General features: G+C 43.5%; 1 protein-coding gene across 2 annotated transcripts; it reads left to right on the top strand.

Annotated features, from left to right (window-relative positions):
* The first annotated feature begins 27,017 nt into the window (after positions 1-27,017).
* Positions 27,018-71,195, top strand: CLRN1 (clarin 1). 2 transcript variants are annotated; one of them, XM_061167845.1, is made up of 5 exons: positions 27,018-27,270; positions 53,473-53,652; positions 58,332-58,362; positions 59,284-59,294; positions 70,930-71,195. In XM_061167845.1, the coding sequence occupies exons 1-5, from the start codon at positions 27,018-27,020 to the stop codon at positions 71,193-71,195; spliced, it is 741 nt and encodes a 246-aa protein (XP_061023828.1). The 2 variants fall into 2 exon arrangements, with proteins under 2 accessions (XP_061023828.1, XP_061023829.1); XM_061167846.1 differs by lacking the exons at positions 58,332-58,362; positions 59,284-59,294.
* The last annotated feature ends 894 nt before the right edge of the window (positions 71,196-72,089 follow it).

Genomic DNA, 72,089 nt, shown 5'->3' with positions numbered 1-72,089 from the left:
AGTGTTGCAGAAGCACAAATTACATAGTTCTGTTCCAACACCACCTAGTTAATATGTTTTATGAAGAAACTCAACTGTAATTTTTAAAAAATTTTTGACTCACATAACATTTTCCCCTGCTTTCTAAAACTGGAAACTAAGGAGGTAACGTGTATCCATCTGTGCACCCACACCCTTCTGAATATGAAATTTACATAAAAGCCTCCTCAGTCTGTTTATCCAGGCCTCCTTGGCTCTGAGGCAGATATATCTGCTTCAATTAGAACCTAATCCTGCTCACCTCATACTAAAACCAGTGAGAAAGAAAAACAATAGTCCATTTAATTAAATTATGCTAAAGCCTGAATTCAATCCATCCGTGTATTAAGAAGGAAGATTTTGAATATTGATTACTATTCCTTGCATAAAACCCCCACTACCTGCTCCCAACTCCCTCTCTAATAAAGAATGATGTTCCGCCTCTCCCCGCCCCCCACCTCCTGTTGCCCTCTACTCTGGCAGTTTCTATTTTATTTAAAAACAAATCAAATAGGTCCAGTTCTAGGCAAAAGAGAATGATATTGTTTCTGCTTCTCCTTCTTTCAACCATTGCTTCTGGTTTCTGGAACTTTCTCTCTGTCCTTATCCCAACCATATGATACTGGGGGGTGGGGTCACTGTCCTCCTGGCACCCACTGTGGCTTTTCATTCCTTGTGCAGCACCCTGGGCTACCGGGGTCTCTTTCCTCTCTGCCTGACCTCTCTCTCTGTTCTGCTAACTGCCCTTACAGAGATGCTTGGCTCTGCCTGCATCCATATCCTGAGCTACACCAGGCATCTCCCACTTTTGTCTGCTTGGAAATTACACAAAGGGTTGTGCACAGAAGCCTGAGTTAACTGATGCCCTGCTTTTTATTGATCTGGGATGATCTGAGGACTCCTATAGAATCTGTACCCAAATCCAGCTCTGAATGGAGGCTGCACAATAAACTGACTTCACGCAGTTCTATGTGAAAGAGTAAGGGCCTGCCCCTTTTGCAGGAATTAGCTAAGGAGCTAGAACTGGATAGACAGATTGGGATGGTGGATTAGAGATGAGGGCAGTTACTTGCAAACCTGATTTACCATGAATCACCCAGGGAGCTTTGAAATAACATTGAAGTCCTAGCCTCATTTCACTTGATTTAATTGACCTTGTTGGGAATTGGAATTTTTTTTTTAATCGTGGTAAAAAAAAAAAAGTACATGCAATTTCCATCACAATTAAAGTTTATAAATTTATTAGTGTTGCAAAAATGATAACTAGTTCTTTTTCATCTTGCAAATCTGAACTCTATCCCCACTAAACATCAGCTCCTCTTTTTCCCCTTTCTCCAGATGCTAGGAACTACCATACTACCTTCTGTCTCTATGAATTAGACTACTTTAGATATTTCATTTAAATGGAGTCATGCAGTATTTGTCTTTTTGTGACTGGCATTTTTCACTTAGTATAATGTCCTCAAGTTTCACCCATGATGTAGCATGTGACAAGGCTGAGTAACACCCCTTTGTATGTTTATGCCACATCTTGTTTATCTACTTGCCTCTTGATGCATATTTAGGATGCTTCCACCTCTTAACTACTGTGAATAATGCTGTTTATGAACATGGGTGTGCAAATATCTCTTCAAGACCCTGCTTTAGATTCTTTTGCATACATATCCCAAAGTAGGATTGCCAAATCATAGGACAGTTTTATTTCTAATTTTTAGAGAAACGGCCATACTGCTTTCCATGGTGGCCGCACCAAGTTTACATTCCCATCAACAGTGTACAAGGCTTCTGATTTCTTCGCATCCTTACCAACATTTGCTACTTTGTGGGGGTGTTTTTGGTTCATTTTGTAAGAGCCATCTTAATGCATGTGAGGAATGATGGTGATATCTCATTGTGATTTTGATATGAACTTCTCTGATGATCAGTGATATTGAGTATCTTTTCATATGCCTATGGGCCATTTGTATATCATCTTTGGAGAAATATCTATTGAAGTTCTTTAGCCAAGTTTTAATCAGGTTATTTGATTTTCTGTTGTTTTTGAGTTGTAGGAGTTCATTATATGTTCTGGATATCAATCCCTTATCACATATACAATTTGCAAATATTTTCTCACATTCCATAGGCTGTTTTTCACTCTATTGATTATGCTGCTTGATGCACAAAAGTTTTAAGCTGACATATTCCCATTTGTCTATTTTTGCTTTTGTTGCCTGTGCTTTTTATGTCATATCCAAGGAAGCATTGCCAAATCCAATGTCATTAAGGTTTCCCCCTATGTTTTCTTCCAGGAGTTTTATATTTTCGGTCCTTACATTTAGGTCTTCATTTGATTTTTGCATGTGGAAAGGGTCCAACTTCCAGGGTTTTTTGGGGTTTTTTTTTTTTTCGCATATGGACATCCAATTTTCCAAAACCATTTGTTGAAGAGACTTTCCTTTGTCCATTGTACTTGTACTTTTGTTGAAGATCATTTGACATATCGGCAAGGGTTTATTGCTGGGCTCTTTATCCGATTCTACTGGTCTGTATGTCTGCCATTATGCAGATTTCACATTGTATCAGTTCAGTTCAGTCGCTCAGTTGTGTCCGACTCTTTGAGACCCCATGAACCGCAGCACACGAGGCCTCCCTGTCCATCACCAACTCCTGGAGTCCACCCAAACCCATGTCCATTGTGTCGGTGATGCCATCCAACCATCTAATTCTCTGTCATCCCCTTCTCCTCCTACCCTCAATCTTTCCCAGCATCAGGGTCTTTTCCAGTGAGTCAGCTCTTCGCATCAGGTGGCCAAAGTATTGCAGTTTCAGCTTCAACATTAGTCCTTCCAGTGAACACCCAGGACTGATCTCCTTTAGGATGGACTGGTTGGATTTCCTTGCAGTCCAAGGGACTCTCAAGAGTCTTCTCCAACACCACAGTTCAAAAGCATCAGTTCTTCAGCACTCAGCTTTCTTCACAGTCCAACTCTCACAATCCATACATGACCACTGGAAAAACCATAGCCTTGACTAGATGGACATTTGTTGACAAAGTAATGTCTCTGCTTTTTAATATGCTCTCTAGGTTGGTCATAACTTTCCTTCCAAGGAGCAAGTGTCTTTTAATTTCATGGATGCAATCACCATCTGCAGTGATTTTGGAGCCCAGAAAAATAAAGTCAGCCACTGTTTCCCCATCTATTGTATGGATTACTGTAATTTTGTAATATGTTCTGAAATCAGGAACTGTGAGGCCTCCAACCTTGTTCTTCTTTTTCAAAATTGTTTTGGATATCTGAGATCTCTTGAGATTTTATGCAAATTTTAGGATGAATTTTTTTCTATTTTTGAAAAAAATATGCCACTTTGATTTTCATAGAAGTTACATGAAATCTGTAGATCATTTTGACTGGTGTGGACATCTTAATACTATTAAATCTTCCAATCCAGAAGCATGATGTCTTTCCATTTATTTGTACTTATATTTCCCCCAGTCACAGTAATTTCTCCAAAGATGAACTGATTGCCCCTTCAGAGCCAACGAGACACAAGGAGAATTTTCTTGAGATTTCTGAAACAAAAGCAAGTTTAAGTCTCATGTTCCTTGATCCTGAGAGACTGAAACTATTGTTACAATCAAGCCATGGAGCCCAAGATTGATGTCAACACAGTAAAAAGCAGAGACAAGGGATGGAGTGATCGATGTCCTCTGAGCCTTGAAGGCATCACTGCTTCTGCTGTTTTCAGGTACATGAACCCAAACAATTCCCTTCCTCCTAAACCAGTTTTTGGTTGGCATTTCTGTTACTTGCAACCAAGATCCTCGCTGATTCAGAAAATAAGATGGCTAGTCAAAGAATGGGTGACCAGGCAGCCACAATCCAGGCCAGCCGTTCTGGGCACAAGCTTTCAGCAACCAGAACAGCACTGCCTTTGAACAAAACTTGATCCTGTTTGAGTGTGTGAGTGTGTGTGTGTGCATGCAGTCATGTCTCACTCTTTGCATCCCCATGGACTGTGGCCCACCAGGCTCCTCTCTTCCTGGAATTTTCCAGGCAAGAATATTGAAGCAGGTTGCCATCTCCTACTCAAGAGGATCTTTCTGATGCAGGGATCGAACCCGAGGTGCTTGCGACTCTTGCATTGGCAGGCGGATTCTTTACCACCGGGCTGGCCACCCGGGAAGCCCTGATCCCTGGTTGAGGCCAGTCTGCGATTTAAAAATGTAACCTTGCCAACCCTGCCAACCTTCTGAGAGTCACTGCAGTTCCCCGACCCGTCACACCTGACGGATTCTTCCAGATTACACTTCCCCTCCTCCCCCTCTATTAGTCTCCCAGCACCAATCTATTCTACCCATCAACCCTGTTCACAGGCAAAGATTTAATTAATTCATTCACACTAAGGTTTACATGATTCATATGTTCCTATTGGTTAGAATATCTACATTTCAGAAGGGGACAGAATATCCCATTAACAAATAACATTCCTAGTGATGGAACGTTTTAACATGAGAGTAGTTACTTATGTGAAATTTAAAATTGCCTGGGTTCACTGTACCATCTTTGAAGCCTAATTCATTGCAGACAAATGAACTTGTCTATGCCTGTATTGCTCTATAATCATATAACTCAATGATACAGTACTTTCTTAATCATTATATAGTAATTCACAAAGGCTCATATTTCACTCTCCTCCTGTGCAGAAAAGTGCAGTGTCCTCAAAAACATCAAGGAAACAGCACCATCATCAATACTTACTAAACACTTACCACATATTCTGTATGCTAGGCATTATTCTAAAAACTTTTCATATGTCACCTGGTCTAATCCTCAATGGCACTCCATGAGGCAACTATCCTATCAATTGCATACTGCAGTTGAGGAAATTAAAGCAGAGAGACATTAAGCAACTTGTTCAAGGTGGCACAGTTACAGTTTGAAGAACACCACAGAGCAGAAGATTATTAGAGGCACCAGGGTGGAGCTGGCCTCCAGGGCTCCTCTGAGGTCCCTCAGGATTCACAACCTGGAAGCTAATGAAATTGTGAGCTGAAAAAATTATTTTAGAATCATAGAAATCGGGAGTGTCCAATGTTCTATTAAGAAAAACAAGAAAACTGAGATCTAGCCCAAGTATCAGAAATAAAACTAGACCACAAAGCTGGTCCTTCCCAGTCTGTGCTCTTTGCACTCATTCCTCTACTCACTCATTCAATCTGCATAAACATTGCATAGAAAATGTTCATTCACGGCACATGGAAACTGTTGGGAATGCCAAAATGAAAAATGCAAATATATAAGCAAAATGAATAAATAAGCTCTTTGTGCCCAAAGAAACAATGGTGTTGAGGGGAAAGTATGAAATCATTACCGTAAAGTGTGATGATGCACTGATCAGACAGGGAAAAGCCAGCTCCGCCTGGAGGAACTGGCAAAGCTTCACTGGGGAGAAAGAGCAGGACCTTCAACGGAGGCCAAGGTGGGGAAGTGTCATCAGGAGAGGAGCCGGCAGAGGCCAGGCGACAGGGTGGGAGACAGAGGACGTGTTTGGGGAACCACAGGGGCCTTGCTGTTGAGAGTGAGGCTGGGAAGACAGGAAGACAGGGTGATGAGGATTCTTAACACTAGGCCAAGGATTAACTCTTTTGGAGGGCCATAGGTATCCTTGGGGCTCGGTGGCACAGTGGTAAAGAATCCATCTGCCAACGCAGGAGATGCAGGTTTGACCCATGGATCGGGAAGATCCCCTGGAGGAGGAAATGGCAACCCACTCCAGTGTTCTTGCCTGGAGAACTCCAGGGACAGAAGAGCCTGGTGGGCGAAGATTCCCTGTAGGAGGAAATGGCAACCCACTCCAGTATTCTTGCCTGGAGAATTCCATGGACAGAAGAGCCTGGTGGGCTACAGTCCCTAGGGCTGCAAAAGAGTTGGACATGACTTAATGAGTGAGCACACACACACAGATGTTCTTGGTCACGTTTGCAATTGGAAACAGACCAGAGATTTAAGTCTGGGATTAACATATACACACTACTATATATAAAATAGGTAAACAACAAGGACCTACTATACAGCACAGGGAACACAATATACAATATCTTGTAATAACCTATAATGGAAAAGAATCTGAAAAAGAAAAAAATATATATGTGTATATATAACTGAATCATTTCCCGGTATACTCGACACTAACAGAACATTGTAAATTAACTATACTTCAATAAATAAATGCCAGTCTGTGGAGAAGGCGTCAGAGTTGGGTAGGTGTGCTGGGGGCGGATCTCAAGCATGGAAGTGACCTGGTTAGATTTGCTCTTGGCGTGGGAGTGGGGTGGGGGCAGGGTGGGGATGCTTCGAGGAGCTGGGAAGGGCATGGGTGGGGTCCAGGGGTGTCAGGGTCAGAGGAGCGCTCAGGAGCTCTCATAAGAACCACGAGCCAGGAGGGGCGGGTAGCGGTGCCCTGAGAGTATTCACGAAGTAAACTCGCAGGGCTTGAACTGGGCACATCGGGTGTGGGGGACAAAAGGGAATAAAGTGGGGGGGGGGGGGGGGAGCTTCCCTGGTGGCTTGGCGGTAGAGAATCCACCTGCCGATGAAGGAGACGCGGTTCTGACCCCTGATCCTGGAAGATCCCGCACGCCGAGAGACAGCTAAGCCCGTGGGCCACACCCGCTGAAGCCCGTGCACGCAGCGCCTGTGATCCGCAGCGGGAGAAGCCAGTGCGGCTGGAGAGTGGCCCCGCTCACCACAGCCAGAGGAAAGCCCGCTCAGCAAGGACCACCCAGCACGACCAAAGGCACAAACAAACGAGGTGAAGAAAGGAAGCAAGGCGAGCCTGCCTCCCTGGTTTCTGAACTGCAAGGTGGAGTAGACGGTCGGCCTTGGGCTGCCTTTCTGCACTCCTGCATGCAGGGTGTGAACAGTGCACCCGGGCGGGCCCGGGAGGAGTAACAGCATCCCTTCTCCTCCTTCCCGGCTTTACTCCCGGGACGACTCCCCAAGCAGAGCCGCTGGCAGCGCCGTCTCCTGTATCCTGTCAGAGGTTTCCGTGCGTCTGTGCGGAACTCAGCTAATTTTTAAAAACACACAAAGGATTCTGCGACAAAGACATCTCAGCAAATTGCTGAAGTTTCTAGAGAGAATGTTTGCCATCAACCATGCATTTCACAGGGTTGGGTGAGGTTTTAGGGAAGGGGACAGTGATAGGCATGGTACTTCTTCCGGGAACCACATCACTGGGAGTTTGTCTGGGGCTGTGTCACAGATTCACCCCCATGACAGCACAGTCTGAGGGACCAAAAACCACCAGTGCCCAGGTATAATGCACTAAGAATGAGACAGATAAACCTTCTTTATTAACAATTCTCCTATAATATAGGTATTTACTGTTCGTCTCTCAGTCGTTCTAACTCTTGGTGACCCCGTGGACTGTAGCCCACCAGGCTCCCTTGTCCACGGAATTTTCTAGGCAAGAATGTTGGAGTGGGTAGCCATTCCCTCCTCAGGGGATCTTCCTGACCCAGGGGTCGAACCTGGGTCTCCTGCCTTGGCAGGCAGATTCTTTACCATCTGAGCCACCAGGGAAGACCCATAATTTGGTGGTATATTCACCTCCAAAGTTAAATATAAAAATATATTACCTTTGGTATTCAATGCCCTGGAAATGCCAACAGAATTGTTTTTATATACTCCAGCCTTCAATTGGAGAATTAGCTTTGGAAATTTTTCTGTGACCTAGATAACATTACTTCTACAAATTAAAAGTAAGGCAAACGTCACAAGGATGTGAAGAGATGATTTTGATGGCACATGCAACTGCTGCTAAATAGGATCACACAGCACATACGCATACTACCTAAAAGTTGCCCAATTTTTTTAGAGGAAAAACAAAATCTGCCTTTTTTATGGAACTAAAATAAATCCTATTGCACGCACTAAGTTGTGCATGTTCCTATAGGGGATTCACATAGGGAACTGCTGTCAAGAACCAAAATTAAATAAAATAGCCCCATTTAAGAACTCTACATCTTTCCAAAGTTATGTCTCAGGGAGAATTGTAACAAAAAGTATATTAGAATGGGAACTAAATATATTAGGGAAAGACCCTGATGCTGGGAAAGACTGAGGGCAGGAGAAGGGGACGACAGAGGATGAGTTGGTTGGATGGCATCACCGGCTCAGTGAGCATGAGTTTGAGCAAACTCCGGGAGAGAGTGATGGACAGGGAGGCCTGGCGTCCATGGGGTCACAAAGAGTTGGACATGACTGAGCAACTGAACAAAGCATACTAGGATGCTGGGCAACAAAAATTTAAGTCTAAATTTGTCAAAAATTTAAGTCTCATGTTTAACATTTTTAACTTGACATAAGAATAGAAACTAACGTTAGCAAGTGCTAATTCTTGGCTCATTGGTTTTCTTCAAATGTGCTTATGATTTTAATTGTTTCCAGTGAGGAAACAGTTCAAGAAGCTGTTCTTGAACAGTTCTCTGCTGTTCGAGAATTATAATATGAATAATTACTATTATAATAGGTAATAGATAACATGCATTGAGCATTTTTATGTGCCAAACACTATTCTAAGGTGTTTATATCATTATTCTATTCATCTTTGCAACCCATTATTACCCCCCATTTAAGACATAGGACCATTCCTGATTTCTAGTATTGGATACTACAGACTCAAGGATTGCTTAATCAAGGTATTGTTTGGGGGTGACAAAACATTCAATTGTTTCAAAAACATTTGCACAAGGAAGCCCTGTCCAAATCAGGTATATGGAGCTGCTTCATGGCTGAGAGCAAGTTTCCCAGGTTGGTTATAGCAATAAAGTAGAACTTAAGTACTAGGTCCCAATCCTGGCATACAGAGTTCAAACTCAGAAACATTCCCCTTTTGCAACTTGGACCAGAGGTTGCCAGGGTGTCCAACATGGATGCAGAGAACTGCTGCTAGATCTTAAACTAGAAAGAGGGTGTGGATGTCTTGGAAAGTTGCGGCAGGTAGCTGTGGGTACATGCCTGGACAGGGCACATACATCATCGAGACCCTATCCAGAGTTATTAAAGGTTGAATTTGTTGCTGTCAAAACAATTAGATCAAATAATCAAAGCAATCATATATATATTCCCATTAGAATGCTCATTTTATTAAATGATAAAGCCAGATGTAGAAGAATCTGCATGGTATATTATCATTTGTTTAGAAAGCAGGTGGTGGAGAGAGGATATATTTACAGCTATGCTAAGATAGTCAGTGAATAAAACAGGCAAGTTTTACAAGAAATTATCTCAGGGGAGAGAGCTGGGGAGACAGAAGGTCCGGGATAGGAGAAGACTTAGTTTTCACTGTTTACAATTTGATCATTTTTTAAATTATGTAATTCATGTGTGTACATTACTACTTTAGTTAGATAGATAATAGGTGAGTGGATGGATGGATGGTTACAGAAAAGGAAGGAAAGGAAAGGAAGGAGAAAGGAAGGGAGGGAGATACAGAGGAAGGGAGGAAAGAAGGGAGGAGGGGAAGAGAAAGAAAATAAATTTGAAAGGGAATGGTTTAGAGGTGTTGGTTCACCACAGCACCACACTGCAGAACAGAGTCTGGCCCTCAGCACTGCAGATACATGAACTTGATTCTGCTAGGTCTCTGAAAATGGTTCTCTTCCCAGGGGTAGACTCCCACTAACTAAAGTCATAAACAACTGAAGGATAAATCAGGACACAGATTCCTTATTTAATGCATAGACTAGAGTGTCCAAAGGGACTGGCCATTCACCTGCTGTGGACAGCACTTTCCTCTCTGCAGAGGAATCTATGACGAGTAAAGCCAGATTACACCATCGCCACCCCCCTCCACCCTGGGTTGGGGAGCAGGCAGCTTGGGTCAGAGCAGTGGAGTTCAGTGAGTCTCATGTCTAAAGGACAAGCTCTCATCATCATTTTGTTTCCATCTCTGTTGCTGGAATGTCCTTGCATCAGGAACCCAACATATCAGGTTTACAGGCTAAAACCTCCCTCTCCCAACAACTGAAGGCACATTTTAATCTCTCTGACATTTTCTTTTATATTTTCTCTGCTGATTCTTCAATTGACTCATTTTTCTCTTTAGGCATGCTAATACCATTTATTCTGCAAAGACTGTAGACAGGCTATTATTGTCAGATTTTGCTTGTTCTCTCCACTTCTGATTTGGAGAAACATTTTGCCTTTAGGGTGCAAGTAACCTATACATGCACCCATTTATTCAGTCAACAGCATTTATTTTGGGTCCTCCCTGTGTCAGGAGATATGTGTTCCATGCCCTGGAGACACAGTGAAGAATAAGAAAAGCCCCCTGACCTCAAGGGAACTCTCATTCTAGTGGGAGAAACAGACAGCAGTCAAGTTGACCAACAAACAAATCATATAATACAATTTTAGGTGGTAATTGAAAAAAATAAAACAGAGCAATGGGACAGAGTAGCTGGTCAAGGATGATCTGGGAAGGACCCTCTGAGAAGGTAATGTTGGTTGCTGAGATCTGCATGGAAAGATGGGACCAGTTCTTGGAAGGTCTGGAGATAATCATTCCCAGCAAGGGAAGGTCAAGAGCAAAGTCCCTGGGACCCACACAAGCACTGCACAAGAGAAAATGGACAGGTGCTGCGCCCAGGGAGAGAGTGATAAGAAGAGATGTTATGGGTCAGATGGGCCAGACCCCAGAGGAGCTTGTAGGTCACAGTAGTCTCCTGATTATATCACAAGTATGACGTGATGGTCACCAGAAAGCATCCTTCATGAGTGTGATGGGATCTGATTTACATTTAAAAAGAATCAATGTGTTAGCTAAATTGAGAATGTATTGTACAAGGGAGAGAACTTAAGAGGTAATTGCAAGAGCCCAGGCCAGAGTCAATGATGATTAGGATGAGGGTGATCAAAATACACAGTCAGGAGAGATGTCATTCGGACGTGGAAAAGGAAGAAGGCACTGATAGATCGAATGTTGCAGAGCAGAAGGCAAAAATCAAGAACAACTCTGGGTTTTGGCCTGAGCTGAGAGGAGATAGCGATGCCATTAAGAAATGGAAAACGATTGGGATTGGGGAGGGGTGAGGTGTTCTGTTTTGGTTTTGTTAAATGATTCTTCCAATCACTATCATCTGATGGTTCATTTCTCAGAGTTCTGGGGGAGGGGGGGGAGTGGCTCACATTCTTACTATTAGAATTCCTTGCTCCCTCTTTTTTCCTCCCACGATACAAGGAACCAGAAAATACAAATAACTGGATTTTCCCCTTCCTTCTATGTCTATGAAAAAGAAATACACAGCACATTAACCCAAATCAATTTATTCAAAATAGAACTTGCAGATAAAGAAGATGTGGTACATATATAACATGGAATATTACTTAGCCATGAAAAGGAGCTAAACTCTGCCACTTGCAGAGACGGGGACCTATCTGTGGACCTAGGGACCGTCATACAGAGTAAAGTAAGTCAGAAAGAGAAAAACAAATATCGTATAACATTGCTTCTGTGTGGATCTAGAAAAAATGGTACCGATGAATGTATCTGCAAAGCAGAAATAGAGATGTCAAGAACAAACGTATGGCTACCAGGAGGGAAGGAGAGTGGGATGAATTGGGAGGGGACTGACATATGTGTATACTGCTGTGTATAAAATAGGTAAGTAATGAGAACCTACTGTATAGCATAGGGAGCTCTACTCAGGGCTCTCTGGTGAACTAAATGGGAAAGAAATTTTTTAAAGGGTGGACATATGTATATGTATAGCTGATTCACTTTGCTGTAGATCAGAAACTAGCACACCATCATAGAGCAACTATACTCCCATAAAAATTTAAAAATAAATTAAAAAAAAAAATAGAACTTGCAGGGTGTCATAGGGTCAACACGGTTTCAGCCTAATCGTTTGTACCATCTGCATCCTCTGCTCTGTCTGATGGGAGCTGATGGTCCAGGTGGTGGTGGTGATGGTCCTGGGACACTGCAGGGTATTATTGCATCTTCTGAATCATCACAGAAAGATGAACTTTTGTGCAGCATCAAGTTAGTGTTAGGCAGACACAGTCTTACTCATTTATACTCTCAGCAGAATCTCAGAATGAACTAAAATGCTTCATGGAGATAGTTTACTCCAATAATTTTTCAAACAAGTAGAGGGTGACTCTCTCAAGAATTTCAGATGTGTAAGAGCTTCAAAAATGTCTCACCATCCCCTTGAGGGATATTTTCTCCCTTGGCTGCTTCCCCTGACCCAATGGAAACCACTGTCAGTGATGAAAGCTCCCTCCAATGACAGTGGATTTTATCTGCTACTTCAGTATAGGCAGAAAAAAAGGTTGAGAACTATGAGTCATGTCAAATTTACTCGTGAGAAGTAGGAAAAATAAAAGCCAAAGAGGAAAGTTATTTGTCTGTGGTCGTTGGACAAGTCAAATGTGTCAAAGTCAAGGTGTCAAAACCTGTGGTCGAACCCAGGTCTCCTGACTATGCCCCTTCTTCTAAACACACTGAATGTTTATAGAACAAATTGAAAGTAACTCCTGAATTATAACTCCTTTAGACGAAACGATTCTTGTTAAAGGAAATACAGAATTGATTAGTATATCCTATTTTTCTATTTTAAGACAAAGCTTAATTCATGTTTAACTTTTTCTGTTTTTGTTTTTTTATTTTTGGCCATGCCATTCAGCATGTGGGCTCTCAGTACTCCAACCAGGCACTGAATTCATGCCCTCTGCATTGGAAGCACAGAGTCTTAAACCCTGGACTGCCAAGGAAGTTCCCATGTTTAATTTTTTACATAAGAAAATATATGGAAAGCTGTATATTTGTGGCATTTCAAGATATTTTACTTTTTCCCCCTTTTGGGGAATATAGTTTCAGTATAATAGAATTCTCCCTTTTTAGGTGTACAGTTCTAGAAATTTTGACAAATGTTTTCAGGCAGGTAGCCTCACCACAATCATCACCCAATTTTTCCTCCTGCCTTTTAATCATCAATACCCTCCACCACTCTCAACAATCACTGATATAATTTATATCCCAATAGTTCTGTCTTTTCCAGATGTCATGTAAGTGAAATCACACAATTGAGTGTGACTTCTTTCACTTGGCAAAAAGCATTTGAGAATTATCCATTCTGAGGGTGTGTGTGTGTCAGTAGTTTGTCCCCCTTTATTTCTGAGTGGTTGGAGAAGGAAATGGCAATCTACTCCAGTGTTCTCGCCTGGAGAACCCCATGGACAGGGGAGCCTGGTGGGCTATAGTCCATGGGGTCACAAAGAGTCAGACCTGACTGAGTGACTAACACACACATTTCTGAGTGGTGTTTTATTGTGTAGCTGTATTGCAGTTTGCTTACCCATTCACAGTTGGCGGACACTTTTTTCGCTCTGGGGGCAGTTACGAATCAAACCACTGCAAACATCTGCGCACAGGTTTCCACGTGGCCACATGCTTTCATTTCTCTTTGGCAAACGGGCTTCCCCAGAGGCTCGGCAGGTGCAAGGCAGGAGACATGGGTTCGATCCCTGGGTTGGGAAGATCTCACGGAGAAGTAAATGGCATCCCACTCCAGGATTCTTGCTTGAAGAATCCCATGGACAGAGGAGCCTGGCGGGCTGCAGCCCACGGGTTCATAGAGTCAGACATGACTGTGCATGCATGTGTGTACCCAAGTTCCTGGATCATACAGAAAGTGTTATGTCCAGTTTTCTAAGGAACAGCTAAACTTTTTCCCAAAGTGGATGGGCCATTTTGCCTTCCCACTCACATGCATTAAAGCTCCATTTGCTCCGCCTCTTTACCAGGACTTGGTATTGTCAGGTTTCTTTTTTTTTAAACTTAGTCATTTTAATAAGTGGTTTGTGGTATCTCTCTGTAGTTTTATTTTTACTAATGATGTGGAGCATCTTGTCAAGGGCTTATTTGCCACTCATATCTCTTCTTTGATGAAGTGCTTGTTAAAATATTTTGACATATTTCTAAATTCCATATATATGTGTTAGTGTGCTATAATGTTCTTTATCTTTCTGGCTTACTTCACTCTGTATAAGGGGCTCCAGTTTCATCCATCTCATTAGAACTGATTCAAATGAATTCTTTTTAATGGCTGAGTAATATTCCATGGTGTATATGTACCACAGCTTCCTTATCCATTCGTCTGCTGATGGGCATCTAGGTTGCTTCCATGTCCTGGCTATTATAAACAGTGCTGCGATGACCCAGAGGGATCGGGTGGACAGGGAGGTGGGAGGGGGGATCGGGATGGGGAATACATGTAACTCCATGGCTGATTCATGTAAATGTATGACAAAACCCACTACAATATTGTAAAGTAATTAGCCTCCAACTAATAAAAATAAATGAAAAAAAATATTTTGACATATTTCTTACCTTAGTATGTTTTCTTATTGTCGAGTGTTGAAAGTTCTTTATATATTTTGTATACAAGTTCTTTATCAGATACATATTTTTCATATATTTTCTCCCAGTCTGGGGTTTACCTTTTCATTTTTGACAGTGTCATTCAAAGAGTAGTCATGTTATCATTTTTTAAATTTCATAGTTCATACTCTTTTTCTTTAAGAAATCTTTACCTAACTTAAGGTTACAAGGATTTCTCCAAGAAACTTTGAGTCTTAGGCAATGCATTTCTAATTCATTTTTAATAGGTTATAGTTCTCCTTTGAAAATATCTTTGTTAAAGTGCCCTTTTTCATAATGATAAAACATTTCTTGTGTCATTAATACAAAAAGTCATTGGCTAGCCTAGTTTTCATTCCAACAGAAGTGAAGGCATAGAGTGAAGCGTGGTTCACTTTCATAAGGATCCGAGGTTCATTGACTTGTCACCTATTCTCTGTAGTGTCCACAGCTTGGTGCCTAGGGGTCTGACGTCATTTAAAGACACAGCATCATGTCTGATCAGACTTGCTGGTGATTTTCAGCACATGACAAGTCAAAGAGTTCTGGTTCCTATGTATGGTAATTCCACAGGCTGTTCCCAGTGCAGCCTGGGTTTCCTACACTCAATTCAGTTCAGCCGCTCAGTCGTGTCTGATTCTCTGTGACCCCATGGATGGCAGCACGCCAGGCTTCCCTGTCCATCACTGACTCCCGGAGCTTACTCAAACTCTTGTCCATTGAATCGGTGATGCCATGCAACCATCTTTGCAACCATCTCTGTTGTCCCTTTCTCCTCCCACCTTCAATCTTTCACAGCATCAGGGTCTTTTCAAATGAGTCAGTTCTTCGCATCAGGTGGCCAAAGTATTGGAGTTTCAGCTTCAGCATCAGTCCTTCCAATGAACACCCAGGACTGATCTCCTTTAGGATGGACTGGTTGGATCTCCTTGCTGTCCAAGTGACTCTCAAGAGTCTTCTTCCAACACCATGGTTCAAAAGCATCAATTCTTTGGCACTCAGATGTCTTTATAGTCCACTCTCACATTCTGGAAAAACCATAGCTTTCACTAGATGAAGCTTTGTTGGCAAATGTCTCTGCTTTTTAATATGTTGCCTAGGTTGGTCATAACTTTTCTTCTAAGGAGTAAGCAACTTTTAATTTTATGGCTGCAGTCACCATCTGCAATGATTTTGGAGCCCCCAGAAATAGAGTCTGTCACTGCTTCCACTGTTTCCCCATCTATTTGCCATCAAGTGATGGGACCAGATGCCATGATCTTAGTTTTCTGAATGTTGAGCTTTAAGCCAACTTTTCCACTTTCCTCTTTCACTTTCATCAAGAGGCTCTTTAGTTCTTCACTTTCTGCCATAAGCGTGGTGTCATCTGCATATCTGAGGTTATTGATATTTCTCCCTGCAATCTTGATTCCAGCTTGTGCTTCTTCCAGCCCAGCGTTTCTCATGATGTACTCTGCATATAAGTTGAATAAGCAGGTGACAATATACAGCCTTGACGTACTCCTTTCCCTATTTGGAACCAGTCTGTTGTTCCATGTCCAGTTCTAACTGTTGCTTCTTGACCTGCATACAGATTTCTCAGAATGCAGGTAAGATGGTCTGGTATTCCCAGCTCTTTCAGAATTTTCCACAGTTTGTTGTTATCCACACAGTCAAAGGCTTTGGCATAGTCAATAAAGCAGAAATAGATGTTTTTCTGGAACTCTCTTGCTTTTCCCATGATCCAGTGGATGTTGGCAATTTGATCTCTGGTTCTTCTGCCTTTTCTAAAACCAGCTTGAACATTTGGAAGTTCACAGTTCACGTATTGCTGAAGCCTGCGTTGGAGAATTTTGAGCATTACTTTACTAGCGTGTGAGATGAGTGTAATTGTGTGGTAGTTTGAGCATTCTTTGGCATTGCCTTTCTTTGGGATTGGGATGAAAACCGACCTTTTCCAGTCCTGTGGCCACTGCTGAGTTTTCCAAATTTGCTGGCATCTTAAGTGCAGCACTTTCACAGCATTATCTTTTAGGACTTGAAATAGCTCAACTGGAATTCCATCACCTCCACGAGCTTTGTTCACAGTGATGCTTCCTAAGGCCCACTTGACTTGGCATTCCAGGATGTCTGGCTCTAGGTGAGTGATCACACCATCGTGGTTATCTGGGTCATGAAAATCTTTTTTGTACAGTTCTTCTGTGTATTCTTGCCACCTCTTCTTCATGTCTTTTGCTTTTGTTACGTCCATAGCATTTCTGTCCTTTATTGTGCCCATCTTTGCATATAGTGTTCCCTTGGTATCTCTAATTTTCTTGAAGAGATCTCTAGTCTTTCCCATTCTATTGTTTTCCTCTATTTCTTTGCATTGATCACTGAGGAAGGCTTTCCTATCGCTCCTTGCTATTCTTTGGAACTCTGCATTCAGATGGGTATATCTTTCCTTTTCTCCCTTGCCTTTCTATTCACAGCTATTTGTAAGGCCTTCTCAGACAACCATTTTGCCTCTTTATATTTCATTTTCTTGGGGATGATGTTGATCACTACCTCCTGTACAATGTCATGAACCTCCATCCATAGTTCTTCAGGCATTTTGTCTATCAAATCTAATCCCTTGAATCTATTTGTCACTTCTACTGTATAATTATAAGGGATTCGATTTAGGTCATACCTGAATGGTCCAGTGGTTTTACCTACTTTCTTCAATTTAAGTCTGAATTTGGCAATAAGGAGCTCATGCTCTGAGCCACAGTCAGCTCCCAGTCTTGTTTTGGCTGACTGTACAGAGCTTTTCCATCTTTGGCTGCAAAGAACATAGTCAATCTGATTTCTGTATTGACCATCTGGTGATGTCCAAGTGTAGAGTCTTCTCTTGTGTTGTTGGAAGAGGGTGTTTGCTATGACCAGTGCAGTCTCTTGCCAAAACTCTATTAGCCTTTGCCCTGCTTCATTCTGTACTCCAAGGCCAAATTTGCCTGTTGCTACAGGTGTTTCTTGACTTCCTACTTTTGCATTCCAGTCCTCTATAATGAAAAGGACATCTTTTGGGGGTGTTAGTTTTAGAAGGTCTTGTAGGTCTTCATAGAACCATTCAACTTCAGCTTCTTCAACATTACTGGTCAGGGCATAGACTTGGATTACAGGGATATTGAATGATTTGTCTTGGAAATGAACCGAGATCATTCTGTCATTTTTGAGATTGCATCCAAGTACTGCATTTTGGACTCTCTTGTTGACTATGATGGCTACTTCATTTCTTCTAAGGGATTCTTGCCCACAGTAGTAGATATAATGGTCATCTGAGTTAAATTCACCCATTCCAGTCCATCTTAGTTCGCTGATTCCTAGAATTTTAGTGTTCACTCTTGCCATCTCCAATTTGCCTTGATTCATGGACCTAACATTCCAGGTTCCTATGCAATATTACTCTTTACAGCATCAGACTTTATTTCTATCACCAGTCACATCCACAACTGGGTGTTGTTTTTGCTTTGGCTCCATCTCTTCATTCTTCTTGGAGTTATTTCTCCACTGATCTCCAGTAGCATATTGGGCACCTACTGACTTGGGGAGATCATCTTTCAATGTCCTATCTTTTTCCCCTTTCATACTGTTCATGGGGTTCTCAAGGCAAGACTACTGAAGTGGTTTGCCATTCCCTTCTCTAGTGGACCATGTTTTATCAGAACTCTCCACCATGACCAGCCTGTCCTACCAGTCACCACCCCTTTTTCTATCTCTGGGTGCTTTTCTTGAAAAAAGTCTAAAAAAAAGGCATTTGTAGCCTTCTAGGTTGCTTTGTTGACAACCTGCCATGACTATTTTTTTTTTTTTTCTTTTCAAATAAAGACCATGCACAGAGAAGTCAGAAAACTAATAAAGATCTTACATTCATTTCAATTTGAATTTCATGGAAAGATACTCTTAACCTAGAACATTTCCCTTGCTTTACAGGAGCTTAATGAAACTGTGTTGGCCACCAGGTCTGAAGTGTTCAGTTTTAACACTTTAATGTCCTAGTAACTAGCTATGTTTTACCATCCAAGGGGACAGTACTGTTTTACAAAGGCAAATCAATATGCACTCTGGCAAGATTTTCTCCTGGGTGGATAAAATATTTATCTTTCTAATTAAGCTGAGAAAAAGAGGGCTAGGGAGGTGGGGAGAGAATGGTTATGGTAGAAGGAAAGATATGTGAGAGATTAATTCAAGTGTGATCCACCTGAGGGTGGGCAGAAAGGACCAGAGTTGAGTAGGGCATACCTTGCTGCTTGCAGATTTGCTGAAGGACATTGCAGTCTGGGAAGGCAAAGAGGAGGAAAGGAACCAGCATTCAGGATGCGGCGTAGAGGGAGACTAGGTTTGAGCTCAGTGGAAGTCAAGTCCCAGATCACTATACCTAACCGCACTTATTATTAACCATTGTTTAAATTGAAGTAGAGTTAATTTACAAAGTTGTTTTAGTTTCAGGTGTAGAGCAAAGTGATTCAGTTTTACACACACACACGCATATACACACATATATATGCTATATATTAGGTCTTAGTTGTTTATCTCTTTTATATATATAGTATGTATGTTTGGGCTTCCCTTGTAGCTCAGGCAGTAAAGAATCTGCCTGCAATGCAGGACACCAGGGTTTGATTCTTGGGTTGGGAAGATTTCCTGGGGAAGGAAATGGCAACCCACTGCAGCATATTTGCCTGGAGAATCCCATGGACAGAGAAGCCTGGCAGGCTACAGTCCATGGGTTCACAAAGAGTCGGACATGTCTTAGCAACTAAACCACCGCCAGAGTGTATAGGCTAATCCCAAACTCCTAATTTCTCTCTCCCCTCTCCACCCTGCCCCCGGCTCCCACACCATCTGCTTTGGTAACCATCAGTTTGTTTTCTATGTCTGTGAGTCCATTTCTGTTTTATAAATAAGTTCATTTGCATCATTTCCTTTAGATTTCACACCTTAGTGATACAGTAAGGTATTTGTCTTTCTAGGTCTGACCTAAGTGCAGTTATCTGGTGAGGCCCCTCCTGCAGGCCAGCAGCCCGCACATCGGCAGCCCTGGACCAAGAGCAGGCGGTCTGTCTGCGCCCCAGGACTTAGCTCGGCCCCCCACACCGCTCTCTGTCCCTCTCCGTGAAGTCCGTCCCAGGAGGGAGCAGCCCAGGATTCCCGGGGTTCCTCCAGGATGGAGGGGGGGCCCTGGACACCTGCGGGAACAGGGGCAGCAGGCAAAGGAAGCGCTGGCGCCTGGAGGGAGGGCCGGATGAGACCAGCCGAGCCAGGGTCCCCACGACGTGGGGCAGAGCGGGCCGGCGCGGGCACAGGCGCCTGTCCTGGCGTGCACCCGGGCGCGCACGTCCCGCACGTGGCCGGCGCCGCACACGCGTTCCGCAGGAGCCCGTTGTTGCTCCGCTTGTTTCAGCGAGCCCAGAAGCAGTGGGAAGAGCTGCTGAAGTCAGCGCTTCCCAGGGAAGAGACAAACAGGTAAATGACTAAGAAAGCTCTGCCGGCAGAGACCTACATTTGGCTTCTGGGAAGGAAAAGGATGGCAGCCGGCAGAAAGATGGGGCAGTCCGCCAGCGCAGAAGAGGGCGGTCCAGGGCCTTCTCCGTGGGCCGACTGCTTCCTGCTCTCTTTCTGCGGGCTGGCCTCCAACGATCCGACCTTACGCCTCTCAACACACCTCTGAGTTTCCAGGAGACGGATTCTGATTGGTCCGGATGACTATTCTTAGTCAACACCAGGGAGAAAGGGTGGGTCACACAGACTTGGTACCTGTGGGTACTGAAGGGATTTTTTTCCAAAAAAGTGCTGGGGGCTAGGCAGCCAACCCAGAGGTCCGTGTGTTACAGCTGGGAGCACCTGCCGCTGCCATTGCACACCATTGGCTCCTGTCCGGCTCATTGTCTGGTTAATGTCTTTTTTTTTTTTTTTATCTTTTTTCCCCCAATTATATTTATTAGTTGGAGGCTAATTACTTTACAATATTGTAGTGGTTTTTGCCATACATTGACATGAATCAGCCATGGATTTACATGTGTTCCCCAAAACTAGTACAGCCACTATGGAGAACAGTGTGGGGATTCCTTAAAAAACTGGAAATAGAACTGCCACATGACCCAGCCATAATCCCCCTCCTGGGCATACACACCAAGGAAACCAGATCTGAAAGAGACGCGTGCACCCCAATGTTTATCGCAGCACTGTTTATAATAGCCAGGTTAATTGTCTTTTCATACGAAGTCCCGCCAACCCAGATTTCCCCAGGCAGTTACATTTTCAAACCTAAAGACTTCTTGTTGCTTTGGTCCCATCCTCAGAACTCTTAAGACCATCTCAAGTCTCCATTTGGTCATCTATTCTTTTTAGCTCCCTCTGCCCATAGGCAGTGCTCAAATAAAGGTTTGATACGGAGTTAACATTCTGGATAAGAGACTAGTCTTTGTTTTGATGCAAGTCACTGAAAAAATTGCATGTCTAGGTACACACTGCTATGTTTGAAATAAATAACCGACAAGGACCTACTACGTAGCACAGGGAACTCTGTTCAGTACTCCACAGGAACCTCAATGGGCCAAGAATGTGAAAAAGTATAGACACATCTGTCTGTATCACTGAATCATTTTGCTGGACACCTGAAATGAACACAATGTTAGTAACTACACTTCAATAAAAATAAATACATTAGAAAGAAAATGGTAAATACGTGGAAAACAAAAAGCACTCATTTCTAATAAGCAATGCTTATTTTTGCTTTTAAACAAAATAATGTATATAATAATTTATTATGGAGTTTGTAACAAACATAGAAATAAAATATATAACAATAACCAAAAATAAATGTAGGATTAGTTTAAAGCTCTCTCTAGCTCACATAGCTCCAGAAGTCAACATTCCTTGTTTCTAGAGAATTGACAAGATATAAATCTACCTAATTGTACTACAATTCAATTCTTCACCTTGAGACTATTTTAGGAGACTTTGTGATCTGTCTGACTGAAAATTAAGCTATTCTACTACCTGGAATATCTTAACTAGAGAAGAGATAGGAAATCTAATAATTACTCCATTGTGTCTGAAAAGAAATGAGTTAATATGTAGAATAAATGCTGAAACAGAGTAAGCCTCCCTGTGTATTACATTTTTGTTAATATTGCTACTATTATTTTGATGCAAATCATCAAGAAAATTGTCAGTATTTTAGGTGTCACACACCCACACAAAGGAAAACATTTATACAATAATAATAGTTAGTAATGATAGGCTCAAACTACTCCAAAGCTTACCATCTCAACACGCCTACCCTGGCTTATAGCACCAAGAAGAATTATCACTATTTCCCTGTACTAGGAATCTGGTTCATATATTCTTATTAAAGGAAGTATCACAGACTTTCTTCCTTCTGTAATAGCTTAGGCATCCTGCTGGGTTGAGATTTAAGTATCAACAAGCCTTGCAAAGAGATACCAACAAGAAACCCAGAAAAATCGGGGGTATCACACATCTTGTCTGACACAGGCAACAACTTTCCTCCACTTCCGGCTCTCTGTTTTGTATAACAAGCCCAACTCTTGTAGTTATATTACTTTAAATGTCCTCAGAGTCATCACCAACCCTGAAAATCCCACACTGAACTCTCCCTCCCAGGCCAAATCCTCAGAGGCTTCATCTGTATTCCAAGGGAACTTTGTTTTCTTTTTCTTCCCTTCCCTCAACCCTTTTAATCCTCTAGTTCAAGCAATTAGCTTTACAAATATTAGCTGCAATCAAGGTCTAGCACATGTGGTAATTTTCCCCCTAATAAATCAATCAATTCTTTCTGTGGAGTGTTTTTTTTTTCCCCCCTTACTGTCATTAGAGAATGACAATACTACTTCAGGATCCCCAGCAACTTGATTTAGTCAAGGAATGTCAATCACATTTGCCAGATTTTGCTTTAAAGATGAGAAAAATGGGATAGATTCACAAAGGCCTCTTGTCTTAGAATAGGAAGCTTGATAAACCCTTGTTGAAGCTCTCTTAGCGACGCCTTGGCATATAATGATCCATTTGGAAGAAAATCGAAATCACTATTACTAGTGACAAGTCAGACAAAACCTAGAAGCGCTCACTAACTAATCTAAAAATTAATAATTGGAATAATCATCCATCTACTGTTTCTTGGCAGGGTAATGTTCTATTATACCTAACAGGTTAGTACAGCAAAGAAAAAGAGCAATAATCTAGCAAATGGACAAATTTTAATGCTATCACTTGTGAAAAAAATGGGTTTTAGTTTCGAAGGGAATTAAAGGATCTTGTGGTCCATGTTTATCACTGTGCTTGTCAGAGCTGGTGTTAGGGTTGGGGTGGGGGGCTCTTAGGGAATAAGGAATGAAGGGGGCCCAGTGACAAAGCTCCTGGATCCCCATCTCTCCCAGTATAAAAGCTCAATTTTTATCTCTTATTATACCCAAGAGTTTAGTTGAGGAAATGATTTCTCTGGTTAAAAATAATTTGAGAATTGCCTATATGTATAGCTGAGAACGCTATGACTAACTGACTAAAACAAATGCTAGAAAAATTAAAGAATTTTTAATTTAGTGATGGACCCGGAGCCAAACCCGAGAGCCCATCTTTATCCCCAGCACTGTTTCCACAACCCACCAAATCTCGTTCCCTCTTACTCGCAGGGAGCAAATCAGGTGAGCACCCCTATGGCTTTGGATTGGAGCCTTTTCTTTTTTTAAGAAGATGACCTTAAGGGTAAAAACCAGTGAAGCCAGATTAGTACAAGAAGAGACATAAATACGACTTTGGAAGTAACAGAACCGCCTGCAATGGTACTTTTTTCTGGATACTGGTTCCAATCACACTGAGGAATTATATCATCATCCAGACCCAGAAAGGGGTCATGGTGGGGAGGGTGACAAGGCTTAGTTCCCTTCCCTTATGCCACCAAGTGTATTGCTGTTAAGATTGAGAGAAGTAAAGATTTCAGTAGGATTCTTGATGAAAACTTGCTGACATTAATGACTCAAATTCTCAGAGAGACTGCAAGGAAAATGGTGTCATCACTGTCATTCAAGACACTTAAGATGAAATTTCAAAAGAAGGCTGTCAGGCATAATGACTGCCAGGTTCTATTATATCACTCTCAGAGGGTGGATCACACACACACCATGCAGCCTGTGGGCGGTTGGTATTGGAGTCTGAAAGGGAGCTGCACAGAGAGGAGGGCAGTGGGCGTAGGGCCCGAGGGCGCCCTTCGGAGACATCCAGGGGACATTGCTGCGGGTGTTCACATGGTGACCTGCGGTAAAGCTATGATCTATGACCTGGTCTTTCATCTCAGATACACCAGAACTTGGCCTCAGCAGGGCAATTTGACGAGATCATGCTCTTGGTGCTGAATAGAATTAAGGAAAGTCTGAGCTATCAAGGCAGTGCCAGTTTAGTAATTTGCAACAGGACCCTTCCTCTCCAGTGACCAGATGGCCATGCCTGCTGCGTTCCAGGGCTGAGACACCTGCAGAGCCCAGCCAGTCATCAGAGGGTAGCTGTGTAGAATGGGGTCCGAGCCCTGATTCCCAGCCCTGACTGCACAATGCCATCACCTGGAGTGATTCAACATGAATGCGTGCTTGGTTCTCAGTCGTGTCCAACTCTGCTACACTTTGGACTGTCAGGCTCCTCTGTCCATGGTATTTCCCAGGCAAGAACACTGGAGTAGGTTGCCATTTCCTCCTCCAGGGGACCTTCCCAACCCAGGGATCAAACCCGCATCTCTGAGCCATCAGGGAATCCCGTTTCAACATGAAGACCCTACTCTAAAATCAAACAAATCTGAATCTCACGGATTAGGACCCAGACATTAGCAGTTTTTAAAAAAAATCTCAAGTGATCCATTGAGCAGCTGGATGAGCAAAGAGATCATCCAGGACACTGTGAGGCTTTAGGTCTCGTTGTTTCTGCTCAAGGATCCATGAGTTGTATGTCATAGACCAGCAGATAATTTTTTAATGCTGGGAACAGATATAGGTTTGCCAATTTTTTAACTTGTCAAGTTAAGACACTAAAGATTCAACTACCATTATTTCATTAAGGAAAGGAAATCTTACCAAAAATTAGGAAGGGCACAAATTTAAGAATAAAAGGTGAGTTCACTATGTTATATTTATTTTTCTCATGCTTCTGTAGATCAGAGAAAACCACTACAGATTGATGCAAACTTAAGCACTGATGTGATCTGACTGCTGTCCATGCACATAGTCAGGGCTTTTCTTCATGGACAGCTTTAGGTACATTTGACTAGTTTTGTTCATTAACTAACATTCTACACTGGCTACCCTTCTCTCGCCATGTCGTTTCTGAGGAGGTATTAACTATAATGATTAAGTTATGGGTAGTTTCTGCTTCGAGGCTTGAAATTGTTCTGTTTCCTCCAATTACAGAATATGTTGATTTAATTAACTTAGCTCTGCCTAGACACCTTAAAGCTTCTGGGATGGGTACAGCACATGTACCCCCACATAACTGCTTACTGGGGACAGTTACGCAGTACCCCCTTGTTCTGCTAGTGGACGATGATGGCAATTGCTCTAAATCCAGTGGAGAATTAATTGGGAAGCCAAAGAGCCGGTGATGAATTTTTATTCAGTTGTGTCACATTCCATGAAAAGGAATTACACTGTAAACTTAATTTTGAGCACCTCTTTGGAATCTTGTGTTTGCCCTGTCCTGTGACCATGGTTTATGTGCCTGCCTCCTTCCCTGAAAGGACACTGGTATTCTTGAATTGGTCCTATGCCTAGCTGTCGATCTTCAACAAGACAGCCTCTGGCAATTACTAAAAATCGGTAGATATGCCAAGTAGTCCAAAGTTCCCCTCAAAGTTCTATTAACCTAGAGACTCATTATGTCTCTAGGTGTAGAATCTTCACTGATTAATTTCTTCTAAGCTACCATGCTTAAACGTGGATTGAGAGACTATAAGCTAACATAAACAGGTGTTTTTGACTAAGGGGGAAAATTCCATCTGCAGATGTCAGTGTTCCCCAAGCACCTAAGATGTATAACAGATGATGGGCTACTCTACCCTGTTACTTCCAGCCCAACCCAACCCAACTGAAGAGCTGCTCATCTCTTCCAGGACAAGGGCTGGATCTGAATCCAGCTCCACAACTCTCCTGGGCAAGTTGTCTGCTGATTCTGAGCCTCAGTTTCTTTATCTGTGATGTGGGCATATCATTGTGATCTTCTTCCTTGTCACTTTATGGGGTAATCATAAGAATTAGGTAAGACACTTGGCAAGGTTATCAGACATACTATGTTCTAACTGAAAGTTCACTTTGTAAGTTAGAGCCTAGCACACTAATGTGGCATAAATAGACATTCATTAAACACACACACACACACACACACACACACACAAATGAGTACTGTATCTGTTTGCAGAAAGAGGAATCTCACTGGAAATGCAGAGTTAAAAATCTGTCCCTGAATTCTGAACTTTAGTTTTCAGATCTTGACAATTTAACCAAACTCAGTTTGTGACTTAATCTTGCTCATCCCTTTGCCTCTTGTCTCCCTGACCAATTACCTCTGCTGGGACCTTTGCTTTTCAGTGATGAATTCCCAGTGCCTTCCATCTGACCACAATCTGTTATTTCCACAACAATGCCTCTGTCTTCTTTCAGATTCTGATATTTCCAGAACTACTGTAGATCCAGAACTACACTCCCTTGTCATTATCCCAAAGCAGTCAACTTTTTAAAGGAAAACATTTAGAAATCTAGATATTTGCATCTGCATCTCCATATTTCTGTGTGCCAGGAAAAAAAAATTCTCCATCGACACACGGGTTCTAAATCATTGATCCAGGAGAAAAGGAGTTAGGAGTCCCAGTAGTCTGTCTATGGAGCTTTAGATCCAAGCAGAAACCAATTCAGTCCAATATTTTATCCTGCTACAAAGAACATTTTTCAAAATCAATTAAGTGCCAGTATATTTGTGTGTGTACATATATATATTTATATGTATATATACATATATATGTATAAAAATGTGTGTGTGTGTGTGTGTATATATATATATATTCTTCCTACCTCTAATGAAACTCCTCTTCTCCTCCCACCTAAAACAAAAACAAAAATAAACTAACTTCTCAAGTAGCTGATCATTTACCAAGGGAGCCAAGCCTGTTTCTGAAAGTTTCAACTCACCCAATCAGACAGTAATTAGAGAAAAGGGGAGGCATTTATCAGGTTACACAGAGGACTGCATCTGTTATCTTAGACCTCTGTTACCAGGGGATAGAAGAGCAGATACTTGCAGGCACTTTGAAAGAGTTTTATTCTCTAGGTTCTTAGTCCTAAGATTTCAAATTAGAAGAAGCAGAGAAAAGGAGGAAGAAAGCCAAGCAAGCACGATGAAGCCGCCTCCACCCTGGGATTCTGACATTTAACCTGGCGAGAGATGCCGTCCGTGGTGAAGTTGCCGCTCCAGTTGGGATCTGTCTGTTCGGCTTCTCTAATAAACACAGTCAAAGGGGCAGTCATTTCTCCTTGGTCACACAGGTCTGGGTTCTGAACCTCACCCTCATAAGACCATTTCACATCATGCCAAGCCAACAGAAGAAAGTCATTTTCTGCACGGCTGGGACCTTAAGCTTTCTGTGTGCCCTCGGAGTCGTTGCAGCCCTGGGGACACCTCTGTGGATCGAAGCCACCTTTCTCTGCACAACTGGGGCTCAGCTCGTCAACGCCTCAGGGCAGGAGCTGGGCAAGTTCATGGGGGAAATTCAGTACGGGCTTTTCCATGGACAGGGCGTGAGGCAGTGTGGCCTGGGAAAAAGGCCCTTTCGGTTCTCATGTAAGTAACTGTTCCATTTGAATTATTTAATAGTGTAGGCACGCTCTTCCAAGTGTTGCAAGAAATTATTTTTAAGAACCTTGCCCTGTTTATTGCAGGACTTGTTGAAGAGGTATGAACCATCTGAAATGCATAGATCTCTTCTGAGCAGCTTCTTCTTTCTAGTTTTTGTTATTTCATTCTTTCTATTTTTCTTATGACAATTTACAGTTAATGAGTTACCAGGGAATTGAACTTTTGGTAAAGATAAGCATTCTTAAATATTAATATTTATGTAAGAAATTATGGGCTCTTTTTTAAAAGAGGGGAGCTTGGAGAAATAGGAGAGCTGTAAGAGAAGATCTTTGTTTTGTTCTTTAAAAAAGAACCCGTGTCACGTACATGTGTGGCTGAGTCCCTTCGCTGTTCAGCTAAAACTATCACAACATTGTTAATCGGCTATTTCCCAATACAAAATAAAAAGTTTAAAGGAAAAAAAAAAAAAAGAACCAGTGTCATAGACTCCTTAACCAACTCTAGCTGTTTTTATTCCTTGCAAACATAACTTTGTTTCCTGTCTATACCCCTATTTTCCCTGTTAGGAACTTTACTGTTGATAAATATTCTTTCTTTTTTCCTTACCTAATTTGGATCACCTGACTATAGAAATTTAAAATAATGTGCCATGCTACCTGAGAAAGAATTAGATGCCTATTTAGGATAGAAAATTTGCTGCTGACTGATCTTTGAATTACATAGAGCATAAGAGACAGATTTTCCTATTGCGATATTTGTGAAATGGAAGTGTTACCCACAATATTTACTACCTGTGTGTCTTAAGAAGAGAATTTTTAAAAAATTACCATGTGAATAGGCAACTCATTAAATGGAAATTAATAAGAAGTCATTTGTTATATCTCTCCCAGCACACATTCAGAAATTATTATTATTTCAAAAGGGCTGGTTTGGAACAATCTTATGAAGACACAGCCAGTAAATTACTGCATAAATCAGTCTTCAGGAAAGGAGGTTACCAATTGAGGCATTTAAAATGAATTATTATTTTGCCTGGGTATTTTTTTTTTTTCTAGCATAGGTAGAAAGCTAAATTAATTGAATTTATTATTAACATATGCAGTGTCTAATTAAATTTCAGTGCTGGCCTATTTATATTTCCACAACATTCCTTACCACTTCCTAGCACCATTGGACACCAACTTTCAACTCACATAGGCTATTAAGTGACAGGAATTTGCACAGGGCTCCAGAAAGTCCCCAAGAATTAGTCTTCAGCTTTTTAAGAAATCATCATTGACTAGATTGGATGAAGTGGATCCCCACCCTTTTTATTGAATGGCTTTATTTCATTAAGGTAAGGGGGCTGTTAGAGTTGCTTAGCTTCCCAAGGGGTGCGGGGTAAGAACAAAGCAGAATGTCACACAAATTGCAACTGCATTAAAAGACAAAAAAGGAAAAAAGATGAGTGAAATGATTTAACCATGAGTCACTGGCAAGCTAAAGTGTGAGTAAAGCTTCTCATAAATGAATTTAGACAAAAGCAGAGATCCTGCAGGGGTTTTCTGGAGTCTCTGCATTTTCCACAGTGAAATGAAGATAAACTTAACTCATAGCACAGGATATGTTCCAAAACAATAATATGTTTTCTAAATACGCACTTGACAGTAAGCCCTATGCATATTTTGTCTCATTTAATCCTCCCAGGGCCACATTCCTCTGTAGTTCAGTGAAGCAGTTTTTCATGGCTGTGTCCTAGGCCGGCTCTATCTGTAATGAAGTTGTTCTCATTGGGGGCCCCTTTGCTTTCTGTGAAGTTTCAGAGCTGGTGGGGTTTAAATAATACCCCCGCCTACCTCACACCATTGCATTAGTCCCTGTGATTCTCTGAATGTTTTCCCCAGCCTAATGAAGAAAATTTTGCATTGGACAAATTTAGTTGGAGATTTATTCTGAATACATTGGACATTGTCAGTGTCCATATTCTAAATGAGTTTTTGTTTGGTTCTGCTATATAAGTTTATGTGTATCATTTGTATGTGCAACATATGTGTCACTTTTAAAACTCAGATATATAATATAACATGAGGATGAAGAATGAACCAGAAAAATAGTTAGGCAATGTTGTCATGTTTACTCCTATTAAATATTCCCTATTGACCACTCTCTCTCTTTTAATTATAACAAAAATCTCCCCTGTGAGCCTGTACAATTATGCTGGGAAAACTTCTGCCTCGTTTACTCTGGCTGATCCTCACCCATTTATGGGTCAGCGGTTCATCTTCTCGATCCCTAGCATTCATATGGAGCACACAATCTCATTCATTATAACGAAGGACTGTTTTCCTTTCAAGGCAGCACAACTGGTCGGCTTAATTTTTCCTGAAATGTCACCTGTAAAATTTTAATGATGGTGTTTAAACTTTAAAAGTAGCCATCAAGACAAAAAGGATCCGTTTTGAGCTCAGGGTGTGTGGGTGGTTTTGTGTTTTGGTTTGAAACACTGCAGAACATTATCAAAATATGATCCTCAAGAATCATATGGCATTAATCATTAGTAGATGCGCTGATCTCTTCATTGCCAAGACAGTTCAATGAGCTGGGGAAAACATATGGTATAATTTTTTTTTTTAATCAGAAAAACAAAATTTAACCAATCACAGAATTTCGTAGCTTGCAACTTGAGTCATACTTTTTAAAGCATCTTAATTTGGACCTTATGATTGAAAATCTGTAAAAAGCTTAACAGAGGTTTAGCTTACTTCATATTTTAGAGAAGCAGAGCTTCTTGACCGATTGAGGCACATGACCCAGATTGCAGAGCGAGCGTTGAAACCACTTCTGGGAGCAAGAAGGTGGCTTCTCAAACATATTTTGGGGTAGAAGAGTTGGGATTCTGGATTTCTGTGACCATCACTGAGGGTTGACACTCTATCCCCGCGGTCTCCTGCCTATCCCATCTGTTCCGGGTGATCTACCGGTCACCATTCTGTATGTCCTGCATCTTTCTCATCACTCTGCCTACCCATGGTGGGGCTGCAAACGTCTTTGACGTTCCTCCTCCTGCTAACACTGCCTGTCCCTCCCCTCTTCCTTAGCGTACTGCCACAGGGAAGCAGGCCCAGTGGGGGTAGGAGGGACACCTACTGTGTGCAGGGAAGACTATCTGGTGGGAGGGAGGTGGGTAGGATGCACTTGCACTGTTTCACTCAGCCTGCAGGGCCCCTCTGGCCTTCTAGCTTAGGTGCCCTATTGTGTAGCCTCACTCACCCATCAGAACAGTTCAGCCAACAGAGTGGTTGTTTTCCTCCCATTGAGGAAAAAAGTGATTAGAAGATAGTAATGTTCTATCTATCTTCACTAACTCGAAGGGGAGAGCCAACTTCTCATGGCCAAATAACTGTTTCCTCCTCTCTCCTTCCCAGACCTTGATGCTCGCTCTGTTATTTCTCATCACCTGGATTAAAAGTTCTTACGAAATGTATTTCTCTGCAAGGGGATCCTGAGCCCTAAGAAGGCAGGGGCTGTTATGCATCCTGGTGCTCCCTCATACCAGGACCTAGTACAATGCATGTCACAAAGGGATGCTTCATCAGTGTTTGGTAAACTGACACTATCAAGAATAAGCAATTTGGGATGGGGGCAGCACTCTGCCACTCGCTGGAGATTAGACTTTAAGCAAATTATGTCACTTCATTGGTTTTCAGTTCTTGCATCTATCAAATGGGAGGTGAAATTAGGTGATTTCTAACATCTCTTCCAGTTCAAACACTCTATGATCTGTATAACAAGAGGCTGGCTGTTCCAGACAAGGTCCCTCCAGCTTTAAATTTGCATGACCCTTCTAGTTTCAAATGCTCACAGCTTCCACTGACAGATGTTAGCCACCATCATTAGAAGTGGCGAGTTTTGTGTGCCTTTGCTCTCTCATGCTTAAAGCACCTGATGTTTGAAGTATTCTGAAATACCTACCGTTTATTAGGACCCAGATGAATTTCATTATCAAAGTCAGTGCTTCTTTTTCTCCCTGTCATAACCTTTCACTTTTTGTGTAGAAAATTGCAGGTTAAAGAAGGAGAAAATGAAAAATGGGATGTTTTGGAATTCTAGGGAGAGGGGTTAGTGGGTTCCAAAGAGCAGGAGCAGCCATAAACTCTCAAAGAATTAAGAGAGAATTATTGAGAAAGCAAAAAATGGAGATCTAAAGGCAGGGAGAAGCTGTCCAACCTCCTTCTATTTTTTCTCTCCATTTTCCCTAGAAACTCCTCTTCCATCCTCACTGCAAAAATTCCTCTTTCCTGAATCTGATTTTATTAACTGGTAATGTCAAGAAATGAAGAATGACTAGTATATTTAACACTCCAAGGATGTTCTTTACCCAAAGGCAGAACTTAAGCAGAAATCATCCTCAAATTAGTGAGAAATACAGAAAAGGTGATTTTGAGAGAAGGAACTTCTGGTTCTCCTTGGCTAGTCCAGGACAAGAACATTTATCTCTGCCTCCTTCCTAACAACTCCATCTAATATCCTTATTGGAAAAAATAATCCACAAAATCAGCCTTGTTTGACAATTACAGTCTTGCTTATATGTATAAGCAGGCTTCCCTGTTGGATCAGTGGTAAAGAATCCACTGCCAATGCAGAAAACACAGGTTCAATCCCTGGGTCAGGAAGATCCTCTGGAGGAAGAAATGGTAACCCGCTCCAGTACTCTTGCCTGGAGAATCCCATTGACAGAGGAGCCTGGTGGGCTATAGTCCAAGGACTCGCAAAATAGTCCGACCCGACTTAGTGACTGATCAACAGCAACAAAATATGTATAAACACACACACACCCCACCCCCCCGCCTTCCCTTTAAATTACCCTCCATCCTGACAGCGAGTAATGTCACTGACCTGTGCTTTCTTGGGAGAGGAAGCTGAGGTGGATGGGGCTGCTTCTGAAACTGTGTGTGGCAGGTTCTCAGGGGAACTTTCGGAACTTAACCCTGGTGTGTGAACTTCACCTGTTGGAAGATGTCTCCTAAATTGTTCTTATAATTTGCTGCTCTGCTTTCTCATTTATTTTTTTTTTTCATCCTTAGAAGAAAGCTTGTTTAAAAAACTGGAGTATAATTGCTTTACGACGTTGTGTTAGTTTATGCTGTGCAACAAATTGAATCAGCTATAATTATACATATATCCCCTCCCTCTAGAGCCTCCCTCCCACCCACCCCCATCCTGCTTTCTCTTCTAATTTCTGAGGGTGACTCATCTTCCCCAAGGACTTTCAGACAGTCCAGAAGAAAAAAATACTAGTTTCAGCTGCCCATTTACTAGGTGTCTCACGGGTGCCAGGCATTTTGCATATATGATCTCCAGTCTTTAGACGGAGGCGTTATGATCCTGCTTCTCTTGAACAGATACAAGTGGAAGAAGTGGAAACTCAGGGAGGTCAAAAAAATTTCCCAAAGCCACAGACCTACTAAGTAGCAGACCTAGGATTGAAATTCTCGATCTACTCATTTCTCTCCCACCTTCTGTCTCCATACATTATGCAAAGAGATGAGGAAAATGTGCAAGCAGGACTTAGTTTCACCACCTATTTAATAGACTATGTTGGACTGCTGAGGACGTGGAGGAAACGGAAACACTATGTCCTGTTGGTGGGAATGTAAATTGGTAACCACTATGGAAAACTGTATGGAGGTTCCTCACAAAATTAAAAATAGAATGACCACTGGCAATTCCACACCTAGATATTTATCCAAAGAAAGCAAAACCACTAATTCAAAAAGATACATGTAAGCCTATGTTCTTAAGTGACATCATTTAGGATAGCCAAGATATAGAAACTGTGTCCGTCAACAGATGAATAGATAAAAAAAGATATGTTTTACATATACAATGGGATATTAGTCATAAAAAGAATGAACTCTTGCCATTTGTGACAATGTGGACTGACCTGGAGGGTGTTATACTTAGTAAAATATATATGCAGAGAAAGAAAAATACCATGTGTTTTCAATAATATGTGGGATCTGAAATAAAAAGTGAACAAATAAAACAGAAAAAGGCTCACAGATACAGAGAACAAACTAGTGGTTATCAGAGGGGAGATAGGTGGTGGAGGCAAAGTAGGTGAAGAGGGTTAAGAGTTACCCATTACCAGTAAGATACAACATAGGAAATGTAGTCAATATTTTCTAATAACTTTGCATGAAGTATAACCTATACAAAGATAAAACTACTATGCTATACATTTAAAACTAATATAATATTGTAAGTCAACTTTACTTCAGTTTATTTTAAAAGAAAAAAAAACCTCACAGATGAAAAACCACTATGTTAGTACTTCACAAGACCTAGTTCTCATATAATCAAGTGATGGCAGTCGGCCTTAAGATTTGAATTCATTCACTGCCTCTTTATTTCACATTTCAGTGGCCCTGATATTTCAGCCCCAATTTTGACCTTTAGAAAATAAAATAGTTAAGCCGAGCCTGTTTAAGAATCTAGGTTGAGCAGGTCACATGCTTGTAGCTAATCTTTGGCTTATGTAATTATATTACCTTGATGTTGACAGTTAACGCTGAAGGCAGAGATACCTGATTTTAACTGTGGTTAGCTCTTTTAAAAATCTCTGCCAATGAAAACCTTTATGGTAAGATCTTCAAAGTTAGTTACTTGTGTGAGTACGTGTTCTCAGTCGTGTCCGACTTTTTGTGACTCCGTGGATTATAGCTCACCAGGCTCCTCTATCCATGGAATTTTCCAGGCAAAAATACTGGAATGGGTTGACACTTCCTTCTCCAAGGGATCTTCCCGACCCAGGGGTCAAACCCACGCCACCTGGGAAGCCCTACTTAGCTACTTGCACTACAATAATTATTTAACCACAGCCATGATGAAAATGGCAGGCTCCTTCCTGAGGTGACATGAACAGGTTTCAAAACAGAAGCAGGAATAAAAAAAAAAAAATGCAGGTACATTTGATTCACTACAAAAACTGGTATGAAGAGTCAATGGGATAGAATTAAGAGTACAAATCAAGATCTCTCTTCTCAAAAGATGAAAAATAAAAGCTCATTTTAATCTCTGAACTGTATTAGGGATTTCATAAAGCTAAAAGCAGGTAGATTAAAAAAAAAAACCTCACTTAAATGAAACAATGTCAGATTTGCCTTTCATCCAGTCATGTAGCTAAACATCCAGAGTGGCTGTGGTATGATACCCTTTTATTACAGGTCTGATAGCACTGACTAATAGCTAACGGTACCTGGCAGACTAATTTATGCAGGATTCGTATTTCGCTCCCTCTCAGCCTGTTATAACTGTGGCAAAGCCATTCTTGGGAGTTATTACCCCAACATAATCATACCCTGTGGATTCGGAGCAGTTAAATAGGTTCTGTTATCGGAGACACATATGCACCAAAGCATCTGCCGTCCCTCAGCCGCTGTGGGTGATTAAGACTCACTGATGGGCCTGCTTCCCATAGGCTGGAGTCAGATAGGTAGAGTTCAGCTGAGAGAAATTCAGGCGAAGTACTGAGAAAACTGCATTTTAAGTGGTTCTATCATATCATCAAGTCTTTTCCTTTTAAGTGCTGGGGTCATGGATTTCACACTCCCTGACCATGGAGCCATCAGAAGCCTGGCTTGATACCTGGGTGTGAGATCTGGGGTGATATTAAAGGAGATGAATGCATTGAGTTTATGTCAGGGAATGTCTTTTACTGGATTTTCATAATGACAGGCTGCAGACGGGCTGAGGGGAAAAGTCAGATAAAGAGCATTTCTGTAAGAAGAAAGAAATCTTCCCCCTTAGTCCCTTTCAAGAAAATGAATAGCTGAGCACCAAGGGGCCAAATACAACTTCTTTTTGAAACATCCCTTTCATGTGAAGGACAAGTCAAGAAGAAAAACAGGACCTCTGAAGCTACCACCACAGCTTTAATCTAGGAAGAAGAGGCGGCACATTGCTAATGTGATTGTCAGAGGCTGCCTTCGTTTTGAGAGCTTCACAGATGGTGTCACCTGCAATTTACATCTGGCCAGATGAAGACAGATAGGGTCGATGAGACCTAAACCATTAGATCAGTGGTCTGTAACCCTGCTGTGCTTTAGAATCACCCAGGGAGTCCTGAAAACTACCGATGCCAAGGCCCCATCCCCGAGCAGCTGGATCGGAATCTCTGGAGGCGGGGCCTGAGCACTGGGTGGATTAGACGCTCCCGAAGTGAGTATAACATGTAGCCAAGGTTGAGAAGCACTGCGGCGGATGACAGCCGAGACTGGCGGAATCGGGTGAGGCCGAAGAGTCAGGAGCCCTCCGTGTTAGAGTGAGGTCACCAGAAGGAGGGCGGGCGGAGAAGTCATGTATAGTATTATTCCCAAACAGTTGGGAGGTTTTCTGGTCAAGTTCAAGCTGGAACGCTTGCCTTCCATTCCCTTAGCGGGCGTATTTCTAGGAAGGGTTTCACATTTCATCCACACCCATCTGGGCTCCGAGAGAACAACAGATCTGAACGGTGGGCTCACAGTAAGAAACTGAGCAAGCTTGGCTCCCAGCTCAGTGGCTTCAAAGGCGTTCGGTCTTTCTAAATCTGCCCACCAGTTACAGGAGTCTGCTCTTCTCCTGGCCAGAGTCAGGGTGCCAGGTCTGCCCGGGGGAAGGAAGACTTCCGCTGACAGGCGAGGGCAGGGGTTGGGGTGTGAGGCCAACCAATTCAATGGAACTGGGTGGACAATCTAAACCACCTTCTCCAGCACTTTATCAAGATAAAGCTAGTATCTTGGCCTCCATCTCCCTGTCTCCTGAAGACTGTCAGGGCCCCTCTTTAGAAGTGTGCCATCAGAGAATGTGCAAGGAATTGCACAAGGGAAATAGAAGCGAGAATGGGGACAGTAGATCGGGAACTGAGGGGAGTGTGTGACAAGCAGCAAATAAATGATCACATTTGAAGTTCTTGGATTATGTACAGCAATAGTCACCTGTCAGGTCAGGGGGAAAAACAAACAAACAAACAAATCCCCTGAGCTGCAAGACAGATCGTCTGAATGCCATGAAATCTCTGGGCTTCTCTGGGAGGATATTTGGTCCTCACGTGCAGATACGGCTCCACCTATGGGCTGGATAACTCCCACCAGTCCCAGGGATCAATTCTCAGACTTGAAAATGCAGGTGTTCTCACACTGCACTGGGCTTTTGAATCTCCCACTCTTTTTCCAAAAAATATTTATTTATTGGCCGCACTGGATCTCAGTTGTGGCATACAGGATCTTCAGTCTTTGCTGTGGCATTCAGGATCTTTTTTTTTTTTTTTAGTTTCTACATGTGGGATCTATTTTCTTGACCAGGGATTGAACCCGGGCCCCCTGCATTGGGAGAGAGGAGTCTTAGCTGCTGGACCATGAGGGAAGTCCCTTAAGTATCTCACTCTTGGTGAAAATACAACTCTTCTGCCATTTTTGTTATGTTAAAAAAATGCTTAAGTGATTATGTAAAATTTATAGAACTTCCATATAAATGATCTCATTGTGTTGCTCAAAAGCTATGCAACTTATTTCTATTACCATCCACATTTACAGACAAGGAGCTGAAGCATCATGAGCGGTAAATGGCAAACAAGATTTAATCTCAAACTTGGGCTTCCCTAGTGCTTCAGATGGTAAAGAATCTGCCTGAAATGCAGGAAACCTGGGTTCAATCCCTGGGTTGGGAAGATCCCCTGCAGGAAGGCATGGCAACCCACTCCAATATTCTTGTCTGGAGAATTCCATGGCCAGAGAGAGGAGCCAGGCGGGCTACAGTCCGTGGGATCACAAAGAGTCAGACACGACTGAGCAACAACACTTTCACTTTTCTGATTGCAAAAGCTACTCTTTTCCCAGCCTGTCATCTTTTGATTAATGTCTAACTATTTTTCTCTCTTCCCACCAGCTCCCTGCTCTTCTTCCTTTGGTCATGTGTGATATTCTATCCACCTCATACCCTTGATTAGTGCCTAAACATAGGCTTAGACCAGGTTTACCGAGTCCTGTTTTGAGAATTGCAGGATGAAAGATGTGACTGTTAGACTAGTATCAGTAATAGATAAACAGAGAACAAGGTTTTGGGATAAAATACAGCAGAAGAACCCAGGAGACAGAAATGAAATAAATTTTAAGGCAACTGAAATGAAAGCCATACATTTAGAGACATCAAATAAAACATGGATTAATGGCAAGTAATAAAAAGAACATACTTAGCAGTTAGTAAAAACAAACAGCTTTTTAAAAAATCTTATTTTTATTACTTTCCAATGGTCTATTGAAAACAATGTCACTTCATATGTAAAATATAAATTCTTTGTGAGTTAGAGCATGCATGCCCTCACCACCCCCTAAAAAGATCATCCTTGCTTATGTGCTCCAGAGCTCTTCTAGACCCTGAGGACACAAGGGGAATGAGAGAGTACTTGTTCCTAAACACCTAAGAATCTAGCAGAAGTGTTTTTAAATAACTGACCACTTGTAAGAGTTGTATGTACAGTTTTCTCAGTCAAGATGGCGAGGCTATGTTTTAATAATAAAGCCCACATATTATAGGTTTAAATAAACAAAAGACTTAGAATTCCACGATGGCCTAGGATTTTGGGTCTTCACTGCTGTGGACCAGGTTCAATTTCTGGTTGAGAGATCCTGCAAGCCATGCAGGGCAGCCAAAAAAAAAAAAAAAAAATTAACAAAGATTGATTTCTTGCTCACAGTACATATTCATCAGAGATTAGCTGTAGTTCCATTCCAGGATTCAGTCACCATCTGTAATATTACCAGTTATTGTAACAAAGAGCTCTCACCCAGGCAACTAAATTCTCTGACCTGGAACTGATGCACACCAAGGATGTTACATGACGGGGCCCTCAAAGGAGCCAGAACATGAAATCCAGTCCAGAATGGGGAAGAGCCAGAACTATGGATGGTGTAATCGTGCCCATTATGATTATCATCAACATGATCGGTTTTGTTTATAAAGTTCCAGGAAACAGAACTACTATCTCTCAGGGCAAGGCACAGAGAGATCACAGGAAAATAAGGATTAGAGTTAGATATCACTAGATGGCATTGAGCAAGTCATTCTGAGCAAATGAACAGCACGAACCAAGGTAGGAAGAGCCTATTGTGGCCAGAGCGCAGAGGATGCGTGAGAGACAAAAGGAGGAGGAAGGGAAGGCTGGAGAGGAAGAAGAGAAGAGAATGTGAGGGACCTCACTGGTTAACTTTATCTTGTAGGCCTTGGGATACCATTTAAGGATGCTAAGCAGGTTTGTGTCAGGACAGAAGATAGGTTAGAAGTCTGAAAGAGAGGCAGGGAAGATAGCCAGAAGGTTCCTCCAAGATTTGGAGGTCCAAACCAAAGCATTGTCAGAAGGCTGAAAGGGGGGCAAATGCTTCCAAAATAATCAGAAGCAAATATCAACAGAAGTTGGTGATAGAGGATGAACCTCAGACTTCCACTGGCTAGATGGTTGGGATCACTTGCCAAGATAAACACAGAAGGGGCCAGTTTAGAGTGGAGATGAAACGGCTTTTGTTCAAGTTTAATGAGTTCACAGATGGGTTAGCAACAAGAGACGTCCATCAGTTATACAGATGTGGAGGTCACGAGCAAGGCTGGGGCGAAGGCAGAGAGCTGGGATCCAGCAGACTGGAGGTGGTAGTTGGAGCTACAACTGAAGAGGAGGCTTCTCGAGGTGGGAGTCAAATGAGAAGGTGAAAGATGTGTTCTAGAAAGCACTAATATTTCCAGGTAGAAGAGGAGGGACATGCAAAAGGAGAGGAGAGGAGATGGTCAGTGAACTGGGAGGGAGCTGGCTGAGGGGGGACCACAGGAGCAGCAATGTCCAGCCAGGGAGCAATGGTCCTGACCAGCACAGAGGAGTCAGTGAGAGACAATCAAAGTAGTGCTTTGAACCTTATACCGGACGGTCACGGGGGACCTTTGCTAAAGCAGGCTTGATGGAGTGGTGCTGCTGTAGGAAGGGGGAGGCAAGGACCTTGTGGGAGCTGAGGAGGGAAGGAGAGGTAAGGACCCAGAGAGGACTGAGGGAGAGTCCTAAGGCCAGGCTAGGGGTGTGTGTGTGTGTGTGTGTGTGTGTGTGTAGGTGTCCACGTGTGTTTGTGTGTGTAGGTATCCACGTGTGGGTGGGTGTGCATGTGTGTGTGTGTAGGTGTCCACGTGTATGTGTGTGTGTAGGTGTCCACGTGTGTGTGTGTGTGTAGGTGTCCACGTGTGTGTGTGTGTGTGTATGTAGGTGTCCACGTGTGGGTGGGTGTGCATGTGTGTGTGTGTGTGTGTGTGTAGGTGTCCACGTGTGTGTGTGTGTGTGTGTGCATGTGTGTATACGTACATACATATAGTGGGAGGGTATTGCCTGCAAGTCTACGCCGAGGGGATACAGCGTAGGAGGAAAAGGCCGCAGACAGATGGGACAGGCAGATGATTAATAGATTCGGAAAGGCCAGTGAGGGAAAGGGTCTGAGAGCGCTGGGAGCAGGCCTAGATGTGGGAAATCTTCTGATGGCCTCTGTTTCCACTCTGAAACGGAAGAGTTCGGTTCGTGAGATATCTTTGAGCCTTTTGTAAGCCAGATAAGACTGAGGGAAAGGGAGCTGGAGTGGGGCGGGTGCTTAAGAGCTGGGGAATCTGGAATACCCAAAGAGGAGCAGAAGGGGGAAAGGCTGGGAAAGGCTTTGCAGAAATGGGGGGACCACAGTTCAGAGGCTCAAGGAGAGGGGGGTCCAGAGACAAGACAGACAACTTGAGGAACAGAGCCTCCCACCAAAAGACGGCAGGACGGTAAACTTCCTCCAGAGAGCATCACTGACTGTGCTTTCACCCCCAGCCATTAACGAAGGAGTGACTCGGCTGTTTCATGAGTGCAGACTGTAGTCACGAGGGTCCCACAGGCTTTCTGTGTGTGCTCAGCCATGCGGGTTCCCTTTCCCTCCGATGACTTCTATGTGCAGCGATGCATGTTTTAGCTACTCAGTCATGTCTGACTCTGTGCAACCGCACGGACTGTAGTCTGCCAAGCTTCTCTGTTCATCTAATTCTCCAGGTAAGAATACTGGAGTGGTTGAAGCCATTCCCTTCTCCAGGGGATCTTCTCAACGCAGGGATCAAACTCTGGTCTCCCCACATTACAGGCAGATTCTTTATCACCTGAGCTACCAGGGAAGCCCTCCTATGACCTGGACGCCTTCTACTCTATTAGGAAAGTCAACCCAACATCTAGTTTCTTCCAGCACTGTTTCTAACTTGATATCTTGTCTGAAATCTCTGCTTTCCAGACTTTCCAAAGAGGAACTGAGCTTTGAACCAGGAGTTTAACATGAGTGTTACAGAACATAACTCACCGTCTTTAGATTCCCTTGTATCTACATATCTAGATGGCGTTCTCTTAGTAGTTTGGCCCAAGTCATTCTGTTCCTGGGAATGCCTCCAAAAAGGTTATTCCTGCACATCACCCACCCCTATAATGAGAAAGAAAAAGGTGTATACTTGGAAATGTTCATGGGAAGCAGTAACCATAATGCTGAAATAATGGAAGTCAACCTAATGGACAGCAGGGCATCAGTTTGATGGAAAATCCATGCAGTTATCTCAATGGTCGTTATAAAAACAATCTATGTGACATGGGGAGTGCTTATATCCTGAATAAAAAGAACAGAATGTGGCCTCAGAACTTCATTATGATTACAGTAATGTATTTGAAAGGAACAAAAAACAAAGGGAAGGCTTGCTTTTTATGTTGATGGGATTGCAGGTGAAATTCACATCTTCATTTCCATTTCAATGTCACAACATTTTTCAGTTATAAGGTCCCTCCATAAACAGCAGGAATGTCGGACAAGTTAACAGAAACGCAGAGAGAGCAAGTCCGTTTTCCCCGGTTCTCCCACCCTGGCAACAAAAAAGAACTGTGTCATATTCACATTTGAGGTGGATTCTTTCACAGATTCCAAACTTTAAACCTTATTATTAAACAGCCGTCAGTTTCCATCTAACATGTGGACAATCCCCCAAGTATGTTGGATTAAAATTTTTCTTTTAATAAAGAGATTTCAAATTCCATCCCAGTTGCCAGCCAGGTCTTTCAACTTCTTAAAAAAAAAAAAAAAAACCCACACTAGCTCCTCTCACCCCTTTGGCAACTATTCTATTTCCACATTGTCCCAGATTCTCTCCAAAAGCTCTTTCAACTCAGCTTCGATTACCACCAACCTCAGAAACAGCTTCTATTAAGGTCACCAGTAACTGCCTGCCTCAAAGGACAAATTCTGGTTCTCAACCAGAAACTCCCAACACACTTAAAACTGCCAATCTGCTTCTTCATCTCCTTCGGCCCTGGGGTGTCTGGCTGGACTGACCTCTCCCCTCCTCCCTTCCCTCCTCACAGATGCGGCACTAACGCCCTCCCATCAGAATCACTGGTTTCCACCAAGAAACCCCAGACCTGCTAACCAGGCTCTGCCCCTACATCCTCCTTGGAGCCAGACATATCCATCTAACACACGCGTGTCCAGCAGCTACATCGTGCATTCTCCACAGCAGCAGAAACCCCCTAAGGAGGTGAAAATTAGTTCTTCGGGGCAAGCAAAAACCCCTACTCCTTCAAAAAGTGTATATTATATGGTAGACAGTACACATACAAATATAATACAGAAACCAATACATAGTATATCCGTGGTATTAAAATTTCATGAGTGGAGGGCGATTAGGAGAAATGTCTAAAAAGACTCCTGGGGTGAGAAGCAATAGTGAAAAAAAATGTTGGGAAATACTGTTCGGCCAGCATCCTTAGGTGCCAGGAAGACAGCAGTGGATAAAACAGACCCAGGCACATGTCCTCATGTTATGGGGGAAACATACAAAGAAGTGAAAATACGGAATTTATCAGATGGTGCTCACCGCCGTGGAGAAAAATAAAAGGAATGAAAGGCGTTGGCAGTTCGGGGGGTGGGTAGCTGGGCAGGGGGCTGCGACTTTAAGATTCACGTTGATGTATGGCAGGAACCAACACAATATAGCGAGGCAGTTATTCTTCAATTAAACATAAATGAAGTTTTAAAAAAGAAGGTCTCCCTGAGAAAGTGGCATCTAAGTGAAGACCTGGAGCTGAAGGGATAGGCTGTGAGGATATGGAGGGGATATACAGGCAGAAGGGACAGGACAAGCAAACGCCCGGGGGTGGGAGTGTTTGGGGCACGTCTGAAGCACAGGCGTGAGACCAGGGGCGCGGCGCACCAAGCCAGGGAACGGGGGGCAGATGGAGTCAGAGGTCTGACAAGAAGTCCAATCTCGTGCGTGTGCGACCTAGGAGGCCGTCGTAATGATTTGGCTTATGCTCAGTGAGATAATCCACCAGAAGGGCTTCAGTGGGGAACTGAACACCACCCAACTCACTTTTGAAAGGCCGCACTGGCCACGGGGTTGAGTGCAGAGTGCGGGGTGGAGGGGTGGTGGAAGGGAGAGCGGTGAGGAAGCCCTTGGCAGTCCTCCGGGGGAGAGATACTGGCGGCTCAGACCAGGAGGAGCAGTGGGGACAGGGAGACGCCGTCAGGCTCTGAAGGCAGAACCAGCAGGTTTTCCTGATGGGTTCACCATGGAGCGTGAGAGTCAGAGAGGAATTGAGGATGAGGCCGAGGATGAATGGGACTGCCAGCAACCGAAAGGAAGAAAGCTAAAGGAAGCGAGAGTGAGAAGAGGAGATTCTGAGCTCACTTCGGGACACACGGATATGCCTGCTCAACATCCCAGTCAAGATGCTCAGTAGGTAACTGGAGGACATACAAGTGTGGGGTTCAAGAAGAAGTCTGGGCTGGAAACATCTGTTTGAGAGTATTTCTGGCCAAAGCTATGATACCATATAGAGCACTAGGGGAGAGAGTGAAGAGGGAGAGGAGAGCAGGTCACAGAACTGAGTTGTCCTCTGGTTGACTCAGGAGATGAAGATGAACTAATAAAGAAGATCGAGATGGTGGGCAGGGAGGTAACAAACCCAGGAGATGGCAGTGTCTGGAAGCCAGGAGAAGAAAGTGTTCCCAGGAGCAGGGGGGAATGAGCCACTGTGCCAGACGTAGACCGGCCAAGATGAGGAGAAAGATGGGCCCCTGGGTCTGACAGCTTGAAGCTCTTTGGTGCCCTGGGAAATGTATTAATAGTATTCGTGCAGCAGGTTCAAGAGAGAAGGTGGAGAGAAGGAGATGCTGAGGATGTAGGCAACTCCCTGAGAGCTTTTGCTGTCAGGGAAATGGAGCAAGGGGGTACGAGCTGGAGGAGGACTTACGTGAGATTTTCTTTTTAAGATGAGAAAAATGAGAGCATGTTTGTGTGCTGATGGGACTGACCCAACAGACGGGGAAGCTGATACTGTGGCAGAGAGAGGAGACCGGTGTCTTTGAGGTGGTGGGGAGGGATGGACGGTGGGAAATTGGCCTAAGACAGGGGTGCACCATAGCAGACCTCTCCTGAGCACTGATCACACACTAGGGTCTCCTTCCATGATGTCATCAAACCCTCACAGACGTGAGCAGAAGATGGATTGGTCTTATTATTATTACTGTTTTTAATTGGCTGTGCCATGCAGCCTGTGAGATCCTAGGTCCCCGACCAGGCATCACATAAAGGTCCCCACAGTGGAAGTGCCAAGTCCTAATCACTGGACCACCAGGGAATCCCCTTAGTCTTATTATTTTTCCGAAGAAATCAAGGTTTAGGGAGTTCAGAGAGTTAGAAAAGAAGCTGAAACTGAATTTCTTTTGTCTAATTTCAAATGTCTGGTCCATCCCCGGGCTGCTCCATGGAGACCCTTATTTTACAGAGACAAAGGACCCATTAACCTGCTCACAGTCCCAGAGTGGACCCGAACCTGAGTGCCCGACTCCTGGCCCAGTGCTCCTTTTCTCATCTCTAACCAAGCTCTTCCTTCCTCCAAGCCAAACGGTCACCGTCGCCGAGGCTGTCACTCACATCGGGAAGGCAGCACTCACTTTACACCTTGTTCCTCCTGCTTTTCTTTGTTTTTGGTGAGGTTCACTGTCATTGTTATTCAGTTGCTCAGTCGTGTCTGACTCTGCAACCCCATGGATTGCAGCACGCCAAGCTTGCCTGTCCTTCACTATCTCCTGGAGTTTGCTCAAACTCACGTCCACTGAGAGTGATGTTATCTAACCATCTCAGGTATAACTACATACGTACATTTCATCCTCTTCATTTCATGTACAGATCTCTGAATTCTGACTGATGCATAGAGGCATGTTAATACCACCACAATCAAGATCTAGAACATTTCCATTACCCCCCATGTTTCCCTTATGCCCCTTTGGGGTCAGTCTCCTCCCCTACCCCTAACCCTGGGTAACCAATGATCCTTATCATTTCTGTCCTTCTCATTTTGCTTTTTCCAGAATATCATCTATATGGAATCATACTATATGCAGCCTTTTGAATTCACTTACTTTCTGTTAGCATAACGCATTTCAGATCCACGCATGTCATCATGTACAACAATAGTCCGTTCCTTTGTATTACTATGGAGAAATAAATGGCACCCACTCCAGTATTCTTGCCTGGGAAATCCCATGGACAGAGGAGCCTGGCAGGCTGTAGTCCATGGGGTCGCTTATTTATGGACAGGCCACAGCTTGTTTGTCCATTCACCAGTTGATGGATATTAAAATGTTTCCAGTTTTTAGCAAATATAAATAAAGCCATTGTAAACATTTAGGAATAGGATTGCTGGGTCATATGTTAAGTCTATGGTCAGCTTTTAAAGTCTTGAAACACTAGGTACTCATATGTAAAAAAATTTAACTTTGGCCATACACAAAAAATTACTCAAAATGTATCATAGACTTAACTATAAACATAAAACTAAAAAATTTCTAGAAGGAAAACATAGGGGAAATTATTTGTGACCTTGCATTGGGTAAAGACTTCTTAGATCTGACATCTAAAACATGATACATAAAAGAAAAAAAATGATAAATTGGAATTCTTAAAAATAAGGACTGCTCTTCAAAAGACACTGATAAGAGAATGAAAAGACAAATCACAAACTCAGAGAAAATATTTGTGAATTACTTATCTGATAAACGCCTTGTATCCAGCACGCAGAAAGAATTCTTGAAACTCAATAATAATAGTAATAAACAATTTAGTAAAAAATGCACAAAAGATATGAAGAGACACTTCAACAAAAAAAAGATATATGGAAGGCAAATAAACTCACAAAAGGATGCTCAACATCATCAGTCATTTGGCAAATGCTAATTAAAGCTACAAGATAAACTACGCTTCTATTAAATGACTACAATTTTAAAAAACCTGCCAAGTGTCAGCAAGAAAGGAGAACAACTGGGACTCTCATACATGGCAGGCAGGGAAGTGAAATGGTACAGCCACTCTGGCAAACACTGGGCAGTTTCTCATAAAGTCATACATTCAGGAGCTTTGTATGGAGGATGGGTTGACTACAAAGGGGAAACAGGAAGTTTGGGGAAATGTGGAATAGTTCTGTTAAGATAAATTGATTGTGGAGGTGGTTACATGATTGCAAGCATTTGTTAAAATGCACAAAATTACATTAAAAAGAGAATTTTTTTTACTGTATTAATTTTACTTTAATCTCGACAATAGAGGGCAAAGTAAAAGCAAAGACAGTGAGACCACTGTGTGACTTTATGCAACTTAACTTCTCTGTGCCTTCTTTATTTTTAATCTATATACGGAGCATATAATAGCACTTTCTTTATATTGCTGTATTAAGTGTGCTGGTTTATGCAATATACCTAAAGCATGTGGCACACAGCAAATGCCATATAATTATTTGACTGTTATTTTTATTACTTATATATTTCTCTTGGAAGAAGTCTGGTGAAAAAAAGAAGGGTAATTAGGGGTTTGGGTGGTTGAAGGATGAGGAGACCCAGACACACGGAGTCACAGACAGATGGAGGAAATCAGTGATAAGGGAATGAAAGAGAGGGAGAGTGATGCTGAACCCACAGACCAAGCCTGTGCCATTAATACGGCATCGGCTGCCGTTTTCATAAATAACTCCCTTTCACGTGTCAACAGCTAATCAAGTAATTTCTCGAGGCCAGAAGTGACTCGCTGGATTAATGACAGCCCCTCCGGAGATCAACATGTTCTAATCCTTCTTCTGTGGTGTAATCCTACACCTCAAAGAATAGAAAGAGGAACAAATCTACCTCCTAGACACAAAATATCCAATATCATTAAAGTGACAACTTCCAATTTTTATTGGAATGGTCTGCTCTCATCTTCAGCAAAGGAAAAGTCAGATTAGTGTTGGTTGGAAAATGGAGGGTTGTTATCGGAGTTCTGATTGGTCATTATAGACCTCAGGGAATTTTTATCAAAGAAAGAAACTTGATAAGATGTAAGCATAATAAGCAGGGATTAGTGCCCTCCTGGGTAACTTTCTCACAACTGTAGGAATTTTAAGAGACTTCGTAAGAATTAACATGCTCCCCGTGACATTGACTTTAGCTTCTGGCTTTTCTTTCCAGGAGGCGAATCAGTACAATTTCTTCTGCCTTTGTTTCAGTTTGGTAACAACCCTCCATTTTCAGACAGGTTTCACCTACCTGCCCCGTCAGGCATGAAGAGGTTGCCACCTATTCTACAGGTGCAGAGATAGAAGGAACCAAGGTTTTTGATAACTGCTAGTCAAAACCAAAGCAACATCTGACCAAATGTAAGAACAGCAGGTCAGATTGACTGAGATGTCTCAGAAGCTGGAATTTTTGGAGGGCAGGTGATCACAGACCAGCTGATTCACTCTGTACCCTCAGAACACAGGGCAGCAGGGACCAATACAATCACTAACAACTCAGCATTTCACTAACCAGGCTCAGCATTTCAACACCCCGTGTGCCTCCATCTTCCAAAAAAGTCCATCCATCCAATTTCTAATTAATAAGGACTTTTCAAAACACAATCACAACACCTTTAACATAACCAACAACATCAATAACAGTTATGTAATATCTAAAACTCAGTCCGCGGTCAATTTTCCTTGGTTATTTCAAAAATGTCTTTTATAAAGTGTTGTTCAAATCGCAAACAATACCCACACATTGCATTTGGTTAGTATATCTCCTAAAGTCTCTTTTAATCTAGAACAGTCATGGGAACTTTCTGTCTTCATTTATCCTTTTGTGCTGTTTTTAATATTCATGTATTTATTGAATAGATAATGCATGCAGTGTGGTAATTTTTTTCCCCAAACTGAACTAAAAGGAATAGAATGGGGACTTCGCAGGTGGTGCAGTGGTAAAGAATCCACCTGCCAATTCAGGAGACCTGGGTCTGACCCCTGAACTGGGCAGATCCCACATGCCTTGGAGCAAGTAAGCTGGTGTGACGCAAGTCCGGAGCTTGTGCTCCAGAGCCCGGAGCCACGACTGCTGAGCTCCCGAGCCACAGCTGCTGAAGCTGGCATGCCCTGCAGCCCCTGCTCCCCAACCAGAGGAGCCCCTGCAGCGAGAAGCCCACACACCGCAACTACAGAGTAGCCCCCACCCTCTGCAACCAGAGAAAAGCCCTCACAGCAGCAAAGGCCCACCCCAGCCAAAAATAAATAAGTAAAGTTATGTTTTCAAAAGGGACACAATGAAAAGTCCCTCAGTCTTCTTCCCCAGAAGCAATGTTACCACTTTCATGTGTCATCTTTTAGAAATAGTCTCTGCCTAGACAAGCACGCCTGTCCCCAAGGCTCTAGCCTGGTGAATAAGAGGGGACATGAGTTCAAGTCTCTGCAATTCACTAAATAAAAATCTTGGGCACGTTATATCTGAGTCCCAAATGTTTCCTCTGGTAAAGAGAGGAAACTATTTGCCAGAGGGAAAAAAACTAATAATGGTGCCTATATCATGGCATTGTTGAGAGAATTAAATCAGACATGTGAAATACTTAAATTATTACTTGTTTCTATATACATCCTCCCCAAATGATAGAATCAGGCACTTTCTCCTTTGGTGTGTTTTTTTCATCAAACATCACATTTTAATAAGTCCATACCTGTTCTTAAAGATTCGCTTCATTGTTTGAAATCATTGACTTACATTCCATTGTATGGACGTCGGTAGATAGACATGTAAATAATTTCTCACCTTTTGCTTTTACAAAAACATGCTGCCATGATATGTACACCTATGGCTGATTCATGTTGATGTTTGAAAGAAAACAACAAAATTCTGTAAAGCAATTATCCTTCAATTAAAAATAAACAAATTTTTTAAATGCTGCCATGAATATCCTTGTGATATTCTATTGAATTCATGCGCAAAGCACTCGTAGGATAAACTCCTGGAAGTAAAGCGCTGAGCGAAGGCTACACGCATTTTAATGCTTTAGTCACGTAAAGCCCCAGAGGAAGCCGTACCAATTTATACTCCTAAGAAAAGTACAGGAAGGTCTCCATTTCCCTACGCCTTAACTAACACAGACTATCACTATATGTTTTCCTCTTTGTAAATATGATTCGTGGAAAATGGTATCTCACAGATTTAATGTGCGTTTCTCTTATTATGGGGCTTCCTGGGTGGCTCAGAAGGCAAAGAATCTGCCTGTGATACAGGAGAGACAGGTTTGATCCCTTGATCAGGAAAATACTCGGGAGAAGGGAATGGCTATCCACTCCAATGTTCTTGCCTGGGAAATCCCATGAACAGAGGAGCCTGGAGGGCTTATAGTCCATGGGGTTGCAAAGAGTCAGACATGACTAAGCAACTAACACTTTCACTTTTTTCCCTCTTATTATGAGACTATAAAGGAAATAAGGAGTAAGTAAACCTCTGTTCAAATGACCTGCCTATGACTCCTGAGTGAGGACTCTGAGAACCCTGGGAGTGTACAATTTTGGACGAATAGGACGTTGCAGGGATGATATAGAGAGTACTATCACTTTGGGTTTCCTTCACCTACTTTCCCCAGATACATTTATTTTTACTGATACACTGAGGAGTCGGTTCACAGTGACTGAATTTCCAAAATGATACTTAAAAACGAACTTTTTTTGTTTCGAGTGACAAATGAACATGAGCATCTTTCAGGATAAGTACTCTCTCCTTTTTGTGTGAGTGTTTTTCAGTTACAGAGCAATTACTTAAATTCTATGGTAAAGCAATGTTTACGGGCCAGTCTATTCTTGGGGTTTTACATTATGGCATTTCAGAATTTGCTTCATTTTTACATAAAAGGCAGTAGAAGTGTTAAGTCACTCAGTCATGTCTGACTGTGACCCTATGGACTGCAGCCCTCCAGGCTTCTCTGTCCATGGAATTTTCCAGTCAAGACTACTAGAGTGGGTTGCTACTTCCTTCTTTAGGGGATCTTTCCAAACCAGGGATCGAACCGAGGTCTCCTGAATTGCAGGCAGATTCTTTACCTCCTGAACAACCAAGGAAGCCCGTAAGTAAAAGGTAGATTTTTATACTTAAAAGAATGACCTTGTCTGTGCTCGTGAGGAGGACGCTCCCTCTCCAATAGCACTAAGCGTGTTTCATGCATGTCCATATGTTGTGAGTTGTATCTTACAAGTGCTGAGGGGTTTGTTCTGAAACAGTGCACCTCCTTCCCTGGTCGCTTTTGGACACATGATCGGGAGCACAGCGCTGTGGCCACAGGACATGTATTTGCACAGATGACCACTTCCTCCTTGAGACATCTTCTTCCCTTGGCTTCCCTGCTGTTCAATCTGTGAATCTGCTCCTAACTCACAAGCTCTCTTCCTCTCCTGAGCCCATCTTTCCTCTAACTACAGCTTCTCCACAAGTGATAGCCATTCCCCTGGTTTAATGACCAGGGCCAGGACTAGGGTGAGGCCACTGAGACGCCTCGGTCACAGAAGTTAAGGAGACATCTATCCTGGGCTTCTGCAAGTACAGGGTTGGCCCCAGAGTGTCACTATCTCCTTAAGCTCTACTTTTTGCTCTAGACACCTTGCTTTACTCATCTTAGTTTCACCTCCTTCAATATTTCTGCCTGCTCCCTAGACCTCCAGATACATACAACCTATTTGTCATCTCTACTTAGGATAGCTTAAATGCAACTCAAACTTCAAATATCTAAAATAGAACTCGCATCACTGCCCACCCCCATGGCCAAACCTGCTCCTTCTACTTGTCTATCCCACTTAATAGCTTCACCATTTATTCAGTTACTCTAGGAGTTATCCTCAATTTCTTTCTTTCAACAAGTTCTATCTTCCTTCTCCAAAATACAATACAAATCTGACGACAACTCACGGCCTCTGCCACTATGCCTTGGGCCAGGCCTCCATCTCTTATCACTGTAAACATCCATTCCCCTAAATCCACCCTCAGGATCCCAGCTTCCACATGTACCTCCCCCCTTTCCTCTCCCCCTTAGACTCATGACTCTGCAAGCCAGAGCAATGTTCTTTTTTAAAAAGATTTGTTTTTCCGGTTTTGGCTGTGCTGGGCCTTCCTTGCTGTGGGTGGCCTTCTCTCCAACTGCAGCAAGCAGGGGCTTTTCTCTAGTTGCACTGCTTGGGCCACTTACGGCTGTGGCTTCTCATGTTGCAGAGCATCGGCCCTAGGTCCCCGGGCTTCATTACTGGCGGCTCCCAGGCCCTAGAGCTCAGACTCGCTTTGTGGCACATGGGCTTAATTGTTCCGCAGCATGTGGGGTCTCCCCATGCCAGGGATTGAGCTGGTGTCTCCTCTATTGCAGTGGACCATCAGGGAAGCCCCAGAGCTATCGTTTTACATCCGGGAGTAGATTATGTCATTCTCCTACTTAAAACACTCCAATGGCTTCCAAATGAATTTAGCATAAAGGGCAGCCCGCGCCCCGCTCCCTTACCATGGTCAACAGATGAGGATCTAGCAGGTGTAACAATCTGATTCCAGCCTAGCAACCCCACTTCTGCCTCCACCTCATTTACCAGAAATCTGCACTGGCTCCCTCCCACTTCAGCTGTGTTCCTTTCCCCTGGAATGCTCTTCCCCAGATCTCTATATAGCCACCTGCCTCTCAACATTCAGGTGTCAGCTCTGAGGTCACTTTCCTGACCACCCCCACCCACTCATCCATCACTCAAAGTCCCATCGCCCCCTTTTATTTCTCCATGGCATTATCACCATTTGAAAGCATCTTGTTAGTGAATAATAGCTGCTCAAAGTTCAGGGGCCCAAAACAAAAAGGTACAAGTCCAGCTGGGACAGCTCTTGATCGGGTCTCCACCTGCTGCAGTTGGACAGCAGCTGAGGTTGGAGTCACCTGGAGGCTTTTCTGGGCTGGATGCACAAGACACCTCCTGTGTCTGCTGCCCTGGTGCTCCTCTGGGTGGCCTCTTCCCAGCAGAGAACTGGACTTCCTGCCCAGCAGCTCAAGCCTCCAAAAGAAAAGAAGTAGAAATGGCTGGTCCTCTTATAGACCAGGCCTGAAAGTGGCATGATGTACTCCTGGGTGTGTGCTGAGTCGCTTTAGTTGTGTCTGACTGTTGGTGACCCCATGGACTGTAGCCCACCAGGCTCTTCTGTCCATGGAATCCTCCAGCTGAGAATACTGGAGTGGGTTGCAGTTTCCTTCTGCAGGAAATCTTCCTGACCCAGAGATTGAACCCATGTCTCCATGTCCCCCTCATTGGCAGGCGGGTTCTTTATCACTAGTGCTACTTGGGAAGCTCTGCCATATTCACATGGTCATAGAGCAGTCATCAGTTCAGTTCAGTTCAGTTCAGTTGCTCAGTCGTGTCCGACTCTTTGCGACCCCATGAATCGCAGCACGCCAGGCCTCCCTGTCCATCGCCAACTCCTGGAGTTGACTCAAACTCATGCCCATCGAGTCGGTGATGCCATCCAGCCATCTCATCCTCTGTTGTCCCCTTCTCCTCCTGCCCCCAATCCCTCCCAGCATCAGGGTCTTTTCCAATGAGTCAACTCTTCACATGAGGTGGCCAAAGTATTGAAGTTTCAGCTTCAGCATCAGTCCGTCCAATAAACACCCAGGACTGATCTCCTTTAGGATGGACTGGTTGGATCTCCTTGCAGTCCAAGGGACTCTCAAGAGTCTTCTCCAAGCTTTCTTCACAGTCCAACTCTCACATCCACACATGACCACTGGAAAAACCATAGCCTTGACCAGACAGACCTTTGTTGGCAAAGTAATGTCTCTGCTTTTTAATATGCTATCTAGACCAGCCCAGGTTCAAGGGGACTGAGGAATAAATTCTACCTCTAATAGGGGAAGTAACATATATGTAAAAAGAGGCAAGGACTTGATGGGGGCCTTCTTTGGCAATAAACTATCACATTCATTTATTTATCTGTTATTTAGCTATCAACTCCTGTTAGGTTATAAACTCCAAAAGACAACAGGGACCTTGTCTTATTTTATGGTTCTATTTCCAGCACCTAGAACAACGTTTGGCACACAGTAGGTGTTCAATAAATCAGGTTTGTAGACAAAACTAAACTTATCCAGATTGGTTTTGCCTGGTGTGCTGATGCTAAGCAAGCTGATGCCTTACCAGATAAGACAAATGCTACATTTATAAAGTATTTCATTTCCTCTGCAAACAAGAAAAACTTGCCCTGAACACAAAATCTAGAAATAGATTTGGCATGTTTTCTAAATGGAAAATATTTCTTGTATCACCAGAAATTATTTTCCCACAGTTTGTGCTACATCAAAATATTGAAGTCGACTGAAAATACCCCATTCTTTAATCTTGGTGTGGACTAGATTTTCTTTTTTTTGTAGCAAAGGAAGTATAAAAATCTCCTGATGGTTGAACTCTCCCAGTTCTGAAAATGTCATTACAAGTTTAGATTGATTTGAAAAAAAAAAAAAGGGCTACTGAGAAATGTCCTTAAAAGTTTGGTCATCAAAATGTATAGCTTTTGGTTATAAGACTAGCATTTGTTTATTTAAGTAATTACATATGACCAAGGGCAAAAAAAAATCCCTCAAATTTTCCCCACTGCTAGTTTTTACTGGTGAGTTCTATAAAATAATACCATGTTTAAACCTTTTTGTAAATCCCTTGTAAATGAGTAAGTGAGAATGTATTCATCTGAAGGATTTTAGTGATTGTTGAAATGAAAAAAGAGGGATTTAATCTTTTAAATTACACTTGCAGATGACCACTGATGAAATTCCTCCCAATCTTTGTTTTGTCTTCAGTTTTCCCAGATTTGCTCAAAGCTATCCCAGTCAGTATTCACGTCAATGTCATCCTCTTCTCCACGATCCTTATCGTTTTAACCCTGGTGGGGACAGCCTTCTTCATGTACAATGCTTTTGGTAAGCCCTTTGAAACTCTGCATGGTCCACTGGGGTTGTATCTCTTGAGCTTCATTTCAGGTGAGTACAAAATTCTACCTCTGAAGACAAATGGGCTTGTCAGTGTACAAAACATATACCTACCCAAATATAAAATGACAGTACATATATGTGGACATTCACTGTGGCAGGATTTATGAGAGCAAAAGGTGGAGAAAAGTATAATTATCCAACAAGAGGGGAGACAACAAATTCCTTACGGTAGTCTATCCAACTAGCTGGCATCAAATCGTTTTGAAGAAGATGTAATCAAAAGAGCAAATGCTCATATCAAAAAGTGGAAAAAGCAGTATATAAGATTTTATAAAGATAAACTTAATTTGATTTCCTATATAAATATAGAGAATGTATACATATATTGTATATAGACTCTCCATATATATAGCCCCGCCCCCCCCCATATATATATATAGAGAGAGAGAGACAGTCTATTCTGTTGGTGGTAATCTCTGAGCAGTAAAATTATGAGTGGTTTTCATTTTTCTCATACTTTTTAATATGTCCAAATGTTTGGTAATGTGCATGTATCTATTCATAATCAGAAAACTAAATACAAGCCATAAAAAAAGAGTAAAGAGCCAGTGTACCCCCACACATGAGTTGCCATATTCAGGTCTATAGGGACTTTGTGTAGCCTAAGTAGGTGTATCTGAACAAGTAAAACCCTAAACCCAGAAATTAGTTCATCAATAAACATCCTACTCAACCAAGGCTGATGGGAGACAATATAAAACCAGTTCATGCCACAGGGTGCTTCCAATATATTTACAAGGAAGAGAAAGATACAGATGAGAAAATCAAAAGAGTCTAGCTCATATGCACCACTCTTCCATGGGAGGTCTCTGACTTCACTCCACTCCAAAGTCGCAGAGACTCGGTGTTTGTCCTGTCTCCAGGAAGCGAGTAATTTTATTAGTGACTTCACAGAGAGACAAGAGAGAAGACAGCTGACACTAGCGAGCGCTGTACTGAAGATCCATATTAGATTCTTTCCTTCTCCCCTGCAGCCTGCCCTTTGGCTGCCAGCCCCCAGCCCCCAGGCCCTGGGGCCCCCTCTGTCTCCTGACACCACCCCCTTCTCCCCACACAATTCAACTCTGGTCACCCACTTACACAGCTCCTTCTCTATTAGACAAACCCGTGCAGTTAACCGACGCGCACTCACCTTAGAAGGCAGGACCCCAGCCTCTGTCCATGATAACCTGAGCAGTTTGCTACCGCCCTGGACCCTTGGGCTTTTTAATCAATAGAAATTGCTCAGAGGCCAGAGGAGGCATCCAGGCAAGGCTTTATGGGGACTTGTGCCGAAGCATGCGGGAGTAAAGAGATGTAACAGATGCCCTTGCTTTCTCCCTGAGTTTACGGGGCACTGGCTCCTTAAATGGGATGAGGATTGGGTGGGGGGGAGGCAGATCTGTGAGTCAGGCTGGAGAGGTGGTCTAAGTGCTCTTCCCACCCCCTCGGGGGGCTGTGTGCAGCGGTCATGAGGGGTACCTTGCTTTTGTTCCCTGCAACTCAGAAGCGGCAGCTGAGCTTTGGCCTTTTTGTATCTTACTGTTCATAATTTGCCGCAACTGCCCATGCATGCAGTGATTTTTAGTCCCTTAGAGTTTCTCCACAGCCTGTCTCTCAAAGAGATATTTGTCCAGGCGCAAACACTCTAGTAAAATGTCCTAGGTCTCAGCCTGTCTCAACTTCTTGGGATCTTAACCCCTTTCAACATGCGTGCGTATGTGTTCCTCAGGTAAGAACACTAGAGTGGGTTGCCGGGGGATCTTCCCAATCCAGGGATCCAACTCAGGTCCCTTGCACTACAGGCAGATTCTTTACCACTGAGCCACGTGGGAAGCCCTTTACCCCCTCTACATCTTGCTAATCAGATTATTTACCCAACTAAAGTAGTTCTCTCTCTAGTGAGGGTTCCACTAAGATAGCTTCCATATTTTTCACAAGTAAACAATACAGTTTCAATTGGGCAGCAATGATTACCCTATGACAGCAATGTCTAAGTCCTTCCCATCTTTGGTACCCTCACGAAAGCCTCCAGCATGGGGCTCTGCACACAGTAAACAATTCAGTACATATCCACAGACTTGGCAAAAGCAAGTCCAGAATGAGATGTGAAGCTGGTCATGTACACAGCTCAGGTCAGAGACATCAGAATTCAAATGGGACAGAATTAGCAGAGGAGGCCTGTAGAGGTGGTGGGACAGGCTCTGGAGAGACAGAACAGAACCATGTAAAGAGAAGCCAAGGCCTCTGCAATCAGGGCTGAGGAGCAAGAGCACGGGTTCAAGGTGCAGACAGATAGACAGACACAGACAATGATTCATCGCAAGGGAAGGCCAGGTTAAAAGCGGGTATTGGGGTTACTTCACCCCCACCCAACACAGCAAACCAAACTGGCGGATCTGGATGGTGTGCTATTTTAGTGGAACTCCTTGCATCAGACAAGGGCCAAGTAGACCACAGGATATATACTACCTTATTGGAGGGAATATAATGTTCGGCAGTGGTTCTTCAAGTGGAGGCCCCAGACCAGCACCAGCTGCATCACCTGGGAACTTGATAGAAAAGCAGATTGTCTGACTTCACCCCAGACCTCCTGAATCAGACACTCTGGAGTGGAGCCCAGCAATCTGTGTTTTAGCAAGCCCTCCAGGTGACTCGCAACTTCCCAGGTGGCACAGCGGTAAAGAATCTGCCCGCCCGTGCAGGAGACACAAAAGACTGGGTTCGATCCCCTGGATTGTAGAGATGGCAACCTGCGCCAGTATTCTTGCCATGGACAGAGGAGCCTGGCAGACCACAGTCCATGGAGTGCCAAAGAGTTGGACATGACAGAGCGTGCACTCCAGATGAGTCTGCCGAAAGCTCAGGTTTGAGAACCAGGGCTATAGGGAGTTGATTACGCAGACGTTGCAGGACTAACAAAAGGGGGGCCCAGAGGTGGCGATGTCAGAAAGCAGCGGCCATCCCGCAGGTGCAGAGAACCCAGGGAAGAGTTGAGGGTTACCATAACCTTGAGGCTGGAGGAGAGGCCCCAGGGCGCTGGGTCTCAGCCCTCTGAGGAGGTGGCACTGTCCCTTGAGGAGACGGCACTGTCGTGCGACACCAGGGCGCAGCTCTGGGAGTGTGGAAAGAGCTTGGGAACTCCCCAGTTGCTGCCTGGAAAAGCGCTAGCCCAGGACAAGACCAGTCAGACCTCACTTCCCGGCCTGCTGGCCTCCCCTGTGGGCAGGACAGGAGGCAGCCAACAAGGCAGAACCCGAGTGTGGGGAGTCTGGACCCAGCGTCACAGCGGAGAGGAAGGAACAGTCGGTCTGATGCCGAGACACAACAGCTATCAGGTGGCGTGGCTATCTCACACTCCAGCTTCTGAACGAAACCTGAGAACGGCCCATTCGGGAGACAAATTATTTGACAGTTCTAAAGGGCGACCGAACTAACGGTATTTGAAAAGCAGGATGAGTCAGAAGGATGCAGAATTTAATCCAAGTCCCAATTCTTATCTCAGCTTTTGGCCAAGTCCAATCCAAAGAAAGCCTAAGCACAGAAATATATGCGGGAACACAGGCCCTGTGCTTATACTGTATCGGATTTATCCTCGAACTTATTGCAAAGGCAGGTGCTCAATGAAGTTTTGTGGATGAGGGAAGGACGAGAGGTAGAATGGAATGAACCAGCTACAGACCGGCCTCTGGCAGAGGATAAAGGCTACGTGTTGCCAGATTATCTGTTTTCTTAAAGTCACAAATTCTTATTTTTCAATGGGATTTATTTTTTTATTTACATTTTGGCCCAACCATGAGGTATGTGGGATCTTAGTTCCCAAAACAGGGATTGAAGCCATGCCCCCCTGCATTGGAAATGCAGAGCCTTATTAATCATTGGACCACCAGGGAAGTCCCCAATTTCTTATTTTGAAATGCCAAAATTTTCAACAATTTTTAAAAAACTGCGCATGACAACAAAACATGTGTGACGGTCAGACGGACTGACACTTTGTGACCTCTAGAGGTGACAGGCCATTCTTGAATCACAGACTGACTATTCCATCCTGTTTGGTCTACCTATAGGACCCGGAAGTCCCGGGAGGCGTGGAAAAGTTTCTCTAAAGAGATAACAGTCTCCGCGACTCCCAGGTTTAACCCCCACTTGTGGACAGGTGGGGATTTCACAGCCCTTACCACAGACACTCAGAATGTGAACCAATGGAGCACACACTCAGAGGTGGGAGCCTGTCCTGGGGGAGGGGTCCCTTAGGCCCTAGGGTGCAGGGGTGGGGGTGGGGCGGTGGGGGGTCACACATCAATAGAGACCCCTCCCCCGGGCAGCTCCCTTCCGCTGAGTGTCCGCCGAGTCTCTACCCAGGTGGCCTCCCTCACAGCAAGCAGAGAAAAGCTCCTTCCTCCCTTGTTTTCTTCTCCTCTCGCTCACCCTGGCTTCCCCAGGATCCCCCCCTTCCCTGCGCTATGTCACGCCAGGGCTGTTTCTTCGGCTGTCCACCTCCCTGCTGGGTGGGAACCCCAGCCTTGGCATCCCGAGGTGTGAAGACAGGAGAAGGGGAGGGGAAAGAGCTCTTCTTGCTTGTCTGTCTGGGACCTTGCATGCTGCCTGGAGTAACAATGCTCTGAGCATCTCCTGGTGTGTCCCGATGTGCTGCATGCCAGACGTTCTGGGGAGAGAAGGAGAGGGAGCCAAGCTCTGGGTGAGGCCAGCAACGGTGCAGTCACCACAGCTTGCTTGTCTTTACAGCCCAGTATCCTATTGCCATCCTGGACCAGAAGTGCCTCCCACTTCTCACGGCCTCCAGTGTGGCTCACGATCCTCGGTCTCCTATTATCATTCTCTCATGAAACCACCCAAGTCAGTTAATTTGCTTTTTCTCATCTTGTCAATTATAACCTAGATTTGAGATATAACACTAGGTTTCCTAATGGTCTCCCATGGTGCATTTTGGGGCTTCCCAGAAAAGGCCAGTGGTAAAGAACTAACCTGCCAATGCAGGAGATAGAAGAGACACAGGTTAGATCCCTGGGTTGGGAAGATTCCCTGGAGGAGGGCACGGCAACCCACTCCAGTATCCTTGCCTGGAGATTCTCATGGACAGAGGGGCCTGGCCGGCTACAGTCTATAGGGTCGCAAAGGGTCAGACATGACTGAAGCGATTTAACACACATGCATAGTGCAGTTTGGACAGTGATTCTCTTCCTGGATGGTGCATTAGAATCGCCAGAAGAAAGTTCTAAACATACTGGGACTTCCCACCGGTCCTGTGGTTAAGACTCCACCTTCCAATAAAGTGGATGCAGGTTTGATATCTGGTTGGCAACTAAGAACCCACATGCCTCAGGGCCAACAAGAGAAGCCCACATCCTGCAACTACTGAACCTGTGAACCCATGCTCTGCAACAAGAGGAGCCCACGCATGGCTGTGAGAAGCCCTTTCACCACAACTAGAGAAAGTCTGCATGCCACAATGAAGACTCAGAGCAACCAAAATTTAAAAAAAAAAAAGTTCTAAATAAACGGATGCTGGATCCAACACCCCACTAATTAAATTGGAATCTCTGGGGGTGGAGCCTGGGCACTGGTCTTTCTAAAGGCTTCTAAAGCAGAGACATTACTTTACAACAAAGGTCCATCTAGTCAAAGCTATGGTTTTTCTAGTAGTCATGTATGGATGTGAGAATTGGACCATAAAGAAAGCTGAGCACCAAAGAATTGATGCTTTTGAACTGTGGTGTTGGCGAAGACTCTTGAGAGTCCCTTGGACTGTGAGAAGATCAAACCAGTCAATCGTAAAAGAAATCAGTCCTGAATACTGAGATGCTGAAGCTGAAACTCCAATACTTTGGCCACCTAATGCAAAGAACTGATTCACTGGAAAAGACCCTGATGCTGGGAAAAGTGGGAGGAGAAGGGGATGACAGAGGATGAGATGGTTGGGTGGCATCACTCACTTGATGGACATGAGTTTGAGCAAGCTCCAGGAGTTGGTGATGGACAGGGAAGCCTGGTATACTGCAGTCCATGGGTTCGCAAAGAGTTGGACATGACTGAGCGGCGGAACTGAACTGAACAGGTGATTCTAATGTGTGACCAGTGTCAAGAACCACTGATTCAGGTGCACATGTTTCATTTATTCAACAAACCCTGACTGGGTGCTGCCATGAACCAGCCATTATGAGCGGGTGCTGGTGTTACCACAATTCACAGGCATACCGTCCTGCCCTCATGGAGCCAACCATCTAGTGGGAGGTTCAACAGAAGTGTACACAGGGAATTAAAGCTCACAATAATCACCATAAAGGTGATAGACAGACTGCCATGATGGAGAATGAAGGGGAGGGGAGATCAACTTTTAATATGGTGACTGGCAAAGGCTTCTCCAGGTAGCTGAGTTGTAAAGATACAAAGCTGAGAACCCTCAGAGAATTTCCCAAGGAGAGGAGAAAACACACAGGAGGAGATGTGAGGGGAAGAGGCCAGCTTGCTGTAGTCACTGAAAGAAGGCCCATGTGGCTGGAGGGTAGGCAGTGAGGGGAAAATGGCCAAAAAAAAAAAAAAAAAAAAGAAAGAAAGAAAGAAAATTAGAGAGATCAGCTAACATCAGTTAATATCAGACCTCAAAAGCCACCGTATGTCTTCTAGAATTGATTCTAATTGCACAGAGAAGCTTTTTTGAAAGGCCTTAAGAAGCTATCTGATAGCTGATTTACCGTTTAAGAAATGTCTGGTGAAAAACTAGGCTATTGCATTGGAGAGAGGTGAATGGATTCTAAAAACATTTTGAAAGTAGATCCAAAATGTTTTGCAGGCAGCTTAAGCAATTGGTAGACAGTGGTGGCATTAACCAAGATGAATAAGTTGGGAGAGGAACAGGCTTAGAGTTCAGGGCAAAAAAGTGGTGGGGAGAGGAACTTAGCATTAGAAATCAAGAGTTCTACTTAGGTCCCATCAAGTTTGAGATCCTATGAGATGTTCAAGAGGACATGTCAAGCAGACCATCAGATATATGAGTCTGAAACTCAGAAAAGAGGTCTAGACAAAAGACATAAATTTAGGAGTTGTCAGGATATACATATGATTCAAAGCAATGAAAATGGATGAGATCATCTAGAAAGAGAGTGTAGATACAGAAAAATTGGCCTAGGGCCAATCCCATCAGTTAATTTTGGGGTTGAGAAGAAGGAGGAGCCAGGAAAGGACACTGACCAGGTGTGTCTGGAGAAGAAGAAGGAAAACCAGGAGATGCGGTTTCCTGGAGGCTACGAGATGGGGAAGCTTCAAGGGTACAGGTCAACAACAGAAAACCAACACACAGTCACCAAAGTGGGAAGGTAGGAGGGGGGAGGGATAGATTAGGAGTCATGATTAGCAGATACTAACCATGTATAAAATAAACAAACTATCTTTATCAAATATAAGACTATATATATAAAACCATATATAAAATAGATAAACAGCAAGGTCCTACTGTATAGTCCAGGGAACTATAGTCAAAATCCTGTAATAAATCATAATGGGGAAGAATATGAAAAAGACTATATACGAATACACACACACACACACATAACTGAATTACTTTGTTATACACTAGGAACTAACACTGGCTCAGACAGTAAAGAATCGGCCTGCAATGTGGGAGACCTGGGTGGGGAAGACTCCCTGGAGGAGAACATGGCAATCCACTCCGGTATTCTTGCCTGGAGAATCCCCATGGACAAAGGAGCCTGGCGGGCTGCAGTCCATGGGTCACAAAGAGTTGGACATGACTGAATGACTAAGCATAGACAGGAACTAACACAACATTGTAAATCAACTACACTTTAATTAAAAGTTAAAAAAAAAAGCAAAACAGTACAGGTCACCAGTGAGCTTTGTAAAAAGGAGGCCACCTACAAGAGTCAATGAAAGGGAGGTGAGTGTGGCCAGGGAAGGCAGAATGGGGAAAACAAGGTGAAAAAAAAACTTCCTTCAAGGTTCATAATATAGTAGGAAAGAGATAAATGTACTCAAATAAAGGCGATAGAGAAATAGAGGGAACCCAAACAGAAGCAGTGGAGTATGGAAGCAACTAGACCCATAAGCTTCACACTGGAGAACTGACTATATGAGTGTGTGTGCCTTTTCTACATTCCATTCAAGAAATTTTCCAATTGATGATAGAGAGTCTAATTCCCATGTGCATGTAAGAAAGCAGGTTACATGGAAGACTTGCCAAGATCCCACAGTAGAATATCCTAGGCAATTCAGTGAATATTCTCTGAGGATGCTATAAAATGCATTGATTCATGCCTTCTAGAGGTGATGAAAACCACCAAAATGTGGATTTACCGCAAATTATACTTATTGTGTCTTCTCTTATATGCAGCATCATGTTTGAGTTACACCAAGCAAGGTAAACAACGAAAATACTGCTTTCAGTATAGGGGATGCTCCTAATATGGGAGTAATTAATTAGGATAATTGTAACCATGGCATGGAACATTAATAAGCACAGTCATATATAAAATATGAAGATAGGAAAATAAAGAACAGTACAGAAATAGAAAGATGCTTATGTCATAGATCAGTTTCAGGATTAATAATATCCGGGCCTCTCTAACAAGTCTGTGTGTGCACATGTGTGTGTTTGTGTTTGGGTGTGTGTGTGTTTGGGTGTGTGCGTGCCAACTCAGTTGCTCAGTTGTGTCTGACTCTTTGTGACCCTATGAACTGTAGCCTGCCAGGCTCCTCTGTTCATGGAATTTTCCAGGCAAGAATATTGGAGTGGGTTGCCATTTCCCACTCCGGGGGATCTTCCCAACTCAGGGATTGAACCCAAATCTCCTGCAACTCCTGCATTGGCAGGCAGATTCTTTACCACCAGCACCATATGGGAAGCCCTGTAATAAGTCTAGGGCATATTATTCTGCAACTGTCAGTTCAAAAACCAACTGCAACTTATTTCCACATCAATCCTTATGGAGGAGCTGTTGTTCAGGGTCTGAGAAATAAATCAAGGATGTCCAGGCATCAAAACTACAGAACCTGAGGAAGGAAAGGATTGGTTGTAAGAAAAGTCAGTGATAAAAATACTCCACTACTCAGCATAAACTTTGGAAGGAGACCACGGGAGGGAGAGAAGTAATATTAGCCAGTCTGTCATGGCAATGGGCAAGGAGTTTTGTTTAGATGTGCAGGGTACCATCTGAAGGGCCAGAATCATAGTGAGGGGACTGCATTCTAGGTCACTCATGGTAAGGATGCAGTGGAAGGACTGTTTAGCACAGGGCCTGGCTATGTGTGATCTCCTGCAAGGAGACCCTCAATCTTACCCTATCACAGTTACAAAAAGACTCCTGTCTGTTCAGAATGGTCACTTGTGTCTTCCCTCTGTTTCATTTATGTTTAAGTTTTCTATTTTGGCTGCACTGGATCTTCATTGCAGTGAGTGGGCTCTTCACTGCAGTACAGAGGTTGTCGCATATGGACTTAGTTGTCCCAAGGCATGTGAGATCTTAGTTTCCCGACGGAACCGAACCCATGTCCACTGCACTGGAAGGCAGATTCTTAACCACTGGACCACCAGGGAAGCCCCACCCTCTCTTTCATTTAGAGCCAAAACCTAAGTCCTTCCTACGACTTTCTGCTTGCTCTGCCCACCGCAGAAACCACACACATGCCTTGTGTCTTCCTCCTCTCTGCCTGGTCTTCTTCCAAAGCCACCTGGTTCCTCTGCGCTTACTGTTCCTTCTGTTTGAAATGCCCCTCCCCTCAAATACCTGTCTTCTCACTCCCCACCTTCATCAAGAGGCACTGACATGTCATCTCTCTGAGACCCCCCCTGGCAGTCTCTCTTCCCTGCTTTATTTTATTCTCCTTGGTACACATCACACTCTGAGAAACTACAGAATGGACTTACTTATTTTGTTATTGCCTCTCTCTCCATTCTCACCACCACTAAGACACATATCCCATCAAGATAGGAATTTTCATCTGCTTTTGTGGGAGTTGGGATGCTAAGATACAGAAGACAATATCTTATTTATTTTTTGGCCATGCCACATGACATGTGGGATCTTTGTTCTGTGACCAAGGACCAAACCTGTGTCCCCTGCATTGGATGTGCAGAGTCTTAACCATTGGACCACCAGGGAAGTTCCTCATCTGCTTTTTCAGTGCTGTATCCCCAGTACCTAGAATAGTTCACTAAGCATCCAGTAAGTATTTGTTGAATAAATGAATAAAACAGAAGCAGCTCTAAACATTTTCTAGTAACAAATGACCATCTCCTTTTCTGAAAATCGATTTAGATTAGACAAACATGGTGTTTTAAGACCATTTCTTCTTTGCATGAATCATTCTCACTCACGTGACATTTGCAAAACTTCACTTAGATATGGGCTCTGCAACTCTCTGTGACAGAAAACATACATTACAGAAGAACGGGGAAAGCTGAAATGCACTGGTATTATGAGCACTGAAGAACTGATGCTTTTGAACTGTGGAGCTGGGGAAGACTCTTGAGAGTCTCTTGGACTGCAAGGAGATCAAACCTGTCACTCCTAAAGGAAATCAACTCTGAATATTCATTGGAAGGACTGATGCTGAGGCTGAAGCCCCAATACTTTGGCCACCTATTGCAAAGAGCCAAGTCATTGGAAAGGATTCTGATGCTGGGAAACATTGAAGGCAGGAGGAGAAGGGGGTGACAGAGGATGAGATGGTTGCATGGCATCACCGACTCAATGGATGTGAGTTTGAGCAAACCTTGGGAGATAGTGAAGGACAGAGAAGCCTGGTGGGCTTCAGTCCATGGGGTCGCAAAGGGTCGGACAAGACTGAGCAACGGAAAAACAGCAACTGGTATTATAACTTCATCCACACCTGCTATTTAGAAACACATGACCAAATGGTAACCTCAATCTATTCTTAGGGATTAGCTGGCCTTACTAGTCTAGATGGCAGCCTCTGGTCTCTAAAGTAGTCTGGAACTGGAGCAGTTTCCTTTTGGGGAAGAAATCATGGCCAGAGATCTCACCAATAACACTGATTTTCTAGTGAAATCACATAATTTCACGGAAAATTAGCACTGACACCTGAAAAGTTGTGGTTATCCTACCACTGTGTATCATCTCTTAAGTCTCCATAAAGAAGGAAATTTTCAATTTATCATGCTGTAGAGGAAATGGAATGTCTCTAAGAGTTGCCATTGCAGGGACGGAAAACTTTTCTCCCTTCCCTTCCAGGTTCTTTGCCTGGCCTCCTAATTAAATTGATAAAGGCAGATTAACAAGAAAAGACCAAATTTAATTTCGTACTGGAGCTTGTAAAACATGAGACTCGAAGAACTGACCCAAGCAGGCAGCCTTTACACCTTTCAGACAAAGAAACAATAAGTTTGTGAAAAATTAACAAGACCAAGTGGCTGGGGCTTGGGGTAGTAAATCGGTGAAGAACTTACAAGTTTTGTTTAGACAGCCATCTTGGCCCTGAATTCTCCATCTCTGGGGATAAGGATGTCTTCTACCCTCCAAGTGCAGAGAGGGTACCCTTCAAGTGCTCAACTTATTTCCTGATTTCAGGGAGACAGAGGAGGGTGAGAGTGTCTTTCTTGTACTAGCTGTTTCTTATGTAACTTAAATTCAAAATAGTCAATATGTTGAAGTGGGATAATTTAGGGTGGCAAATCCTGACCCCAATTATCATCTCTAAAAGCATTTAAAGATGACGTGTTAGTTTTTTTGAAATCTTGGCCGTTGCTTTAAATGAACTGAAATTCTAATTTACTATTTCCCAAATGCAATCTTAGTGATAATAGAATGTTTCAGAGTTGGGGTTTTGTTTTATTTTTTCACCTTTGAGGGAACATTTCCACCAGACTCCCATGGATCCTGGCAGGATGTTCCCACCCCTGAGAGCACAGTCAACCTTAGGGGTCACCAAGGGATGAAGAAGCAGTGTTCCTGTGGGCTGTGACCTTCATTCCCTATATCGCAAGGACTGGAGGAGAGAGAGATGTCCAATCCTGCAGCCCCAGACAGCTGCCAGAGGGGAGCCCTGAGTGTGCAGTGTCTAGTACATGACACATGTTTGTTAATTTACTGATAATTCATGGTGTGACAGCCTTATAACTCGGCTATCCTATTCAGTTAGAAATTAACCGAGTAATCAAAGTCATTAAAAGGAGAAGGGGGAGAAAAAAAACCACTATGGTACCAGCCAGATGGTGGGGAAATCAAACATGTGAAAGGAAAATGGCTCGTCTTTGAGTAAGACCCTGGCAGAAAAACCTCAGTCCTATGCCTGGTTATAGTCTAAATCCTAGCTTGAGCAAGGCGTGTTGGGTTTTCCTATATCTGCTTACTCTAATCTTGTGAGGAGGGGCAGTGTTGGTCAGATAGACAGACAGACAGCAGTGTTGGGGTGGGAACTGAAATGGCCCCAGCTGAGTTTGGGCTCTTGGGGGGACACACAAGTAACTGGGCAAAGAAAGAAGGAAGCGTGCAGGCATGATCCTAACCTCTGCGAGGCTGTGGGCAGCAGCATGAATGAAAGTCCACACACCACGTGTCTAAACAGTTCAAAGTTGTAAGCTAAACTATTCAATCAAACATATTCTATCCTTCTCCCTTGACAAATAAGGTCCTGGAAGCAAGATGCAAATTAGAATACTCTTTAAAAAAAATAATATTCTCTCATAATTAAAAAAAATTATTTATTTGGCTGTGCCTGGTCTTAGCTGCAGCGTGTTGGATCTAGTTCCCTGACCAGGGATTGAACCCAGGCTCCCCGCATTGGGAGTGTGGAGTCTTAGCCACTGGACCACCAGGGAAGTCCCAAATTTAGAATTCTCGAGCTCTGGAAATTCTGCACCTGAATGTGGCAAAGGGAGGCATGCCAACCCCTGTCTCTTCGCTTCTCTTCCCATGACTGGTTCCATCCACACTGTAAAGGGCTTCAAGCAAGCACATATGAACACTCTGCCGTGTATCCAACCTCTGACCATGCCTGCCAAACAGCTGTTCTTTTCCTTGGCCACTCTCAGGCCTCGGAGCTGTATAGTACCTGCCATAAAACCCACCCCTGGGGAGATGGACCCTGGGGAGACACTCATGCCAGCTCAGGAAGAGTGCTCGGGGCTGTATGCGGAGAAAATTCTTGAGTCCCAGGAGTACTGTCTTCAAGGCAAGTAGATGGGGAAACAATGGAAAGTGACAGACTTTATTTTCTTGGGCTCCAAAATCACTGCATGAAATTAAAAGACGCTTGTTCCTTGGAAGGAAAGCTATGACAAACCTAGACAGCATATTAAAAAGCAGAGACATCACTTTGCCAACAAAGATCTGTATAGTCAAAGCTATGCTTTTTCCAGCAGTCATGTACAGATGTGAGAGTTGGACCATAAAGAAAGCTGAGCACCGAAGAACTGATGCTTTTGAACTGTAGAGTTGGAGAAGATTCTTCAGAGTCCCTTGGACTGCAAGGAGATCAAACCAGTCAATCCTATAGGAAATTAGCCTTGAATATTCATTGGAAGGACTGATGCTGAAGCTCCAATACTTGGGCTACCTGATGCAAAGAGCCAGCTCATTAGAAAAGATCCTGAAGCTAGGAAAGATTGGAGGCAGGAAGAGAAGGGCCTGACAGAGGATGAGATGGTTGGATGGCATCATCAACTCAATGGACATGAGTTTGAGCAAACTCTGGGAGATAGTGAAGGACAGGAAAGCCTGGCATGCTGCAGCCCATGGGGTTGCAGAGTCGGACACGACTTAGTGACTGAATAACAGCAAGAGTATAGTCTAGAATGCAGTCAAGGACTCTAGATGGACCCATTCCACTGACATCAAGGATTCCTCCCCTTATAGGGAGAGGTATCAACAGGGGAGAGAGAGCAGGACCCTCTAAATATGGCATCCATAGCAGGAACCCCCTTACTGGAGTCTAAGGGCCAAACTGGAAACATGTGAACCCTGTTCTTGTCATCATTCACACCTATTCTTGTCCCTTACACCCCTCTCTCCATGTCCCCAGCAGCCACGCGAAAAAGAGAAACTCTTCTTGGGTATCTTTTGTTCCATAAGCCATAAATAGGTATCAGTGGCCCCATATTTCTTTTAGAGCCGGGGAAAGAGAAGCAAAAATGTCCCAAGTTCACACTGAGTGGTTTCCCTCCGTGTGTCTTAGCATCACTGAGGGGTTGGCAGAGACGCAGGCTGGGTTTCCATGCTCTGACTCTGAAATGACCAATGATAACTCCTGAATCCAGAGCGAAATCATAGACCATCCTCTTAACGACTACATCGTGTTTTGGGAGCTTGCAGGCTTGAAGTATTAGCTCCAGCAAAGGGCTATTGGTTTTAAGATACCCCAGCAACTTTGACTTTAAGAATTTGAAATGTGGTCTCACTACGATGCACCTTTAAAATATTTAACAACTTGAAAAAGGAAACGGAGCTTGAATTTTTCTTTCAAGCACTAAGGATATACAGTGTTTCACTTCTATCTGAAATTCACCATCTCCTCACACAAAGAAGGTTCTCATGGTAAAAGCAATGGCATTTTCTCCACAATTTTCAAATAAAAGATAAAGAGAAAACAGCATCGCAGCCTCTTTGTTAGCTTGAACAATAAAGGAATAATACGGTTTTGCCAGTGGGGAGCTCTGGTTTTAAGCTCAGAATACAAAAGTAGGCTGACAATTTTTACAAAGGAATATTCCCCGAGGCTCGTGGGAAGTGAAGTTTCTAGAAAATTATATCATTTGATTATTTGGGGGTGTATGATGATGAGGAGCAAGCTGGTGGGGCCAGTCCTCAGTGAAATTCTAATAGAAGAAATGGAATTTCACTTTTCCGGTTCACTCCTGCCCCCAACCCCACTCTACCAACCCAAACCCAGCCTTTGGAACAGGAATGGGGGCAACATTTGCATGTTAGCACCTCAGGTCTGGAACGTTCTCCCCACTCAGTCCAGCCTCCCTTTGCTAACTTTTCCTACGGCTACTTCCAAAGAACCTTCTAGGAAGCTGCCCACCTTCTCAGGTATAGCCACCCGCACCTCCCTTTACTATAACACTCACTGCGATAGGTTTAGAACAGTTTTATCTGAGTTCCCTGCCCAATTATACTCTGTTAGAGCAGAAACCACCTATGTCTTTTCTTTAACGTTGAAAACTCCACCACTATTCCCATGCTTGGCCCATCAATAAGTCTCACTGAATAAAGGATTGAGTGAATTAATGAATGGGAATTTAAGCCACTATGTTGCTGCTCTTGGGATATCTGAATTAACTGTCATTGAAGGCAAAAGCACTTATTCCTCTTCAAGGAGTCACCAATCTAATGCGACAGCGTGTGGAAGAACCAGGCACTATAACACACTCTCCAGGGTAGCCTGACTGATGGAGTCAGGGGGTTTCGGTGTGTGGTAGAGCGCAGTACAGAGAAGGAACTGGCCCCTACTCCAGTGTTCTTGCCTGGAGAATCCTAGGGACAGGGGAGCCTGGTGGGCTGTAGTCCATGGGGTTGCTAGGAGTCGGACACGACTGAGCGACTTCACTTTCACTTTTCACTTTCATGCATTGGAGAAGGAAATGGCACCCCACGCCAGTGTTCTTGCCTGGAGAATCCCAGGGACGGGGGAGCCTGGTGGGCTGCTGTCCATGGGGTCACACAGAGTCGGACACGACTGAAGCGACTTAGCAGCAGCAGAGTGCAGTAAGGGATGATGGTTAAGACTTGCAAGACAAAAAGAATACAGAAACACCGGAAGAATAGCGACCAATTAGTAAGTATTTCTCTGTGACAAGTCTAAGATCAAATGTTAATCTTGAATCATCTATCGTATCCACATTTTACAGACAAGGAAGTGGAGATGGGGAGGTTAAAACTGACTTTTGGGGCTTCTCTGGTGGTCCCGTGGTTAAGACTCTGAACTTCCACTGCAGGGGGTGCAGGTTTGGTCCCTGATCAGGGAACTAAGATCCCACATGCAGCACAGAGTGAGTGACCAAATAAATAAAATGCAAAATGGAACTACTTTCATATAACAAAAGGGAGATTCAGAGTGTGAAACCAAATTGTTTTAATCAAAGTCAGAAAACCATTTCAGCAAGTCTGCTTTTACCTAGCAATCTGTCATGACGACCTGGGATCATATGGGATGCATCCGTAGCTGTGGCTCTCCATGGTGCCCCTGACTCTGCCCCCCTTGCCACGTGCTTCTGCCCCCCTGTGCCACCCACCACTCTGGGGGGCTCCCTTCCTCCATCCTCGGGGGGGAGGGCCTGAGTTTTCAGGCACCACTGAATATGATGTGCCCCTGTCCTGCAGAGAGCTCCAGGCCATAGTCACACCATTTAAAAGTAGATTAGGCTACCAATGAGTAATAAATGAGAGGAAAATAATAATAATGGATTAAACAAAATAAATACCTATTATTCTCTCCTGTAAAAACCTAGAAGTTGAAGTCCAGGGCTGGTCTGGTGACTCCCGGTATCTGATATCCAAGATTCCTCCTTTCCTATTTTTCCATAACACATGGCTTCCATTTCTAAGGCCACATTGCCCAAAATGGTGCTCCAGCCATTGCATACCTATTTCAGCTACAGGAAGGACAACAGGGAAAGAAAGTGCAGGCCCCTCATGCTGCACACTTCAAGGAAACTTTTCTAGCCCCACATTCCAGCCTTCCTCAGCCAACGTAGTCTTTGTTCAAGGCAGCCAAGTGCCTAGGTAAGAATCTTGAGTTCTGCTACCAACAAGGAGAACAGACACTGTCCACCTCAACATGTTAGACACGGCTGCCTTTGTGCGGGGACACCTCTGGGCAGCTGTGGTCAGGTGGGAGCCAGAGGAGGGGAAGGAGAAAGCTTTCTGCCCTTTCACAAGGGGGCTAGATGACAACTATTTCTCGTATGTGGCCTGTGAATTACAGAGAAATGTGTTCTCTTCAAGTCACACCATCGCAGTGGTTGCGGTGTAGCCTGATCCCACCACTGTGCTTTTAAGGTGCCCAGCAACTCAGCCTCTCTTCACGCAAAGTGGAACATCTCCTAGTTTTTGTAAGACTGGCTCGGTTCTACCCTGCAACAAGTCTTCTCACTCAGAGCCATAACCCAGGCGCTACCACCCGTTGTTGGAGAATCAGGCTCATGATTACAAATTTGAAGTATGTTTTTTCAGAAGAATGCAAGTGAGATGGTGGGAAAGGCTTTCTTTAGTTTGCACCTAAACCCTCTTCCTTGTCCCTTACAATCAGGAAATAGTTGTCCCAGAATGTTGTTTGTTCTTTCTCTTGCAGGCTCCTGTGGCTGTCTTGTCATGATATTGTTTGCTTCTGAAGTGAAAATCCACCACCTCTCAGAAAAAATTGCAAATTATAAGGAGGGGACTTACGCCTACAAAACACAAAGTGAAAAATATACCACCTCCTTCTGGGTGGTTTTCATTTGCTTTTTTGTTCATTTTCTGAATGGGCTTCTAATACGACTTGCTGGATTTCAGTTCCCTTTTGCGAAATCTAAAGACACGGAAACAACTAATGTAGCCTCAGACCTAATGTACTGAGAGGCGAACATGTCTGTCATGCTCACAGTGAGAGAGCGGGTCAGCTCTGGTCACTTGGCTGTGGTTAATTTTGCTCAACCTTTTAGATGCATAGATTAAAGCACCAAAGCCTATGTGATAATATATACAAACCGGGTGCTAAGGACACAGGCCAGAAGTGAAGAGGAGCTGAAGAAAGGCTTCAGAAGGTTGTTTAACCTGGTGGGAAATTGCTTCCCCTGGCTAGTTGGGACAGTTGACTAGAATGAACAAACCATTACTCCACATCCACACCAGAGTGCAAAATGCCTGCTCTGTCAGGAAGAAATCAAGAGGCATGAGGAATTTTAAAACAAACAAATACTATTTCTGATAATATCCACACATTTGTTGCCACAGATAACAGAAGACGGAGCTGGAATCGCTTTCCTAAAATGATACTGCATTAATTGAGCAATGCTAAGTATAGCGGGCACTTTTTAAAAAGTCATTCAAAGCACTGTCTTATTTTCATGCCTGTTAGTCAAAATGTGTAAAAGTCTAAAAGGGAAAAAGAAGAAACACAGTACTTTCAACAGACTTAATTGCTGGGACCACTGGGGAATCATGAAAAATTATTCTTCCTAGTAAATTCATTGCAAAATGGCTCATTGGAGCTGTTGCTTCCAACTTTTTAGTGTCTTAAGCCCTAAGTCCCACTTAACGAAAATCATATTACATTCGGAATTATGACGGGGTCACTGTCATCTCGGGCTGTGGTCTGTCACAAAGCATGACCCAAGTTGACTTTTTCCCTCAGTTACCCATGAAGTTGGTCTGTTGCTGACCAGAGGCCACGGCTGAACCTAGAACTGACCGTTCGCCTGTCTCCCGACGGCTGCCCTGGAGAAGGCCCTCAGGAAGAAGCAGGGGATG

This window comes from Dama dama, chromosome 19 (assembly GCF_033118175.1).
Source record: "Dama dama isolate Ldn47 chromosome 19, ASM3311817v1, whole genome shotgun sequence".
Classification (NCBI taxonomy): domain Eukaryota; kingdom Metazoa; phylum Chordata; class Mammalia; order Artiodactyla; family Cervidae; genus Dama; species Dama dama.
The sequence above is the reverse complement of the archived record's forward strand: the minus strand, read 5'-3'. Positions and strand labels throughout refer to the sequence as shown.

Coding starts and splice junctions, on each gene's coding strand:
- CLRN1 (XM_061167845.1), top strand. CDS start 27,018: ATGCCAAGCCAACAGAAGAAAGTCATTTTCTGCACGGCTGGGACCTTA. Junction 27,271..53,472: donor AAGGCCCTTTCGGTTCTCAT/GTAAGTAACTGT, acceptor TTTTGTCTTCAG/TTTTCCCAGATTTGCTCAAA. Junction 53,653..58,331: donor TCTCTTGAGCTTCATTTCAG/GTGAGTACAAAA, acceptor AAGGAGAGGGAG/CCAAGCTCTGGGTGAGGCCA.